Below are 72,089 nucleotides of genomic sequence, written 5' to 3' on the forward strand. Positions count from 1 at the left end.
AACAAACTGAGGACTTCAAAAAATACTCTAAATTAGTACGAGCGAGTGAGCTGAAATTTGTATATTTCCGCGTCATCATTAAGTTTTGTTCTTATCTTGTGTGATTGTGTTTTTACCCCCCACCCCATATTCGAAACCGTTGGCGCCCTCTTTGATCCAATCGGCGATCGCTTCAGAACGAAAGAAATTGCAGCCGCGGCTCTGTGTAACATTTTGCCTGCTAAATATACAATGACATGTGTGAATTTGTCCGCGTCATCATCACGTTTAGTTCTTATCTTTTATTTTTTTATTTCAGCTTACAAAACATGGAATTCTTATCATTTTTTGGTTATTAAATCTTACAATTCTAATCAAGATATAGTGACGGCCTTATAGATAACGATTTATACCAACAAACTGAGGACTTGAAAAAATACTCTAAATTAGTACGAGCGAGTGAGCCGAAATTTGTATATTTCCGCGTCATCATTACGTTTTGTTCTTATCTTGTTTGATTTGTTGTTGTTCTTTTTGCGCCCCCCCCCCCCCTGTATTCGAAACCGTTGGCGCCCTCTTTTGATCCAATCGGCGATAGCTTCAGAACGAAAAAATTTGCAGCCGCTGCTCCGTGTAACATTTTGCCTGCTAAATATAAAATTACGTGTGTGAACACAATAGACATTTTCATTTTGTCCGCGTCATCATCACGTTTTTTTCCTATCTTTTTCTCTTTTTTTTTGTATTTCAGTTTACAAAACATGGAATTATTGTGTGAACACAATAAACATTGTCATTTTGTCCGCGTCATCATCATGTTTTGTTTTTATCTTGTTTGATTTGAGTTTTTGCCCCCCCCCCCTGTAGCAAATAGTAAATCAATTATTCAAAGACCAAAATGACAATAAAGGCACTTTTCTTGTCTAACAGTTGTCAATTTCATCACTGAAAACGCGAATTTTACGGGGCGAAAATCATAATACGCTATTATAATATACATTATCTATACACTGATATTTACTTATGAGTAAATCTAGAGTATAGTAAGATGGTAGCCTCGCGTCCTCAAGTGTGCCCCTCTGAAACATACCTTTAGCAAACCTTACATTTTCCCTTTCTTCTATGCCTTTTAGCAATATAGGAATAAATCTTTATTGCTCGAACAATGCGATCACGTTTAAGCTTTTAATGAATACATATCAGACAAATGGCAAAGTGAAAGTGGCTCGCTCGCTCTGCCCATACTTATTGAAATGAACAGTTTTCATAAATTGTGATCATAGTCTTTCGTAGTGATTTTTTTTACTATGTTTAATTCGCTTCGCTCTCTCACCAAGGATCTCACACCGTCACATAATTCAATTCAATTCAATTCTAAGTTTATTTCATTTGTCAACAAAACATAAATGTAACACTTCTTTTACAACAGAGAATAAGGTAACATTATGCAATGAAAAGACTGTACAATAATTGAGGACTATAGTAATTATACATTGTATATAGAAAAAAAGAAACAGAAGTGGTCGAAATGAAGTACATGTATAACCTTACTTAAAGTGCGAAAAATGGAGAGACCCACTAAAAAGACAGAGCTTGTAGAATGTGGGCCCCTCTGGAAAAAAAAAAAAAAACATCGATGGGAAGATTAATTGGAGCATCATGAATACAAAAGGATTGAAGGAAGAAGAGGAAGAAATCTGGAAGCCCACTGGGAATTAGATTGACAGATAAATACACTTACTTTCATAGACGTGCCCCCGTCGAGACCCCCCCCCCCCCCCCACAAAAAAAAGAAAAACCGAACAACAACAACAACCAACCAAAACAACAAACAACAACCAAAACAGAAGTGTTGCGGCGCGCTTGTATGCAATACATACCAAGTCAATAGAAGACCTATAACACAAAGGAAGGACGAACAAAGAGCTTGTTTATCAAATTCTCGTATTATAAATCGTTAAAGGGATCTATAGTTTTGGTTGAGACCTAATTTCAAGTTTCTAACATTTTTTGGTGAGATAATGAGAAACCTCTTATGAAATATGAAAGAGCATGTAATTCCATGAGGGATTCAACGTTTATTTGTTGAAAAATGGTTCTGAAATGGCTGACATATCCAAAGCAGAGCGATTCTAAAAAAGTGTGGACTCACGATCGCTTTGTTTTACCTTGTTTTTGGATGTTTCAGTCATTATAAACCCAATTCTTATCACATAAATTTTGACATCCTCTTAAAATGGTATGCTCTGTAGGGCCTACTGCTATTTCATAAGAGTTTTCTTGGTATCTTGCAAAAAGTTAAAAGCCAAATTCTCATCTCCACCAATACTGTACCATCCCTTTAACAGCCTCCTAACAAACACACGCACACTCACTCACTCACACACACACACACACACACACACACACACACACGCACACACACACACACACACACACACACACACACACACACACGGAATAAAAATAAAAAGGCACGCAAGGCGCAATGATCAAGGTGAACTTCAGAAATTTGGGCCTCCGGACCAGGGGTTCCGTTGTTACCAACGTCATACCTCACTTGCTTTAACGTATGTTACGCGTGACTGATATTTGCAGTGCCTTGACTGTGGAAATAATGGACGTTCATGTACCAAGAATAGCTTACAATAGGAAAACCAGCATCCAGCACCACACGACAGACACTGCTATGGTACCCGGGGAAAAGAAAGAAGGGTCGACCCAAAAAAAAAAAAACAAAACAAAACAAAACAAAAAAAACCAGTTGGAGGCGTATAGCACAGTGGCAGAACTGAAGGAGATGAATGTAACCTGGGAAAAAGCAGAGAGGACAGCTCAGGATCGTGACCGGTAGAGAATTGCCGTCGATTGCCTACAGTGAATGAATGAATTCCGAAGTCCAAAATGAAATAAGGCTTGTCATTCGGAAGACCAACTTCAAAATATCTATTCGATAAACACTGTAATTCCCTCCCTCTCTCCTCTCTACCGGCTGCGCCACATATCTAATCTTTGTTTCGACAAACCCTATTTCATTTTCGGATTAAGGAACCTTATAGCTGTGTTCTATTCTCAGATGAACGAACCTTTGGAATAACGAAACTTCGGAGTAAGAAATTTTCGGACTTAGTGACCTTCGGAGAAATGCCACAAATAGTACAAAATGTAATTAACAAGTTAACAAACTCCATACTTAACTTTCTGATTAATTTAGATCTAGGTATGGGAAATTCATAGGTTTTGATTTATAAACATATAGATTTATAAGTTAACATGATAACTGTGAAATTCAGAAGTTCTAGTCTTAGCGAAGTATTTTTTTCTTCAATTCTGCGTTAGTTTGTTAGTGACGATGTTGCACTATGCAAACAAGGGCGCCGGAAGCGTGGTAGAGGGCGGGGGGGGGGGGGGGGAGGCAAAAGGAGTTCCCCCCGTCCCCTGTAACAAATAGTTCATCAATTATTTAAAGAACAAAATGACAATAAAGGCACATTTCTTGTCTAACAGTTGTCAATTTCATAACTGAAAATGCGAATTTTACGGGGCGAAAATCATAATACGCTATTGATATACATTATCTATACACTAATATTTACTTATGAGTAGATTTAGTGTACAGTAAGATGGTAGCCTCGCGTCCTCAAGTGTGCCCCTCTGAAACATACCTTTAGTAAACCTTACATTTTCCCTTTCTTCTATGCTTTTTAGCAATATAAGAATAAATCTTTATTGCTCGAACAATGCGATCACGTTTACGCTTTTAATGAATACATTTCAGACAAATGGCAGTGTGAAAGTGGCTCTGCCCGTACTTAAAGTAAAATGAACATTTTTTCATAAGTTATGATCATAGTCCTTCGTAGTGATTTTTTTTACTATGTTTAATTCGCCTCGCTCTCTCGCCAAAGATCTCACACCGTCACATAATGTGCCCCCGTCGAGACCCCCCCCCAAAAAAAAAAAACACACACACAAAACACACACACACACACACACACACACACACACAAAACCAGAAGTGTTCCGGGGCGCTTGTATGCAAATACATATACCAAGTCAATAGAAGACCTACACAAAGGAGGGACGAACAAAGAGCTTGTTTATCAAATTCTCATATAAATCGTTAAAGGGATCTATAGTTTTAGTTGAGACCTAATTTCAAGTTTCTAACATTTTTTTTTTTTTTTTTGGTGAGATAATGAGAAACCTCTTATGAAAGGCGCAATGATCAAAGTGAACTTCAGAAATTTTGGCCTCCGGACCAGGGGTTCCGTTGTTACCAACGTCATACCTCACTTGCTTTAATGTATGTTACGCGTGACTGATATTTGTAGTGCCTGACTGTGCAAATAATGGATGTGCATGTACCAAGAATAGCTTACAACAGCCTTGTTAGAAGAGGCTCGTTATATACACTTATTCTCCCACCTTCAATTTGTTAAGTGCATTGAACTTCTGACTTTACTTGCTCGTTAACTTGAGTCAGCGTTATTCTTCACTTGATAGTTCTCCTTCTTTTTCTCTTACTTCTTTTGCCTTTGGACAATAATATTTCATTTTATTAAATAAATGTCTTCAGTACTTATACACTGCGTCCCATCTCCAATGCGAGAAGTATTGAGGCCTACATTGGTATTTGTTCCCTGGAACCCGCATTATAAGCTGTGCTTTCACAAACCTTCATATTTCACATCTTATTGGGAATTCTTATGAATAAATCCTGTATATATACAGACACACTTTCTGGTCATAATATATTGTATAATATCTGTTCCATTTGTCTCGAGTGTAAGACCGGTGCCGTTTCAGTAATCACATATATATATTTGTATAAGTAAAAGGGAAAATCAATTAGAATTACAGGGAGTTTTAGAGACGCACAAAAAGAGGTTGTTGATCAAAGCAAGTAACAAACATGTCAAACCATTCAAAGAGTGCAACCAAGTATATTTTGCTCATCAAAGATAAAAGTTCTCACGAATGGGACAGACAGACAGACAGAGAGACACACATAACACACACGCACACACACACATACACACACACTCACACACACACATAGGCCTATACTAACAGATCTTCTATATTATGCTGCATGCATAACAACCTACTTATGACTCATATTGGCAACAATTTCCATATTGGTCAAAAACAAGAGCCAATAACTTTCAAAACTTACATGAAAATTAGATGGTCTTTATACTTTTAGAATTTCGCTTCTGAAAGCGTGTTTGTATGATTTCATCGTCCTTAAATAATACCGAAAGTTCGGTTCCCATTTCTTCCCAGAGTGCAACCACGTATAATATCTTGCTCATTAAAGTCAAAAGTTCTCACGAATGGGGCAGACAGACAGACCGAGAGACACACACAACATACACACATACATTGGCCTACTAACATATCTAGAATAATTATATTATGCTGCATGAATGACAACCTGTTTATGACGAACAATTTGCGTATTGATCAAACACCTGAGCCAGTAACTTTCCAATTAGACTCTGGTCTGCCCCTATCCCCTTTTCAAATCATGGGATCATATCATTGTAGGTCCTACGTTATTGGACATGTCTGCTGAGATAAGTGATGACCTGGTAGCCAGTATAGGCCTATAGTTCATGCAACACATTTTCCAAATATTTTATAGGATCATCATGCACGTGCATGCATTTGCACATTGTTGCCAGCTTCATTATCGCAAGCCATCAAAACAGCCTCCGCAAAAAAAAAAAATACATACATGTACTTATATATCATATATCTATCTATCTATATATATATATATATATATATATATGCATATATATATATATATATATATATATATATATATATAAGGACAGACAAAGTTTCATGATCAAGGTGAAATTCAGACATTTTCTCCTCTGGGTTTCATTATTTCCAACTAATTTGCAAACTGCATCATAAAAATGTTGTTTCCAGATTTATAGTGCATAACTATGCAAATATAAAGTGCCTAGAGAAGACCTCGGAGCCACTGAATGAACAAAATCAAGCATATCCTGCTCATTCAAGTCAACGAGTCAAACCAAGTACAAGGCAAAATAACTGTGATCAATGAAATCAATGAATGAACGCGACCAAGTACTAGGTGTTACGAAAACATTTCCTACTTTTGATCCGTAATAGCTCAAAAACTATAATATCAGATAACACTTTCATTGATATGAGTAATTGCTGAATAGTGTACAATTTTGTCGGAGGTGATTTTAGTATGAGAGCATTAATCATTTTCATTAAATTCATGATTAATCTTAAAGTTAGGTTCCAGATTTTGGTCACATTTTAACCCTCTGTACAAAATTGAACTTTACACCTGCAGGAACCAATGATGTGTATGTGAGTGTGTGCTTATACCATGACCCAGAACAATATACATGAATATCACGAATACCTCCTTTTCAGAGATCTGCTGACTATAGGCTTCTGATCCAGTATTTACTGGATAATAGTACCTTTAATAATTAATATCTAATATTTGTATCTTTTTTATATGAGCTCCCTCGTGGAGACTTTATGAGCTCCTTTGCGGAGACGTTGAGCTCCCTCGTGGAGACATCGTACATCTAATATTCCTGTTTAATACCTTTAAGATTCATTATGTTTGTTTTATGTTAGTATTGTCTGGGGCACATTATATGTTGCATAGGGCCCAATTATTCTCTCTTTCTTCTTTCTTTCAAACACCACAACAACAGCGTCTGGTCTCTTGGTCCACGGTGCATGAATGCTTCATTGATAATTTTATGGACTGCCCTGGGTCCTACTGGTCCGATTTCATGGTAAAGGGTAAAATGTATGCACATTAAAGGGATTGTACAGTTATGGTTGAGACCTAATTTCAGGTTTCTAACATTTTTTGGTAAGATAATGAGAAACCTCTTATAAAATGTGAAAGAGCATGTAATTCTATGAGGAATTCAACGTTTATTTGATGACAATTGGTTTTGAAATGGATGAGATATCAAAAAGGAGTGATTCTAATAAAGTGTGGGACCCACACTTTATTACGATCGCTTTGTTTTACTTTGTTTTTTTATGTTTCAGTCATTCCAAACCCGATCTTCGTCAAATAAACTTTGAATTCCTCTTAAAATGGTATGTTCTGTACTATATCATAAGTGTTTTCTTGGTATCTCGCAAAAAGTTAAAAACCCAATTTTCATCTCCACCAAAACTGTACTATCCCTTTAAAACAGTAAGCACATTTTTAATGTGCTGCATACTCTACATTTCAGGATAGATGAAGACTAGCTGTTATGGCGGAATTTCTCATGAATATGTAATAAAGCATTCAAACCCTGGCCATTGTTCAGGACCATTGTCTGGGTATAAACCACAGACAACCATATACACACCAATTGACCCCTGTGCAAAATTAAAGTTTAGCCCTTTGTTAGTGATAATGTTGCACCTTAACAAAGGGTTAAAAATAGAGCAAAATCTGAATCCTGACTTAAAAATAAATCTTGAATTTAATGAAAATAATTTATGCTTTCATATTTAGATTACCTCCAACAAAATTGTACACTCTTAAGCTATTGCTCATATTAATGCCAGTTTTATCTGATCAATAGTTTTTTTTTTTAATTTATATCAACGATTTGCCACAATCCACAGATTATTTCAATTTTCGATTATTTGCGGATGATTCGAGTTTATTTCATTTTTTTTCCATGTGGAACTAAGAATATTGAGTTAAAGGAAGTTGAACATAATTTATTAAACGTTTTGAAATGGTATAATGCTAACAAATTAACAATCAACACGTCCAAAACTATAGTTTGTAAAAATTAACGTAGACATGTGGAGATAAATGGAAATATCATGATATGCACAGACATGATAGAACAGGTACATTCAGCTTTGTTTCTTGGAGTTGATATAGACGAAAACTTATCATGGCAAAAACATATTGAATGTGTCTCTTCCTCAATGAGGAAAACAATTGGAATCATAATCATTTAGAATTAGACAACTTGTGCCTAGACAAATCTTACAATTATTATTTTAACACTCTTATCCTTCCGCGTATGTTTTATGGACTAGAAGTTTGTGGATGTACATGCCACTCATATAATCTTCAATCTATATTTTTGTTACAAAAGAAATTAGTGCGTGCAATCTGTTTCCCATGTTCTAGGGAGCATACTGGCCCTTTATTTCATAGTTTACAAAATTAATGCTGCATGTTTATAGACTATACCAATTTGAATTGGAACCGTAATGTTCGACCTAATCCATCACACTTTACAGCACGATGTCTCCGATTATTGTCTTAAAATTTAGCATGATTATGATACAAAGTTTAAAATAATATGAATTATAAACCAACAAAAATCAGATATGAAACTGGTAAACAATCCATGTCATATGCGGGCAGTATAATTTGGAGAGGATTTCCACAGGATGTAAAAAAGATAAACACCCGTAATGCTTTTAGGAAATCATTACGAAAGTATCTCTTATCAAATAATGTATCAATGATCCCTTATGAAAACATGTGAATATGTACATGCACATAACATTGCATCTTTGAATATTGTTAATACGTTATACGTGTATTAACGTGGCATAGTTATATTAACGTGGCTGTGGTATAGTGGACAAGACTCCCGACTCCCAATCGGAGGACGCGAGTTCGAGTCCCGCCCAGTGCTTACGTCCTTGGACAAGATGTTTTTACCCATCATGTCCCTCTCGACCCAGGTGTATAAATGGGTACCTGGCAATGCTGGGGTAATAATAATGGCAGGGCTCTCTGGTAGAGCAGTGGCAACACTGAAGAGGCTACCCTGGATAAATAAGACCTTATTATTATTATTATTATCATTACTATTATTACTATTGTTGTTGTTGTTGTTATTATATTACAATCTATATCATTGAAAGACTGGCCTTAAACTGCTACTTAAACTATTCACTGTTGTGACTATATTGAAGATGTTTGTTAAATAAAGTTTCATGTCATATCATTTCATTTCAAAAGTGGGAACCTACCGTATATCATGCTTATTCAGTTCTCACCAATGCAGCAGAAACACATATTCACACACGCGCGCGCACGAGCTCACGCACACACACAAACACATATAGATACGCACACGTAATAGTCATAGACAACATCTGACAACACTCATGAATAATTGGGGGAACTGCAAGACTGGTCATTAAAAAAGCTGCAGAATAAAATAAAACTTGCCCGTATAATCATCATGAAATCATTTGTGTCGTTGGCATTACTGGATTGTGGTCCTAGGAGAATTTTGCAATTGACTTGCTACTCTTTTTAATCCACATGCACATTTCGATGCGAACGACCTAGGCCTAATTGCGAGACGTCAAAACAAAAAAGGTAAGAGCCCACTTTTTTCTGAAGAAACAAATAATATCAACACACGCTTTTTTTGCATGCCTTGAATATAAAAACAAAGCAGCTGTTTGTAAGTGAACAATTTCCTTTTTGTCTTTTTTCTTTACTCAAAATGTTTGCTGAAACCTATGTTGCCAAAGTTTGCAAAAGATGAGTGCGGGCCCCTATGGAATGTGAATGTGATTTGTTGAATAACATGTGGGGAGGCACTCTACAAGCATTGCTTTCTGGCATTCCTCCCCATCTTCAGCATTTTCGTGTACTTTGCAGAGTTATACATGTCACCTACATGTATTGTAAACTGAAATGTGATTTATGCATTCGACTTCTATAAAACATTCTGATGTTTCTGTTGGAAATGGAAAGAAATGAATGAATGTTTAGTTTGATTACATTTATACCGCCACCGACCGTGTGTTTACCGAACGAAAGACAGTTTGCAAACACCCTGGGAATATTTCTCAAGACCTCTCACTATCACACACAGACAAGAAGAAAAGAAAAATGGCTCGCGAATCTTGAGGGTGACCCTACTTCTATTTCCCGACCATATAGTCCATGGGCCAAGACCCGAAAAATGGGTTATTGGTACCACCTGAGGTGGCAAAACCTTTTTGGTGTCATTTTGTTTGTCGGGCATAGATATGCTTATCAAGCTATGATTGCACTTCCAAATGAGTAGCTTAGTCATAACAAATGAATTTTTAACCAATTTGGTCTCCTTTTTATATCCCTATACTTCTGAATCGAAACTAACCGCTATACAAAGAAAAGCACTGTCTTGTGTATGTCCACAGGTGTTCTGTTGTAAACGCGGTGCGCTTAGTCTTTATTCAAGGCAGCGAAGGGAATATCCAAAGGGTTATGATGTCCACAGCTGTCACTCGGTGCGCTTAGTCTTTATCTAGAACAATGTGCCGTTATCATATCTAAAGTTCCTAATAAAAGGGATTATCTATACTGTTTTTATACTACCCTCTCAACAAATACATCAGTTTTAAACAAAAATCACTCTGTTCATTTACAATATTATCTATTATAATGTATTGTAGTGTACCGGTACATTGTTTTTGCATTATCTTTCATTGTTGGATGGAAACAAAGCGACATTGGCGTGGTATTAGCGTTTTCACCGTAGCGTTTTCACTGGAAAATGATAAATAATTGAAAAATAAGGTAAAATTCAGGAGGAATTGCTTTTTTGTTACTTTTGTTTTTAGATAAAGAGATATACACTGTATAAGCGTTGGATATTCCCTTCGCCGTCTTGAATAAAGATAAAGCGCTGTGGACATAACCTTTACATCTTCCCTTCGCTGACTTGAATAAAGACTAAGCGCACCGCGTTTACAACAGAACACCTGTGAACATACAGAAGACAGTGCTCTTCTTTGTATAGCGGTTTGTCTCGATTCAGAAGTATATGGATATAACAACGAAACCAAATTGGTTTAAAATTCATTTATTATGACTAAGCTACTCATTTGGAAATGCTATCATAGCTTGATAAGCATATCTATGCCCGACAAACAAAATGACACCAAAAAGGTTTTGCCACCTCAGGTGGTACCAATATCTGGCCTGGCCCATGGACTAATAATGAGTTTCCATGATACCATCTTTTCCCATGTAATTGACATTGTACACAAGCGTGTTGCCGACAGGACTGAAAAGTTAAGACTATCCTGGACAGGGCATAGTACTCATGAAACTCACCCTAATCTAGATGGCGACGTATTTTTAGCCTGAATTAGTCCTTGATAGCCAGTCAATAGAAGGCAGAGCTGCTGGCAGGTTGTGGTAGTCGACTAAAAATGCGTCTAGTGAGAAACCTCCGAATAGAGGCGTGGAACCAGGCGTGGAAAGACAGTTGGCAGTCTTCAATATTGAAACCCCCTCAATATTGAAACTCCCTCGCAGGTACATGTACTTCACAGCTGTAACGCAGGTACTTTGCAGTTCCTGTGTATCACTCGTAGCTGAAAATGGATCGGTTTCAAAGCTCTCACGCAGGTTACACGGAATACACGCAAGTAGCAGGTAAATAGCACGCGTCTAGCAGTATTAAAGACACAAGTACGGAACTCGCCAACACCCTTGTCCTCCCGCAGAAAATTCTTCCGCGTGCTGGAAAATCCCTACTCGCAACAAGCCTGCGTAGCTTACCCAGAAAGGTGTGACAGGGCCTTTAGACTCTTGCGAAAAGTCGGATTGGGAAAAAAAAAAGTTTGTGTCATTTTTCAAGAGATCAAATCACATGTTTGCAAAATACTTGCAAAGAGAAAGAAAGAGGGGACCCAATGCAGAACCTTGCAGAAAACCTGTCAACAAGCCTGTTCTCACAATAACACTAATCGAATTTTACATTATTGATAACTGAACACTGTATAAGATTTGAAAATCACATTCTAAACCAAATCAAAGCATTTTGTTCTTATTCTATGACAGCACAATTTCGTATTAGGTAGCATAATATGGTCTATACAATCAAATTTCTCCGTTAAATGCAACAAAGTCCAACCAACAGTTAATCGTGAGTTTAGATAGTAACCATTTCTAAACCCAAATTGCTGATGTTGAAAAATAAATGACTTGCTGTTAATAAAAGATATGCATTGAGCGTTAAAACTATTCATTTTTTATGAAGTTGATAATGATAATGAATAACACTTATATAGCTCTTAATACTGATGTTTCTAAGCGCATTTATCCGGATAAAAAATATTGAGGCAAGATACAGCATTATGTACATAATATAACAACAACAACAAAAACAACAATTAGGATTGAGTAAACAGGTAAGTTTTCAACAATGATTTGAACTTATCAATACTTTCAGCATTACGAATATAGAGAGGGAGTTAAGTCCAAAGAGAAACCATGTAGTTTGAAGTAAACACCAAAGGAAAAGTGAACACCTAAAGAAAAATTGACAACAGTAATATAGTCTTGAGGTTTTGTAACTTTATATCTTTTGTGCATCTCATTTTAATTGTTCCATCAGGGCCAATTGGATAGTCGATTAGTATTCTGACTACAAGCCACGGAGCAGCGATGGCCTTCCTTGGCAGTCTTGTATCGGCAGTGATTACTTATGCCATCTTGGTGGTCATTGCGAGTGTTGTAACCCTGTTCGCAGCGTACCTACTTTACATCAAATATACCCACATCAAATATCGCCACATCCCCGGCCCACAAAGGTCTAGGTAAGAAACAGAACAGTTTACAAACGTTTTAACATTATGCAAGTACACGTACTAATGAAAATTACTTATTGTAATTGATCGAGAAGACGATTTTTTTTAACGTACTGGAAGAGGTTCCCTTACATGGGACTGCATGTGTCTGTATTACAATTTTATATCATGGAGTGGGAAGGAGTTTGTTTGCAGACTTTACATTTATGATAATTTAGGTTTAGAGAATTCATCGCAATGACCTTTCCTTTTACCTCCAGCGCAGAGAATAATCGTCAATGTGTTTGTTGGTATGTTTGTGGAAAGCTAAAGCTTTTCAGTATAGATTAGAGTAATGTGTTGATGTATCCTGCTGAAGCATCATCGTTATACTGTTAGATGTTGTATTATCCATGAAACAGCTTTTTTATTGTGTAACTCATCTGTCCTTCCAGTTCAAGTGAGATTTGTGTGCCATCTGTAAACTCCTGTGCTCTTATCTTCTCCTTCGGCATCACAGTAAAGCTATAAAATGACCCAAATATAAGTCATCTGCTCATCTGCAATCTCCACATTAAACAGCAGCAGGAGGCTTACCACTCTGATATTTAAAAAAATAGTGGGCACACTAAATCTGCATAGCTTCAAGGTGTTACAAGTTACAATAATTAATGGGTTGAATTTGCCTCAGAGCTGAGGGAAAGTAGTGGACCTTATATGCCTTCAGCATAAAAATTGACCTTTCACGCATGAAAGTTATCATAACCAAGACTTAAAATTGTGAGGCCTACGTCTAAACCTTTGCGTGACATCAGAACTGGGGCATATACCTTAAATGTTTTAAGAGCCTAGGAAAACCCCTGACATAAATTCCACACACTCAGAGGAAATTAATTTCCCCCAGTTGTAAGAATATTTTTCTTTATAGTACCACTTTTTTTGGATTATAAGTTACAGCTTGAATCTAGACATCACTAAACTGAGTTATTCACTGTTTGAGTTTGACTTCTTATTTCTTGCTTTCATCATACAGCTTTATTTTCGACAATGATGTCATGCTAAAAGAACGCTTGGAAGAGGATGCCATTGGAAAGCTGGTATGTAAGCCTTCATTATGTCCTAGGTATAAGATACACAAATTATGATAAATGTATAATATAATAATAACATTATAAATATAAATATATATATATATATGCATTATATACATATATTATATATATATTATATATTATATATATATATATATATATATATATATATATATATATATATTATATACACACAATTTGTCCACGTGTTGGCGAGATAATAAGATAAAAAATAAACAAAACTGGAACAAAGTTCTTAAGTCGCTCGAAAATTTGTGTGCAGAAATAAACCGTTGGTGAATACATGAACTTCACTCCAGTTTTGTTCTTCATATTTGTTTATATATATATATATATATATATATGCTACCAATATACGTCCAGGGAGGTCATGTGTGTATATGCGTGTGTGTGTTTGGGTGTGTGTGTGTGTGTGTGTGCTTGTTTTCATAAACGGGGAACTATGAAGCACAAATATTTTTCTCCTTCGCATGATAGCCTATAGAAAGAGCATCGTCAATAGCCTTGTGCAATCTTACGTGATCTATAACAGAAAGTCACTGCAAAATGCTACTCTAATGCGATACTTTTCTTCTACTTTTTTTTAATCCAAGAAAAAACGAAATCATGGAGCTCCATTTAAGAGGGTTTATAAGAGAATGCAAGTGAGTGAGATTTGTGATTTTCACTTCTGTGTTGTTTGTACTGCCATGGCGGATGGTATGATGCGCGGTTACATAACAAAACATGTTGTACTACCTCCAAGAGTGTAAAATGTTATTATGTTACAAGTTTGAAGCAGGTCAGGGTCGTCCCAAGGTCGTCCCACGTGTCTATATGCATCCTTGCCTTCTTTCTGCCTTCAATATCAGTGGTTTAGTGGTGATATTTCACAACATATAGCTATGAGCAAACGTATATATAAGCATCAGGCATTGTCAGGGGGAAAACATATTTATGCAGGAAATATCTACATGTACCTAGTGATTGTTTGAAATTCTGCGACATCTAGCCTTTTGCAAAGGCAGCGCGCTTTAATTCCAGCACACGCATGCAGAGAACAATCATAGAGATGTATTTCTTTAGTATACATCTCTATGAGAACAATGGACTCGCACACACAGCGCGCGACCTGGCTGCGAGAGTACTTAGTAGCTCGCAGTTCCCATCCGATCGCTGCGTGCGCTTGTCAACCGCTCGCCGTATGCGAGTTCATTGCGAGCAGCCTTTGCAAAAGACTATGTGAACTCTAAGACCGGCATGCTTTTCTCTTCTGTTGTTTTTTTCCTCTCTATTTTTTTTTATCAGGTATCAGAAGTACGGCATGCTTCATAAATTGCAAGTCCTGCATCGTGTTATAATTTTCAACGTCGACTCAAAATTTGTCAAGGTAATGATGGTCGCATGATTTCAGGGTATATATACTTGTAAAATGTTGTGTAGAAGTCATGAAATAATATTTAGAAGTGTAGCACTTTGATGTGACAAATCAAATATAGTAGTACAGCTGTACATTTTTTTTTTCATTGGGATGCATCACAATGACTCCTTCCTTCGAAGGGCCAGAGTCTTGTGTGTCTGTCTGTGGTGAGATTTACTCTGAGGTGATAACTGATTCTCTTTCATGTGTATATACAGGCTCTTAATAAAGGTATTTTAGGTGAAAATAAAAATAAGGAATGTTATTTTCCATAATTATAATGTACAAAATAAAATCATCTATACACTTCCCTACCCCTCCCGAACGAAAAGTTAAGCGAATTATGTAGCACACACATTGCATTTATGTGTGATCACAGTGAACTTTCTCTCTGTGTGTTGAAATTGACATGATAAAGTAAATCTAACGAAACAGTCGTCTTTAGAATAAGGTATGAAATCTGTGTCAGAGATATATTATAATACCCTTGGACTTTCATTACCATTTATGACTGTAAAGCTCCTTACGGCTCACTATGAAACGCTCTGTAATGAATTTTTGTTATTTTGTGTGTGTGTGAAGTGACTTTTAGAGTGCACCTACAAGTACTTTTAATCTATATGCATAGTGTGATACACTTATTGTGACACCCCCCCCCCCTTTGGGAAGGGGGACTCCACATTAGGTCACTCGTACCATATTTTCCATGCACTTTAAAACTTAATGTTAAATTATTCTTACTCTAAATTTTAAATTCTCTTTAAAAAAAATAATGATAATGATATATTGTTATATCTCTGAAAGTAAATTTCAGTACTCAAAGTGTTAAAGTTAATATTTGGAGTTTTATAATTCAACATTGGCAAAAGGTTCGAGGAGTGGCAACATTTAAAATGTTGGCTTTACCTTTTTTTCATTTTTAGAGGGCAGGCTGAGGGATTTGGGATCTAGAATGTCAGGTCTGTAATAATAGTCTGGGTGCCAAAGGCTGAACCTTGTTTTACCGTCCACCCAATGTTTTTTGAAAGTTTCACCCTATTTTGGGGGTGCTGAATCCGAATCTGCATGATGCAGCTCTTACATCCTTGAGGGTTTTGAGATATTCAAGATGGCCGCCAAAATGGCCGCCCAAACCGGAAATTCCCACATATTTCCTTCTAAATGGTGAGAAATTGAAAACAATTCATGGTTTTACCCTATTTCGAGGGTGCTGAATCCAAATCTGGATGATGCAACTACTGCATTCTTAAGGATTTTGAGATATTCAAGATGGCCGCCAAAATGGCCGCCAAAATTGGAAATTCCTATGTATTTCCTTCTAAATGGTGAGAAATTGAAAACAATTGATGGTTCTAAGCTATTTCGAGGATGCTGAATCCGAATCTGGCTGATGCGACTCTTGCATCCTTGAGGATATTGAGATATTCAAGATGGCCGCCAAAATGGCAGCCAAATTACCTGGAAATTCCTATGTATTTCCTTCTAAATGGTGAGAAGTTCAGAACAATTTATGGTTCTAAGCTATTTCGAGGATGCTGAATCCGAATCTGGCTGATGCGACTCTTGTATCATTGAGGATTTTGAGATATTCAACATGGCCGCCAAATTGGCCGCCAAAATGGCCGCCCAAACCGGAAATTCCTATGTATTTCCTTCTTAGTGGTGAGCAATTGAAAACAATTGATAGTTCGAAGCTATTTCGACGGTGCTGAATCCAAATCAGGATGATGCAACTCTTGCATCGTTAAGGGTTCTGAGATATTCAAGATGGCCGCCAAAATGGCCGCCAAAATGGCCGCCAAAATGGCCGCCAAAACCGGAAATTCCCCTGTATTTCCTTCTAAATGGTGAGAAATTGAAAAACTATTGATGGTTTTACCCTAGTTCGAGAGTGCTGAATCATAATCTTCATAAAACTCTTGTATCCTTAAGGGTTTTGAGATAATAAAGATGGCCAACAAAATGACCGCCAAAAATGGAAACTCACATGTAGAGTAGAGACCCCCTTTTTCCTTGTAAATGGTGTAAAATTGAAAACAAACTGATGGTTTTACCCTATTTTGAGTTTGCTGAATTTGAAGCTGCAGGATCCAGCTCTTGCATCCTTAATGGTTTTGAGATGATAAAGATGGCCGCCAAAATGGCCCCCAAATGGCCGTCAAAAACGGAAATTCCCATGTACGCCCCCTAATTCGGTCTAAATGGTGTAAAATTGAAAACAATTGGTGGTTTTATCCTATTTTGAGGGTGCTGAATCCGAACCTGGTTGATGCAACTCTTGTGTTTTGGGGTTTTTTGAGAATTCCAAGATGACCGCCAAAATAACTGTCAATATGGAAATTTTTGAGACCCTATTCAGCACCCTCGACATTTTGTTGTTGCCACTTTTGCGTTCCTTAGGGTTTTGAGATGTCCAAGATGACCGCCAAAATAATTGGCAGAAATTGAAATTCCAATGTTAATATTTTTTACTTAATGGTGAAAATTTGAAAATAAATTGATGATCCCTCCCCATTTCGAGGGTGCTGAATGTTTTGAGATATTTGCAAATGTCCTGTATAAACGGAAATTCCTTGATATTTTCTTATAAATTGTGGAATATTGTGCTATCACGTGAAACGAGTGATTAAAAGCAATAATCCGTATTCTTGAATTCAACTCGGTTGAGCAAATTTGTCAAATCAGCCAATAATTAATGGCATCCAAAATGGCTGTCACAATGGTATTGTAATATACTGAGATATTCCGATATGTCTCAAACGGAACTTTAACACGTAATGGAAAGAAAAATGATATTGACATCATACTGAAACGTACAAACACAAAGATAAGACTGAAAATTTCTTTATGCACAATTGTTATAAAGTAATGCATGTGGTAGCCAATAAGGGCTCCACAGACTGATGTGAAGTTAATCCTTTTTGGTTATAAGAGTAATATTAAATTATGGCCTGCTGGTATTTGGTGTTCAAATTTGTCTTGTATTCGTATGAGTCTCGCCGCGTACTCTTATGAAACTTGTGGCATATTCTGATTACGTCACTAGAAATGGTTGCATCCATGACCACTATAGTAGATATCAATATAAAGGTAATTTCAAAAGTACTCTGCGTGATTATGATATTCGTAAGTACTGGACTATCAACTATTACCTTACATGTTGTTGTTTGTTTGTTTGTTTGTTTGTTTTACTGCGCGTTACCTGTGATTTTTCCATCCCCTCGTGTGTATATATGATATCGTCGCTTGGGCGACAAGACCCTGTATCTGAAATTTTTAGTGAAAATGACATTTTTGAATAAACAGATAATCAGTTAATGATGTCCTGTCCAAACCTTTGCTGTCTTACCCCCAAAATGAAGCTACCATGACATGTCAAAGGAAAGGTTCTCTCATTTGTTATAGTGCTTTGGCTACCATGTTTGTTTACTTTTTGTTTTTGTTTTTGTTTTCCTCTCCTGAACATGTGACATTTTGTAGATACGAGGTTTGTCGCCCCATATATATATATAATATTACATCATACTGAAGAAAAATTTGAAGCAGAACTATAAAAATGTCCAACTCTTGTCTTCGACAATGTCATCAAGACCACCAGTGAGTGTTCATGGATGAAACGATTAAAACTGTTCATGGATTAAAACAGGTAATATTGGGAATCTCAGTAAACTTCTCTACATCACTATCACAATATGATCGAGATGGGTATGTCTTGTCCACTGATTGTTAGTGTTCAAAACATATCCATGATATGTAGATGAAACAGTATAATCTTTCAAATATTCAACCTCATCTGTAGTCTTGCAGGATTCATTCCTGGCACAGCTGTATCTTACAAACTCCAAGATATCCGGTAAAATTGGTTTCACTGTACAGCAAGTTCAAACTGGGATGTACAATATGCATTCGTTTATCAGCAGAGTATGGTTGGGTTTAGATTTTGCCATTGATGAAAACCTGAAATAGGGTAAAACCATCAATTATCAATTTCTCACCATTCTGGCGAGCATTTTGGCGGCTATCTTGAATATCTCCAAACTCTCAATGATGCAAGGGTGGTTTCGTCCAGATTCGCATTCAGCACAGTGATCAAAATAGGGTAGAATCATCAATAAAATTGTTCTCAATTGCGAAACATTAAAATTGAAATACGTGGAAATTTCCGGTTTGGGCGGCCATTTTGGAATCGGAATAGGATAGGACCATATTGTTCTCAATTTTGAACCATTGAGAATGAAATACGTGAGAATTTCCGGTTTTGGCGGCCATTTTGGCGGCCATCTTGAATATCTCAAAATCCTCAAGGATGCAACAGTTGCATCATCCAGATTCGGATTCAGCACCATCGAAATAGGGTAAAACCATCACTTGTTTTCAATTTCTCACCATTTAAAAGGAAATACATGGGAATTTCCGGTTTGGGTGGCCATTTTGGCGGCCATCTTGAATATCTCAAAATCCTCAAGGACGCAAGAGTTGCATCATCCAGACTCGGATTCAGCACCCTCGAAATAGGGTAAAACCATCAAGGTGGTTGGTGTTTCCAATTTCTCACCATTGAGAATGAAATACGTGAGAATTTCCGGTTTTGGCGGCCATTTTGGCGGCCATCTTGAATATCTCAAAATCCTCAAGGATGCAACAGTTGCATCATCCAGATTCGGATTCAGCACCATCGAAATAGGGTAAAACCATCACTTGTTTTCAATTTCTCACCATTTAAAAGGAAATACATGGGAATTTCCGGTTTGGGTGGCCATTTTGGCGGCCATCTTGAATATCTCAAAATCCTCAAGGACGCAAGAGTTGCATCATCCAGACTCGGATTCAGCACCCTCGAAATAGGGTAAAACCATCAAGGTGGTTGGTGTTTCCAATTTCTCACCATTGAGAATGAAATACGTGAGAATTTCCGGTTTTGGCGGCCATTTTGGCGGCTATCTTGAATATCTCCAAACTCTCAATGATGCAAGGGTGGTTTCGTCCAGATTCGCATTCAGCACAGTGATCAAAATAGGGTAGAATCATCAATAAAATTGTTCTCAATTGCGAAACATTAAAATTGAAATACGTGGAAATTTCCGGTTTGGGCGGCCATTTTGGAATCGGAATAGGATAGGACCATATTGTTCTCAATTTTGAACCATTGAGAATGAAATACGTGAGAATTTCCGGTTTTGGCGGCCATTTTGGCGGCCATCTTGAATATCTCAAAATCCTCAAGGATGCAGGAGTTGTATCATCAAGATTCGGATTCAGCACCCTCCAAACAGGGTAAAACCATCAATTGTTTTCAATTTCTCAACATTTAGAAGGAAATACATTGGAATTTCTGGTTTTAATTGGCGGTTATTTCGGCGGCCACTTTGGCGGCCATCTTGAATATCTCAAAACCCTCAAGGATGCAACAGTTGCATCATCCAGATTCGGATTCAGCACCATCGAAATAGGGTAAAACCATCACTTGTTTTCAATTTCTCACCATTTAAAAGGAAATACATGGGAATTTCCGGTTTGGGTGGCCATTTTGGCGGCCATCTTGAATATCTCAAAATCCTCAAGGACGCAAGAGTTGCATCATCCAGACTCGGATTCAGCACCCTCGAAATAGGGTAAAACCATCAAGGTGGTTGGTGTTTCCAATTTCTCACCATTGAGAATGAAATACGTGAGAATTTCCGGTTTTGGCGGCCATTTTGGCGGCCATCTTGAATATCTCAATATCCTCGAGGACGCAGGAGTTGCATCATCCAGATTCGAATTCAGCACCCTCCAAACAGGGTAAAACCATCAATTGTTTTCAATTTCTCACCATATAGAAGGAAATACATCGAAATTTCTTGTTTTAATTGGCTGTTATTTCGGTGGCCACTTTGGCGGCCATCTTGAATATCTCAAAACCCTCAAGGATGCAAGAGTTGCATCATCCAGATTCGGATTCAGCACCATCGAAATAGGGTGAAACCATCAATTGCTTTCAATTTCTCACCATTTAAAAGGAAATACATGGGAATTTCCGGTTTTGGTGGCCATTTTGGCGGCCATCTTGAATATCTCAAAATCCTCAAGGATGCAAGAGTTGCATCATCCAGATTCGGATTCAGCACCCTCGATATAGGGTAAAACCGTCAAGTGTTTTCAATTTCTCACCATTGAGAATGAAATACGTGAGAATTTCCGGTTTTGGCGGCCATTTTGGCGGCCATCTTGAATATCTCAAAACCCTCAAGGATGCAAGAGTTGCATCATCCAGATTCGGATTCAGCACCCTCGAAATAGGGTCAAACCATCAAACAACATTGGGTGGACGGTAAAACAAGGTTAGGCCCAAAAAGTGGCTTTGGCACCCAGACTATAATGGGATGCATGCGAGTTGCCAAATGTGACCTGCCGATAACTGATGGTTTGAATAATTTCCCTTCCCTGCCATGCATGCAGGACCTCTTGACTAATACCCTGCATACGAAGCCGCCCTACGAATGCAAAAAGTTACGGTGGGTGTTTGGCGAGAGAGCAGGTGGCCTTGGGATGATTGCCGAGCTGGACCATAGCAAGTACGAGAAGAAGCGGTCATTGAATTAGTCCTGCATTCCACAGAAAGTACGTACACTGTCACAAGGCTGGATTTTTATTCTTATTTTCATTTTCACTGTTTTGGTCAGACAGAGAGATTTCCGTCAATAATTGGATGCTTTTTTAAGGGGCATATGATGCAATTATACACGACAATAGAATGAATGCCATTATCATTGGGGTCTTTTTCAGTTCAATAGTTCTTTTTTTTTTATTACTTCCATCATCAAAAACGAAAAAAGACGACATGATTTAAAGCGGTACAAATTATCGATTTGTCTTTCATTCGTCTGATAAGGGCAGGTTTTTTTTCACTTTGGCACGGTAACAAAAAAACAAGTAAGTAATCATAACAATGGAAAACAATGTTCGACTAAAATGCCAAGCATGGAAGACATGGAACACTGGATATAAAACAACGGCAGCACCAATTGTTATACCAAGAAAATATATTTATATCAAATTCATGCATATACAATTTATTGTACATTTGCCCGTTGATATACGATGCTGATACTGTAAACAATACTTACTATGATTTTAGAATGCAAACATATAAGATATTTAACATAGTACATTTTTAGCACAGACGCTATTTGGCCGTTATATGCCGGGAAAATGTGACCAATAAAGAATCAATGTATACAGGCGGCCACACAAAACAATAACGACGACAACAACAACAATAACAATACAAAGCAAAGAAAAAACAGAAATGAAGAAGATGCACACACACAGTTGCTGGACAACGAAGAACGAGGAAAGAGGAGCAGGGAAGAATGGAGAAAGAACAGGAAAAGGAAAGGAATGGAAAGGGTCTTTGGACATGTTACAAAATCTCAAGGACAAGTGAAACATGGGGGATTTTCATGAAAGGAATTACAACTGGTATATATGGAAATCGAATATTTTTAAAGTTTAGATTTGAATGTAATTAACTTAACAAATTCTTTTGAATTATTATCTAAGCTATTTCAAAATCTGGGTCCAGCATAAACAAATGTATTTTGAGTGTGAACAGTTCTCACTCAGGGAAGATTAAATTCTTTGGATTGTCTCGTGGGATAGTTATGCACGTGACTGTTACGGTGAAATAAAGAGTGAAATATTTTGGTATAGGTGGTTGCCGTTGTAGTTAATCATAAATTGACCAAAGTGAAATAAATAGAACGCTTTTTATTTTCAGGATTTAATGTTCATGGAACAACTCATCAGTATGTGCTTTGATATGAAGGTTAAAAACAATTCTGAGCGCTATCTTTTGCAAAACAAAAAGTTTGTCTAGCAATGTCGAATATGTATTCCCCCAAGCAAGAATTCCATAATTTGAATACGGTATTACTAAACTTGAATAAAGCATCATCAGAGCAGAAGAAGGGAGGTAATATTTCAATTTATTCATTATACCTATGTTACGTGCGATAACATTACTTCACTGCAAAAAGTCCGGTGTTAAATAGTGAACACCGAGCTGGTGTTAAATTTTCGGTGCTCATTTATGGTGTTAAATTAACACCTACGGGTGTCATTTCCAAATTTTAAACTGTTTTTTGAAGAGTTTCTTAGTAACTGCACTTCTTGTTGATTTTTAATTTAAACAAGACGATCAAGAATTTTACATTAAAATACTAGATTTTTGAAAAAAAATGTGAAAATAAATTTACACCAAAGTAACACCAGCTGGTGTGGTCCCTTATTGAAGCTGGACGGGTGTTAAACCATTGATATTAACACCAGCAAATATCAAATCAACACCATATGGTGTCATTTTTTAATTAACACCAGTACAGTGTCAAAATAACACCAGGTACAGTGTCAAATTAACACCACGAAGTGTCAGGTGAACACTTTTCAACACCATCACAGTGCATTTTTAACACCTGTGGGTGTGGTCCTTTATTGAAGTTTGATCGGTGTTAGATTTAACACCCGTGGTGTTAAATCTAACACCGATGTTTTTACAGTGTTATATCATTCATATGACACTTCTATGCAAGCTTGTTATCTAAGAATTTAAGAATTTAATTTAATTTCTTCTAGGGGAGTAATGTCAAATACAACGTTACCTGGAAGTCTATCTAAGGAATTATTGAAAAACATATACTTTGTCTTTTCATATTTAGTGACAATTTATTTGCATATATCCATTGTGCGACATTCTTTAATTCATAATTCACCGTACTGACAGACTGATTAAAATATCAGGGTATATCGTGCTAAATCGTATCAAAAGCCTTGGAAAAGTCCAGGAAGATGCCTGTTGTATGCGAAAATGTATCAAGTGCATGTGTAATTTTTTCCACAAAGGTAAGTAAAGCGTGGGTGGTGTCGTGATTTTCTCTAAATCCAAATTGAACATTCGTAAATACACTACTCATGTAAAAAATAAACAAATAATTATCGATTTCATCACAATCTGGGCTTTTCCCTGAATTCTTTCAAATTATAAACGATATCATTAACTTCTTCATATGTGGGGTCCAAAAATTTAGTTTTAGGATTAGGTATATTTAGAAAATCATAAAACACTTTATTAGATAAAGGGATATTTTCGTGATAACATTTTCCCAGTCAATGCATTAAAAAAAAAAAATCATTACAAATTTCGGCCGCGCGAACAAATCAAAGTTTTAGGAAAATCTGACAATTAGTTGAAAATGTTTCTACCGGCATGTAAATTTGTGTTCACACAATCTAATAATGGCTTATCATACTGACGTAAGAAAAAAAATGTTTTTCAAATTTTATGTGTGTGTATGTGTTTTATGCACTTTTTAAGGAACAGAAGATTGAATGATTTCAATCCCTTCCCCTAGAAATCCATTAGAACAAGCAATTATCATATGAAATTTGTCCTGCAGGTCAGTTTCACAAATGTTGTTGCAGGAGTGTACAATGTCATCTACTGAATATCGCTCTTTTTCTCGGTTCAAATAAAAACAAATGGATTCAAACTGTATCATGAAACTTTGATTAAGGGACATATCCTATAAATGCATGATAACACACTGATTATATAAACCTCTCTGTGGTGTGCGCATACTCTCTAAAAAATCGAGTGAAAATATTCACTCTTGAAGGAGTGAACACAACAAAGAGTGAGTGAGTGAGTGAGTGAGTGAGTGAGTGAGTGACCTCAGGGATCACTCGAAGATTTTGGAGTGATCCCTGAGGTCACTCTAAAACGAGCGAAAATGAACATTTTCACTCATAATTCACTAAAATTTCACTCTAAATTTACTCTTTTTTGTATTTACTCCTTCAAGAGCGAATATTTTCACTCGATTTTTTAGAGAGATAGGATTGCACGATTATGTTGCTTATGTGAAGGAGCAGTTTGTCAGTCTTCTTCGCGGAGATATATTTTATCATTCTTTTTTTCATCATTGATCATCCTCATCACCATTATCACCATCACAATCTTTATCACACATATCTACCTCCATTTTTCGCCCTGCATGTTCTCACACAGGTTGGATTCTCCATGAAGTTGGATGCTTTCGATGATCACTGTCCATTTCCGAAAGCTATCTCTAAGCTTTTAAAGGGGGTGATGGCATCAATGATGAAACCCTGGCTGTGGGTAAGGTCTCAGATGGCTCGAGGAACGAGATAGGAATACCGAAGGTTTATGGGAGAAAGTGAATTACAGCATATACAGCAGAATTATCATAATGATAGTAATGTTACTGTTATTACACAGTACTTTTAACGAAGAGGAAGAAGACAAATAAAAGGGAGGAGGAGGAGGAGAGGAGAAGGTGAAAAATAAGGAGACAAAGACGAAGAAGAAGAAGGAAGAAAAAGAGGAAGACAGAAAAGAATTAGTGTACTCCTCAATGGTTAGGAGAATAGTGACTTATCTTATGTATCCATCAGTCCATAGAATGTATCGATAAACAGTTATACTGTATGATACTTCACTTATTGGAGGGGATCAGCTTTACAGACATGATATGAATGAAGGAGTGGTCACTCGTTATTTTGCATGGAGGGGACTAGACAGTAGAATGCAATGCTATAATGGGAAGGACGAAGGGCGAGAGGAAAGACCGGACATAGGTGGGGTTGGCGGCACTGGACATAGCAACTATGTTGAATCATGCACTGAACATACAGCTTTGGGCAAGATGTTGCATCTCTTATATGTCTCTTACGACCCTTCCTTTCTTACAGTATGAGAAACAATGCAATGCTTCCCTCACTGAGGCTGTTTCCCTCAGTTTAAAAAGGGAAATCCAGTCCAAATATAATTTAGTCTGATTAAAAAAAACTTTAAAAATTCAGTGGTAGAAATTTGACTGAAATCAGACGAAAAACAAGGAAGTTATGACATTATGAAGTTTTGCTAATTTCTGCAAAACAGTTCTTGTGCAGTGGATGTGGATATGCAAATGAGTGAGCTAGCCATGTCATAACCTCACAATTTTCCATTGATCGTGTACAAAAAAAAAAAGAGGAAATGATGAAAATTCACTGTTTTTGTCATTCAAGTCTGAAACGTGATCTTATTCCTAGTTGAATAACTTCAGAATAGTGATCAGTTAGATATACTAGGATTTGAGCCTCGGGCATAATTGCGTTTGAATGAAAAACTCGACATTTCACAATTTTATATACAAGCTATATATATGGTAAGATGTGAGGGGATGACTTGCTCACTTTGCCATTTTCATACTGACCGTTCAAGAACTGTTTCTTGAAAAATCAGCAAAACTTCAAAATGTCATAACTTCCTTAGTTTCTACCAGATTTCAATAAAAATATTTCCGTTGAACTCGCAATATTTGACTCGTTTCTGTGAGACTAACTTATATTTGGACTGGAATTCCCCTTTCAAAGAGCAAATGCTTCTCATTACATTGGTGTGAGCAGGAAATGGTATGATTACCACAAAGGAAAGAACATCAAACTGACGGTATACAGGTGACGTCCTTGAAAGCACTGAGATAAGCGGTCTTAGAAGAGTTCATTACATCACATAGAATTACACAAGGACGACTTCGGCGTACTGTTTTTCGAGTGATCCACATCTCACTACATGTGAAGAGTTTGTTCGCAAAAACCGATAAGTCCAAACTTGTCAAATGGAGATACTTGCGTCAACAAAAATAAAGAGAATAATAAGAAAATTTTTGCTTCTTTTGACAATAACTTCAAAAATATACGTTTATATGTAGTAACCAATATATCTCTTAAAAGGTGTTATTTTGTTCTTTATGATAGAGACCGTACTTCAAAATCTTCAAAAATGGACTTATCGGTTTTTGCAAACAAACTCTTCATGTATAACTCCGCTTTCCAATAGATCACTCTTTCCATCGCTATATTAATTTTTTGTCACCACTGCAAAGTGAGTTTTATTTCTTTCGTTATGTATTATATATATATATATATATATATATATATACATATATATATGCATTCATATGTATTATTATGATCTAATGATACAAATAATATTATAAATAATTGTACCCAATTTTAGGGACTTTATGGGAAAATGCTGTCAGGATATATGCGGCATTTAAAAAAATGTGGCAGTGATTTTACAGTGGCTTTCTCAATTTTTACTTTTTGTCGCTTTTGCTGTACAGGATATTTACGTTTTTTTCACCACCGGAAAGTATGCATTGTTTATCTCATTCACATATTTTGTATTCATAATTTATGTTTTGTATACTCCATCTACGTATCACCTTTGGTTAGATGGAAATAAAGTATTGAATTTGATTCAATTAAATCGGTGTATACAGGAAATCAACAATGGCATGTGCAGACATCAGGTTGGCGTCTTGAATATATTCTCCATGTCTCTATCACTCCATATCTTCAGATGGTACCTACAAAGGAGGCGGCAAATTTTCGAACCGAAGTGAGAGAGGCGGCTCGTTTCATCCGTAACGCCGGTCGAGACATCATCCTTGAGAGGATTGCAGCCCGTCGGAGGGGAGAAGACGTCCCCAAAGACATCCTGACTCACATCCTGAATGCTTCTGATAACCTCAGCAACCAAGAGTTTGGCATAGAAGAAATGATTGATGAGTTTCTAAGCTTCTTTATAGCAGGTATCCCTAGCTAACAATCATTTGCCAGTGGTGGTTATAATCAAATTATGTAGGAGAGCTTGGAATATTTTGTGATTATTGGCTACTTGCTGCAGCCATGGAGATGATCTCCCTGCTGCGCATCACACTACTGCCAAGAACTACCTAGATGTTTGCACTATTTGTAGCTTTTCCTGAAAATGGAGAATGCATCTACAGTGGGTGCGTCACTCCGATAAAACGCTTGAAATCTGTCAATGCACCAAGACAAGAAATTAATGCCAATGTATCTGAGTCACGTGGCACTTGTGGAGTGACAAGCATCAGCCAAAATATCAAATGGTAATTAATATTTACACAATTTTAATGGTTTCATTTGAAATGCTGTCAGGATATGCTGTATCTGACACTTACTGCTGTACGTGCTAATCAAATGCTTTAACGGATCTAACAAAAGAGACACAGCTAATGAAGGAACAATGGAAGTTGATAAAGAAAATTAAGGCCTTTGCTCTTAATGCAATTTCAGTTTGGGGCTAAAAAGGCCAGTCTCATGTAACTCTTTCCAGTAGGGCCTACTTTTTCAGGCCTCCGCCACGAGGTGGCCGGTGCATTAGCCATGCTTCTGTGTTTTGTGAAACCTTTTAAAATGATATGGCAATTGTGGCTGTGTTTTGATGCTAAGCAAGGACAGATAGAGCATCACACACACACACACACACACACACACACACACACACACACATACGCGCACACGCACACAAATCGTTCAGAAAATTAATGTAAAATTGCCTCTCGATTTAGAATAAAGGTGTTTACAAAGTTTTGCGTTTTGCATAGATCTACCTATGACGTCCGTCACTCTTGATAAAAATGCCTATGGCCACATAAGTTGAGACTTGTGTCCTTCGCATATACCACCATCATTTTAGGGATGTCTTTGAATTTGTTGTGCCCCTTTATGGGCCACCAAGCAACCAGTGGTATAGAACCTGAATAGGGCTTTGAACAGGCAGTATCCTTTGAAAAGAAAGAAAAAAGCGATATGGAGATACGGGAGAAAAACGCAAACAGCATTAGTGAACAATAGATACCATGTTTTTGTGTTGAAGGCTTCTTTTCAAATGACTGTGTGCATGGGAAACCTCTTTTTAACAACTTACCCTATGTGCTTGTATCGTATTTTCATATAAACGGCCTCTCCTTTTTCCCAATGTCTGGAAATTCTTTGCATTGCAAAACAAAGGTCAAGAAACAACTGGCAATACACTAGCTTTCATCCTCCAGCAGTTGTGCCGATACCCACATGTCTATGAGAAGTGAGTGTTCTTTTTTTTTTGTTTTTTTTTTGTATCCTAGCAGGAAAGAACAAAGTGTTACAACAATTATTAAACACAATGTGAAACACATTCTCTCCATATTGTTAAATTTGAACATTTTAAGAGTGTGAACACATTGTGAATCATTTATTCATAGTGTACAGCAGTACAAGAATATGTGAATATCCTGTGAAAAACAACACCACAGTGTGAAATAATCTTCACAGTGTCAAATTCGAGCGTTTTCACATAGTCGACTATGTGCACACAGTGTGAACACACTATGGGACACTGTGTTATTTCCAACAGGGATGGCGAGCATGGAGCCTACTGCCTAGTGACATAATACATTGAAATTAAAATATTTTTCATTTTGACTACGGAAATTTGTTTGTTTTCTAAATATTTTCTCTTGGTGGATTTTGTCTACATCCATTGTAATACATGTTGTCTGATATGTTGTTTGAGCAGTACAAGCCCGTGAATAGCTTATAAGTTGCCAAAAGAGAAATTCAATAAGAAGAGATGCCTAAAAAATAGAAGAGGTTTGATAATGTATGATTTTGGATGAAGAAAACAACGAACTCATTCTTGAGTGGGCTTATGACAGGAGACGTTATTGAATATAAAAACCCTGCTGGAAAGAACACAGTGTCCCACAGTGTGAAAAACACAGTGTGAACACATTGTGAACACAGTGTGAAATCACTTCACACTGTTAAATTCTAGCATTTTAACAATGTGAACACAATGTGAGTCATCAATAAATGCTATCATACAGTCACACATGGCGGATTTCGAACCGGGTCCGTAAGGAATTAAACCCTATCGACCCGGTTCGAGCCGTAGAGACCCGCATTGACCCGCATCGTAACCCGTGTCAATTCCTGATGGATTCCGGGGGCTAAAATACGGCGGTGAAAAGAATTTGGTCCTTTTCAAATTTGCTCACGGATTTCAATTCCGTATTGATATCCGAAATGACCCATTTCAAACCGCATTGACTCGCATCGACCAGCTGCAACCAGCAGCGTAAAACCGTATGGACCCTTGCCGTATACCGCATTGCCTTCATGCAACGAATGATGACCAGGGCCCCGTTGCTAGAAACTTTACGTTTAAACGCAACTCCAAAAATCAAACGCAAGTCTCTTTTAGCAACGGCGCGCAAGTATCCTACGCAAGTTGCGTGAGATACTTGCGTAGGATGTGAGTTGCGTTTAAACGCAATTTGAGTTTCTTGCAACGGGGCCCAGGTTTACATCCGGGTCGGTACGGGTCGATAGGGGTCGAAAAGGATTCAGTTAATATTCAAAGCGGATTTTATACGGTTCGATACTGGTCAATACGGGTATCTACGGCTCGAACCGGGTCAATACGGTTTTAATTCCTCATGGACCCTGTTCGAAATCTGACCGTGTGTGACTGTAGCATAAATTACCCTCCATTCCGGGACTAATCCGGCTCATTTTTACCTGGATTAAATCCGTTTTGTGACCCGGCCGTGTGTGACTGTAGCATTACACTGTGAAACAAAGTTATGTTCTTTCCAGTATAGGGAATGCCCAGAAGATGGACCAAAAGCAGAGATGGGGTGGGATGTATCAATTCCATATGTCAATGTTTTCAACACTTGTTTTTACTGTGTTTATGTTTCTTGTCACAGCTTACATTTTGAAGCATTCATGATTCATACATTCATAAATGCACCATTTAACCGTCAATTCGCATATTACTGCCCCTCAGGGTTTTCGCTTGATGTATTACAATATGAGTGCAACGTGGGTTTTTTCTTCTCCTTGTGACACTTCTGATTTGTGGTCTATTCCATGAAAGCCAAAGTGTAAAATAATATCATTGATCAGAGTGTTGATGGAAAGAATTCCATACAGTGAGATGTATAGGCCTACTGCACATGTTTCAAATATGATCAATTCTCAAATGCACAAAAACAGCAAGATCTTGAGGATTTGGGAGTGTTTTTTTTTTCTTTTACACTTTTTATTGATTTTCATGATTTACATTCAACATCGAAAGTCAAAAACATGAATCACATATCAATCAACAAACAATAAGAATACAAACAAAAACTACTATTCTCAAAACAAAGTACTTGTAATGGTGGGTAACATTCTTTATACTTGGACTCTTTACCATAAATGTTACATAGGGGGCCATTTTCGATAATAAATAACTTCTTTATGCTTCCCTTTTGCAATAATCAATTCTGTATGTTTGATGTTCCTAATAAAGGCAATTACACCACCTAGGCTGACAACTCAGAGACTCCAACTCTCCCGTTTGAGATTTGATTTCTCCCGCCCTGGCTCTGTGTCTCCCGGTGGAAAGGATTTCTTACTTATTTCTATCGTATGTTGAAAAAATAAGCCTTAGATAGCACCAGAGAACATCTAGAATCCTAGGAACTTCGCGCTTCGCACACATCAACTTGGAGTCTCCCGTTTGCTAGGGGTTTCGGGCGGGAGAATCTCCAGACCTGAAGGTGCTTGGGGTTGGAGTCTCTGACAACTGAGTTTTTACATTTCTGAATATACATGTAGGCCTATCTTTATATCAATACTAGATGGTTCAACATCACTCTGTTTGGTCCTTTCCTACAGTCTTTTATGAAGCCCAGCATTACTCTTCTCCGTGTAAAATCAGCAAACGTTACGTAAAATGCCAAGCTAAGGATCTTGGAGTATTAGCTCACATTTTCCCCCCTAAATTGTGATTACTGTATGCTCAGTAACGCAGAGGGTCATCCTGTATCGCTTCATGGAGTGAAGTTTAATCCGAGAACATACTACATGTATATAAGTCTTTGTGAATGAGAGCTTGTGCTCATCAGGGTATCATGATTTTAATGTTTTTTTTCTGCTTTCTCTGTTTGTTTGTTTGTTTTCTTCACAGAGTGAAGCAGGAGTTAGATGAGAAGTTGGGGGACAAAACTTTTGTCTCTTATGAGGATATCATGAAGCTCGAATACCTCATGCTGGTGAGTTGACCTCGATTGTCATATTGTCATGTCATTATGATTGTTGTTCAACATTCTTTATTATATAAAAAAAAAGCCAATGTAACATGAAAGGCCTAGGTTGTCTCCTGGATTAAACAGGAGGCACAAGGCAAAAACAAAGGACAATACGGAAAAACATTTAAATACATTCTACATAATAAAAACACACTCATCAATTACAGCTACATAATTACACACAAAAAATTGACAAAAAATGCATCTATACACAAACAAATCAATATAATATATGCAATATTTGATTTCAAAACACGCATTTATATCATAATAGTACAACTTTATCTCATTCTATCTTTTTCATCTCTTCACCTTTTACTTTACTTTTTCTCTTTAATCTTTCGCTCTCTCTTTCTCACTCTCTCCTCTCTATCTCTCTCTCTCTTCTCTCTCTACCTTCCCCCTACCTTTCTTATTCCTTTATTTTGCTCCATTACCAATTAATTCATTTAACGCCTTCTTAATTTCTTCTCCAAAAAGCTCCATTTTAACTTTCTCATTAAAAAAACAATCCATTTATAACACCAAATCATATAACATCAAATCTGATATATCATTTATTAACAATAAACTAAATCTCAAACTCTTTTTTTCCTTGTATAAACCCATAATCATAAAATCTTAACACTGAAAAAATACTTATGTTATAAATAAATATTCGAACATCATATCTAAAATCATCAAATGCCAAACATGATACGCTCATGATAAATCGAATCCCAAATACTTTTTTTTTTCATTTCATTAAATTGATTATTATGATTCCATTACTAGTACTATTTCTACCATAATCATCGTCATCATCATAACTAGGCCAGCCATTATGATGTCTTTATCATCACAGGATGTCTCTTGGATATCAACAGCACGTCAAGTTCCATTTTGAAACCTATTCTCATGATCCGACATCCAGGTATATAGCGACGCGGCTGGAGTGAAAACAAAGCGATAAATACACAAATATAAAAGAAGAGTTTGTTCGCAAAACAGATAAGTCCATATTTGCCAAATGGAGATATTTACGATTAAAGGTCAAGAAAAATAAAGAGAATAATAAGAAAATATTTGTTTCTTTTGACCACAACTTCAAAAATGTACCTTTATATGTAGTGACCAATATATCATTTAAAAGCTATTATTTTGTATTTTATGACAGAGACTGTACGTCAAAATTTTCAAAAATGGACTTATCGGTTTTTGCAAACAAACTCTTCAAAAATTAATCGACCAGTCATGCCCGGGCGCTAATCGGACATATCAATTCATAAAGATACATACTTGATGACTACACTATATGCCAACTTTATTCGTCGGAATTAAGCGGAAAATGAGTTTTACAGTAATCGCCTTAGCTTCCAGGAGAGTACACTTTCAAATACTTTGGCACGATACAGCTCTGATTTACGCTTTTTGACTTTTGTTTTGTATACATATATATATATATATATATATATATATATATATATATATATAATTATATATATCATCATTAGGTGAAATTTCATGTCATGTCAAGATTGTGGCTGAGTACTTTGAAGCACTTATTCTTCTTGTTTTTCTTTCTCTCTTTTTGCATTTCAACTTTTACAAAAGAGCACCAGTTGAATGCTCCTGTCACCGTTCTATTCTTCTATCGCGTTCTAATTAATGTTTGCAGGTTCTGAAGGAAACAATGAGGCTGTTTCCACCAGTTCAAGGCACAAGCCGTATACTGGGATTTGACGTCCAGTATGAACAGTACCATCTGCCCAAGGGAACCCAAGTTATGGTAAATACAAATCAGGTGCACTCGGGTCGTTTAGCGGCACCCGTCCGGGTGTCTTGAGAGATGGGGGCTTGCAGATTAATATGTGCAAGGACAAAAATCAAAACTATGGTAACTAACAACGATCTTCTTAAAAAAGCAAATGGCAGCTGAAAGATAAATATAAATGTCGCTATGGCGACAGGTATGCCTCCGCCATAATGCATAGTTCTCCTGATATAGTGTCTTGACAATGTATGAAAGCAATTTTACATACTAAAGTAATTGGCAAAATATTAAAATGGCAGGTTTGTCACAAAGGTCTTTTTTTTTTCATTTTCCTTAAATTAAGTTTAATGGATGAATGGCTGTATCGTCTAAGAGTGCAGGGTGTTTGGAGATTTGAGGATTTTTACTTGGCTTTTGTAAGTTCATGCATTGAGTAATCTTCAAGGTATGGAGAAAAAGTGCAATTTCAGTATTAAATAGTAAAATATTACCATTTCAACCTGGCCTTTGACCATTGACCTTTGACCCCACGACCTTGAAATTCCCAAGAGAATCACTGTCAGATAGAACATGCATAAATAAACTCCTCAAAATAAGTTCTGCAATTAAGGTTTGATATATCATATTTCTCTCATACGAGCATTATCTTCATTAAATATCACATCATAAGAAAGCCTGATTAATTATCTTTAAAATAGCACCTCACTTCTCTTGTTTGAGTGTTCTTGGAATGTGCAAAACAGCTGAGTATGGGGACAGGTCAAAAGTGAAAAGTCGCAAGAATTCTGCTATTTATAACGTACAGTTTTGATGAAAAAAGCCACTGGAATAAGCACTGCCGAAATGACAGAACTTTCAGAAACTCCCACTTCCTAGACATTAGATGACTGTTTGGTCAACCTTTATGTTTAATTTCAATCTGCACATACTACTGCAGTTTTTAACTCATGGATGAGGCCTGGAATCTAATGATAATCTCACAATGCATTCTTTTCAAGCACATTCCTTCCCTGAAACGACCAAGCAAATGGGAATTATACTGTTTGACATAACACATTTGCTCTATTTTGCAATATTTCACATTTGACCTTCCCTCATACTCAGTCATACTGTGCATTCCAGGAACACCCAATCATAGCAAGTGAGGTGTCATTTTAAAGACAATCAATCAGACTTTCTTATGATGTCATATCTAATGAAGATAATGCGGGTATAAGAGAAATATGATATATCAAACTTTAATTGCAGAAATTATTTTGAGGAGTTTATGTACCTTGAGTCACTTTCGAGTTATGGAGGAAGAAGTGAAATTTAGCACTTTCCCTTGACCTTTGACCTTTGTTCTGCAAGAAACTCCCCAGAGAATCTCTAATGTGTAAAACATGTACATATTAAGTTTGAAGAAAAATCCTGCAGGCGTTACATGAATATGAGGGAAAGGGTGAAACTTTGAGGAACTGACCTTGACCTTTGACCCTGACTCCCAACTCCCTATAGATAATCACTGCCAGTCAGTACATGAATATGCGCTAAGTCTCCATGAAGGAGCCTTGAACCATTTGCGAGGTATGGAGAAAAAAGCAAAATGCTAACATTTTCGTTTGACCTTTGACCTTTGACCTCGTGACCCAAAACTCTGTCAGAAAAATCTTCATTTGGTAGTACATGTACACACTAGGTTTCAAGAAAATACCTTCAGGCATTGCATGGATATGGGGGGGGAGTGAAATTTTGAGCATTTTGGCCTTTGACCTTGACCATGTGCACACATAAGTTGATAGGCACAACTTCACCCACTCATACATACAGGCTAAGTTTCATTAGGATACCTTAAAACGGTTTTTTTTTTTTTTTAGTTATGCTGTCCACAATTGATTACGGACGGAAGGACGGACAACCCGAAAACATAATGCCTCCGCCGACAGTTCGTGGCGGAGGTATTTTTTTTATTACTTATTTTTATTTATTTATTCTCCACTCATGGGACGGATAGCCCTGGTCAGCTAAGAGCTGTTTTTCACAGGGGTCCGACCATATACAGTATTACAAAAAAAAAACAAACAAACAAACAAACAAACAAACATACAATCATTAAAATGTACAAACATTGAAACACACGTAAAAGGAATAAGAAAGAGATAGAAAAAATATTTGTACAATATATGCAATATGCTTAGAAATACACACAATACATTACAATATAATATGCATTACATTATTAAAAAAAAAAATATTCACACAGAAGAAAGGATGCCTCCACCGCTACACATTTTTTCTGTTTTTATATGTAATGAGTTCCATGACCTTTTACCCCAAGGTCATGGAGGTATAAAAACAAATTTCTCCCTGCCACAAACGTCTAGCAAAGAGAGCGTGAAAAATCTTCGTGTGAAACTTTCCATTTTATTCTACTTTTTTTTAAGGCGTATGCCTATCTCTATCATTTTACATAATGTCATTGAGAAATGAATAAGTTAATATTCCCGTTACAGGTTATCATCCAGGCCATGGGTATGATGGATTGCTACTTTGACGACCCAGAAGAATTTCGTCCTGAGCGCTTCCGACGTGACAACGACGAGCAGTGAGCTTTGATCTCTCCTTTTGTTGTTGTTGTTGTTGTTGTTGTTGTTGTTGTTGTTGAGAGAGAGAGAGAGTGAAAAAATAGAATTTATCATTAAGAGATTTCATTTTCACTGTTCGTTCATTTATCTTTTTATGCACGTCAGATCATGGGAGTCAGCTGATCTGCTGATGAAGGCTCTTTAAATCTTGAAATTCTTTCTATTTTATGTTGATCATCTGGAAAAAAATATATATATAATTAAGAAACCATCACATGGTATCCGATGCAGCACTATCAAGATGTTCTAATATTAACATTGATGAGATAGAAATTGTGTGTGTGTGTTTGTGTGTGTGTTATTCTTTTTTTCGTTTTGCAACATTAAGTGAAAGCTTTTCAATTCAGACCGCATATTGTGATTAACACAAGATAACTATTTTTTAAGTGGGACCCTCCATTTCCATTCTAATCTTTGTATTAGGTATATACCTTAGAAACGAAATTCTGTTGTTACTCGTGACCACTTGTACGTTTTCTTTGAAATTGTTATAAATTTGTTCTGTAAATGTATTGTATATATTTTTTCTGTTTATTCAATGGAAATGGAAATAAAATTGAATTGAATTGAATTGAATTGAACTATACTTTAATATGTTCAGTGTTTTAACTGTTTCTTTACTTTTTGGCAATGTGATTTTGTTTCGCAGCATCAAATCAAGACGCAGTCTTTTACATAAATGGAAACTAATGACAACTAATAATAATATATAATAACTAATAATGTATCCCTGGGATAATGCCACAGATGGTTGGATTAACGAAACTTTTTTCATTATCAGTAAAAAAGAACCTCTAGGTTTAGGGAATTTGAACCTTCAGAATAACGAACCTTATTTAGGTTTCGTATTAATAAACCTTAAGAATGGACCTAACAAACATCATTTGTTTTATCATATGTTTTACCAACAGACGGATGAAGTCCATGTATGCCTACATTCCCTTCTCGTTGGGTAATCGGTCGTGCCCCGGTCAACAATTCGCCTATGTATGACCATAATTGTTTTCATTTCATGGGTGGTTTTTTTTTTCCTTTTTTTTCCATGGAAATCACCATTCCATTGGTTTCCTTCAGTCCCTTGATTTGTTCTCAGTTTAAACAGTGCATTGTTCCTATTAAGAAAGACACATTTTGCCTTAGGCCTATGTTTTTTTTTTTCTTCTGTTTTTTTTTTTTTTTGCCAGTGAATTTATGAGTAAAATATGAGACTGCCTCGGATCGATGGTGAAATACATTTTGCTGCGTCTGAACAGCGGTCACAAACATTGATTAATATACAATGATATTGGGCAACTAATGTTTCGTGTTTGATCGTCTGAAAAAGAAATGTGAATAGATGACATTCATTATCACGTAAAACAAGCACCTGTATCACATAATGATATTCAGTTTTTACATTTACGAATCATGTTTACAAAATGTAACAGCTAAAAGAGAAGTTGGTACATGCAAGCGCGCCGGAACACTTCTGTTTTTTGGTGGTTTTTTTTTGGGGGGGGGGGGGGGTGGGGGGAGGCAAAAATCTCGACGGGGGCACATTAATGTGACGGTGTGAGATCTTCGGCGACGGAGCGAAGCGACCGAGAGGGGGGAAGAGTGTGGGAGGGAGATTCCCCCTCCCACGGTAGAGACTTTTTTTTTTTTGGTAAAAGCAGAGTACAAAATTGTCGTTTATAGAGCATTTAAAAGCAAATTTCTACGGAATTAAACATAATGAAAAAAAGTCAGTGCGAAGGATTATGATTATGAAATACGGGGGACATTTATGTGACGGTGTGAGATCCTCGGCGAGGGAGCGAAGCGAAGCGACACACGCACACGGCAGGGACTTTTTGTAAAAACAGAGTACAAAAGTCGCGTTTATAGATAATTTAAAAGCAGTCGCGTTTATAGAAAATTGAAATGCATATTTCTAGGGAATTGAACATGGTGAGAAAAATCAGTGCGAAGGAATATCATTACAACATTCGGGGGGGGGGACATTTATGGGACGGTGTGAGATCCTCGAAGAGGTAGCAAAGCGACCGGGGTGGAGGGGGAAGGGTGTGGGAGGGGATACCCCCCCCCCCCTCCCACGGTAGGAACTATTTGTAAAAACGGAGTGCAAAAATTGCGTATATAAGAGCATTTAAATGCAAATTTCTAGGGAATTAAACATAGTTGAAAAAATCACTGCGAAGGACTATGATACAGGGGCACATTAATGTGACGGTGTGAGACTCTCGGTGAGGGAGGGTGTGGGAGGGGGGGGGAACCCCTCTCCCACGGTAAGGACTTTTTGTAAATGGAGCATTTAAATCAAATTTCTAGGGAATTAAAAAATCCCCGCGAAGGACTATAAGCATTTGACAAGCCGGGTCATAACTTATGAAAACTAGTCATTTTACTATAAGTTCGGGCAGAGCACGCGAGCCGCTTTCATTAAAAGCTTAAACGTGATCGCATTGTTCGAGCAATGGAAATTATTCTTATATTGCTAGAAAGCATAGAAGAAAAGGAAAAATGAAAAGTTTACTAAAGGTATGATTCAGGGGGCACACTGGGGGACGCGAGGCTACCATCTATACACTTACTTTACTCATAAGTAAATGTTAGTGTATAGATTAATGATAATGTAAATTATTAGTGTATTCATATACAGGGGGCACTGGGGGGTGGAGTGCCATTAACAATTTCCCTACATTTTGAAAATTGCAAATATTCTACTGAAGTGTGCACCAAATCTTAGAATATCAATTCTGAGAACACGAAAGTTCCTCGAGTGTGGGAGGGAGACACCCCTCAGGTTCCCCCTTTTTTTGGTCGACCTCCAAACTCAGCATGTTTAGAGTACACAGCGAAGACGGAGAACACAGATCAAGAGGTGACAGATACCGCGATTCAACCAATCACATTGTCCCGAAATGTTTCTCTTTGATTAAAAACTTTCTAAATATCATTCCACTTCAGCAGTGGGCACAATGTTGTTTAATTTCTATTTTAAAAATCCAAAAGCTCCGATGGGATCACTCAAGAGCAATGGTTTCTTCTTGCATTGCTCATGAGGACCGAATGCCTGTAATGAGTGACATTGTTCCATGTTTATGCCTTTCGGAAATGTTTCGCCAATGGACAATTTCCCCAATATTCATGCATTTGTGGAGTAGGAAATGGATTATAAGCGTTCAAAGATGCACTACCTCTTCTAATCCTCTTAGATTGAGTCCCGCGTGATTCTGGCCAAGCTGTTGCGGAGATTTGACTTCAGGTTGGTACCGGGTCAGAGGTTCACTTCGGGGACTAGTCACCTCACCCAAAGGCCAAAAGATGGGTGTCTCACGTACATCAGTCAGCTGTGTAGTGATCATCAGACACCTATAGCCATTGAAGGTAAAACTTTTATTGAAAGTTCTGCATTTCACTTAAGAGTTGTTTGTATTACGTCTTTTTCTCTGTAGAATTGCTTTAAACATGTCAAAAGCACTATGCTGTATAATGCATTTGGTTCCATGTTTGTTTGTTTGTCTCAGACCTTATTTACAATTCAAGAAGGAAAAATATAAAGGATTTATTCAATACCACCTATTTTTTTTTTTTTTTTTTTAGGCGGGGGGGGGGGGGGGGGCAAAAATCCCATGAAGTTTTGAATGTGAAAGGTCATAATCTTCCCCCCGCCCCAGAATTTTTTTGTTCGTGATCTTATAACTCGTCAGTCTTACGTTTTAGGAGAGTGGTGCTAATTCACCAGTCTTCCTCAAATCTCTACCATCGCAAAAATCATCAACTCAACATGATTGACCCCGGTTGATTGACTGTGCTTTTCTCTTTACAAGGCCTTAAGTAACCTTGGAATACAATGCATGATAGGCAGAATTCATGTTGTGAAATTTGATTTTGAATGTTGATCACGTATAGATATATGTAACAACATAAACCAGATTGAGGTCTGGCAAAATTTTCAATTAAAAAAGAGTTAAAGAAGTTTGCTACGGGCAATAAATGAATATATATAGGGTGTTCCTAAAAAGTACAGAATATAAAAAGTTGACTATGAAGGGTGTTCATAAAAAATCAAGAAACAATGAATAAAAAGCTGACCAAAGTTCAAAGGTCAGCTTTGTAATGAAATCATACTTTATTCTACACCTTACTTGCGTCATCATAGTCACGGATCACATCTTTAGGGTCCTTCGAAGGTGAAGGGTTCAAAACCTACCATTTCCTAGATTTTGGTTTGTAGGTACGAAACCAACTTGGTTTTATAGTTTTTGTTTTTCACTTCAAGTGTTAATGAAATACTATCCCCTCTGTTAACAGTTTGCGAATGACCTTAATTTAAAATCTCTGGTGAGACAGCCCTTACCTTTTATGCACCAACACCTTCGACGTGTCCCCGTGTCGACACGACGCTGCATGGCTACGAAGAACATCGATCTCATGCCGAATACGCGCCTTGCAAGTCATCGAGATCACGTTGTGGGGATGTGTATACCCTGCTCTTTTGGTATTCTAAGAGTGAAAAAAAAGTCACAGGGTGTCAAGTAAATGAATTGAATTGAATTTCAAGTAAGGAGATCGTAGAGGCCTTCCACCTCATGACTGAGGGCCAAATAGCTCTACACGTACCAGCCTCATACGGACAGCTCGAAGACAGTGAGCTGTAGCACCATCATGACCATCCTGCCCTACCAAAGGTGCCGGAACACTCCTCGATCCTGTCTCTCAAAGTTTCCTTCCAGCTGGTTCACGTCAATGTCCCCATTGATCAATCCTCAGTAGGCCTGCATGCAACTATCTATGTTTCTGTTGAAGAAGAATGGCCCAATTATTTGGCCACTTTCATAAATATAATAATGATAATAATAATGATAATAATAATAATAATAATAGTTATAATAATAATAATAACAATAATAACAATAATAATAATAATAATAATAATAATAATAATAATAGAGAGACTCTTTTAAAACGCCCATCCTACCTAAGAAACCCAGAGTACATATTATTACCTTACAACAGAGTATCACAGAAGATACAAGAACACTAAACAAACAATATAGTACATAACATACATACAGTCAAACAATTGTCAATTAAAATTGAAAAGGTAGATCTTGAGGTTCTTTTTGAAAGAACTAGCCCACACACTCCATTATTGTCTGCTCATATTTACGTCCTAAATGAACTATGGCGCATGTCCTGCAGCCGCGAATACTTCGTGACACTGAGGGTGTTCATTTTCCTGTCCATGCTGACTGCGGCTTTTGTCGCCAACAAGGTTTCGCAGGAAATTGGCGTCGCCCACAAACCTGTCCAGGAGCCATCCTCGAAAGTTGAGCCTCCTCTGGAAATCCATCTCCAGCAGTTGATGACGTTCATGCACTTCGTGAGGATACATGCTTATATCTAATCGTGCAATACGATAGAAAGTTCGTGATCTTATCCCTAAACCATTACTGCGAGCAGTTGTGGTCCTTAGATGGGTTTCCAGTATCTCCTGAGAGCCTGTTTTCTGTACATTTCCCTCTCCTCCGCTTGCAAAAATTACCCACGTGTCCGCTGGGGCTTGTTCCATATTGTTATTATTTGCGCAAATTCGCCCAGATAATCTTTCTGGATGGAGGAACTCTTGTCTTATTAGAATCGCAAATGGAATGTTTCCCTTGTATCCATTCTGCAACTGTTACGGTGAAATGTTGTCACCACAAATATCCTTGGGTCAATTGCAAGTTGCACCATGAGGAGATATCATTAAAATTTGTTGTCTCCTGTTACAGACTGTACATGTCCCACTTGAATACTCACAACTATTGATGTGTACTCACTAGACCTTGCTACCAGAGCAATAACCAAATTTTGGACAAAGTAGGTTTTTTACACTGCAAAAAGTCCGGTGTTCAGTATGAAACACCAAGCTGGTGTTAAATTTCCGGTGCTTATTTATGGTGTTAGATTAACACCTCCGGGTGTCATTTAAAAATATAGAATTGTTTTTTAATAGTTTCGTATTTACCATTCTTCTTGTTGATTTTGAACTTCAACAAGACGATCGAGAATTTTCCGATAAAGTACTTGATCTTTGAAAAAAAAAAGAGGTGTGGACACATTTACACCATAGTAACATCAGTTGGTGTGGTCTCATATTGAAGCTGGATGGGTGTTACACAATTGACATTAACACTAGCAATATCAAATCAACACCATGCGGTGTCATTCTTGAATTAACACCAGCGAAGTGTCAAAAATATCACCAGCTACAGTGTCAAATTAACACCATGAAGTGCCAGGTGAACACTTTTCAACACCATCACAACATACTTTCTACACCTGTCGGTGTGGTCCTCTATTGACACTTGATCGGTGTTAGATTTAACACCCACGGTGTTAAATCTAACACCGATGTTTTTGCAGTGTTCCCTTCACATTCGAAGGGCCCTGACTATGTGATCCATGACAATGTTGACGCAAGCAAGGTGTCAAATCAAAGCTGGTGAGTTAATTCGTATTGTAGTAAATATTTCGCACGAATAGACCATACTATATTCCTGACAAAGATGACCTTTGAACTTCGGTTGCATTTTTTAGGAGCACACTGTTTATATAAACCAAATCAAATGAATAATTTGTTTCACAGGTATTTGTTACTATAGGGTACTAAAGTAAGTTATCTCAGTCACCTGGTCTACGCAGGTTCATTCTTTGTTTGATCATGAACTCCAAAAGTGTTACATTGGGCAAGCTCCTGCATCATTTTGCTTTCGCAACAAGTGGAGTGCCTGGTGGTTAATGGGCCAACGTAATGTTTACTTGAACTATACTGTACGATCTGTGTTATTGTGTGTAATGAGCTAGTTGGATAAGAAAGCAAAGTCTTGCTACTTTTATAATATAATTGTGGTCATTGTTCTTGTGGTTTCCAGAATCCTTTATTGGTGGTACGTGTTCATGATATATTTGTTACATTACATTGAGTTGTGCATGTCTCTATTGCTCAGAAATCTACCTGTGCGTAATTCAGTTCACCAAAACGGATGATACCGACAGCATGTTAAATCTAATGGTGTAATGTCATAATTTGACATGACCCTCTGGTATAGGGGCTGGAACTTATACTTTCCGGTAATTTCAGTTTTTCAGTGCCATGGACCTTTTTGTACTACATTTCCACCGTGTGTAAAATTTGTCCATGCATAATGAAACCCAAGACTTTTCTGTTTTCGTTTTTGTTCGGTGATTTACACAAATGTAATCGTTTTAATGTGAACTCTGATTTAATAATCAAGTAATATGCAATAGTCCTCAACTGTTCTCATTCATTATTCATTATTCATTGTCTCTAGGGTGACAATATCTATTCAAATGGGAACGATGCCCCCACCCACCTCCGAGGAGGACTCCAACGTTACCCAGAACCCCAAATTAGAGAAGCAAAGAGGAAAAGCTAATGATTAAAAAATATTAAAACAGAAAAGACATCAGTGGATGTGTTTTCAAAGTTATGGTATAGATCCAGGGGTCGGGCCGAAATCGGGGCCTGTTTTTGAAGTCTGATCTTTTTCTTTCTTTCTTTGGTTGAAAATTCATAGACATATTTAATACATAATTGGAATGTTTGTTGTTGTTTTTTTTTGCAGTGTGACATTATTTACAAATAGACATCACCCCCCCCCCAACACACACACACACACACACACACACACACACACACACACACACACGAGATTTCTGAAGTCTGAAGTCGTCAAGAATAATTGGAAGAAGAACTGGCGATGCTCAGGTGAGCGCCAAACCCCCGAGTCTCTTCTTTGGTATCTTTACTGTACTTGTAAGAAACTGCTTTTTCGGACTTTTCTGACGTATTCCTTTTCTTTTTCTGCGTGTGATTGTTCTTCGCGTTCTCCTCCTTCTTTTCATATATTTTATTTCCCTTGAGTTATATGTAAAGGACTCCATTTCACATTTATACATGGCCCAAAGTGTCTTTCTACACCTTCGCCCGAATTCAGAGTATAATTTTCATTACATATTGAAAATATCTCTGAAAGTTTCTATGGTAGTCGTATAGCTAGTTGTTTATACAAAATGTACATAAAGCTATCTCTTATTCGTGTCCTCATAATCATTAGCGAGCACTAAATCATTATAAATCATATACATCCTTAAATCATGGCTATAAGCATGTACTAAGTACAGAATACATTGCGTGTCATTGATAGTAACTCACACGAAAGTATATTTACGTTTAGAAATATATAAGAAGATGGAATCGTTGCCTAATAAGTGTGTGTTATAGTCCTTATGGGAGGTAGTTACTGCTAATATACTTTACAGGTTATCGTATCATAGAAATCCTGCAGATATTATAAACATTTAGATTAAATGCAAAGCATTTTATAGATATTTTGTTTACTTTCCGTGTTGTCATAGTACAAGATATATTGTGAAGGGCTGATTAGTATGGTAACAATAAAAGACCATTCATTGGAGGGAGATGACATTTCTATAAAATTGGTGCATGTGTGGTTTATGTAAACCTAAGTGTGCGTGTATAGCCACATCGTTTGGTTTTGTGTTGACATGATCTAGGACATTGCTTGTCTGGCCGTGTGTGCGTGTGTCATTCCTCATGCATTTTATCATACATGTCATAGCTGTGTGACCAAAATACATAGTGTCTGGGTGATGTTTGTATACGTTTCGTTATCCTGAAAGTTCGTTATTCCGAAGGTTCGTTATTCCGAAACAGAAAAATTCCCTTCACCTGGGTACCGTTTCATGAAAGTTGTCAGCGCTGACAAGTTGTCAGTCTCTGACAATCACCATGGTAACAGTCAGTGACCAGAGCACCTCAGCCAATCAAAACTAAGGATTTTGCTGAAATTGTCAGAGACTGACAACTTGTCAGCGCTGACTAAATTGATGAAACACCCCCCTGATGTTCGTTCATCCAATAATGAAACAGGCTCCGTTAATCTGCACAACAAATTTTGTGGCGTTATTCCGAAGGTTCGTTAATTCGAAACGAAATTATGTTCGTTATTCCAAAAAGAAAAGAAAATATTAAGTTTCTCTGCGGTGGCAAAGCGGGACGGGACGGGAGGGGAGGAGTGGGGTATGATCACCGTTTCCGGGGACCTATCATGAACAGGGGCTTGCACATGATTCTTTCAAAGGGAATGATATTTACATCTTACAATTATCATTTCTATATCATGGATGGCTCATCCTGATGATGATGATGTAAGGTGATATAGAGGAGGAGAAATTATATTAATACTTTTTTTTCATCATTAATACAATTAAATTACGAGTATTCCATTTTGCCAATAGATGTGTGTATGTGTGTGAGTGTGTGCGTGCCTTTGTGTGTGTGTGTGTGTGTGTGTGTGTGTGTGTTTGTGTAATAGCCTATCATTTCATCCAGGTACAATCTTCCAAATTACATAATGGAACATGATTATTTTCACCATCTATAAGGAAATATAAAGGAATTTCGCTTTTGGTGCCCATTTCGGACCCGACCTTGAATTTCTGAAAACCTTCAAAGATGCAAAAATACATCAACCAGATTCGGAATACAACACATTCGAAATAGGGTCGTTCCATCATTTCAGTTCAGTTGTAGTTTTTACACCATCAATAGGGAAATACTTACATTACAGTTTCAGTTTTTTGTTTTTGTTTTTGTTTTTTTTTTAGGGGGGGGGGGCATTTTCACTGATTTTGGTGGCCATCTTGAATATCTCAAATCCCTGAGGATGCTAGAGTTGCATCATCCAAATTCGGATTCAGCACCACCAAAATAGTATGAGATCATTCTTTTTTTTTTCAAGTTAACCATCATTTATAAGGAAATATTGTTGTGCCGCTGGCAGAAGGGCGGTCAGCCCCCGTTCCACTGTCACGATCTGGATCCCGATCTGTCCCGATCTAGCAGATCGGGAGAGAGCGGCAAAAGCGTACAGGGATCGGAAGCATCGTAGCAGCAGCGTGTGGAGGTCGGGGTTGGAGCGGGCATTTTTTCAGATCGGGAAGAAATTTTGAACCAGTTCAAAATTTCTTCCCGATCTCCCCGATTAAAATTGATCTATTTTTAATCGTACGGCAAGCGGGGAGAGCGTAGTGACAGCGTAAACGCAGCGGGATGAGCGTAACAAGGTCTTTCTGAGCGTAGTAACATCGGCACAAGGAAGGGACGAAAACTTACACAAAAATGTCTGCCAGAAGAAGATCGAGAGGAAGAACTGTTGAGGAGGAGGAGGGCATTGTCGCTGCACCTGTCAGGGCAGAACATGAAGAAGAAGGAGCTCAAATTTTCGAAGAAGGAGAAGAGATGAAGAAAAAGAAGAGAAGAAAGCAGCAAAGCAGCTACCCAAAAGCGAAGAAAGAGAGACTGCACGTGAAGCTTAAAGAGGAGGGAGAGGATATAGCAGAATTTTGAAGAATATGAAATCATCTACAACTGGAGGAAGACGGACTATAAAAGCAAGGACATCAAGAAAAAGCCTTGGAAAATCAGCACGTCTTTGTTTATAACAATACATTGCTGCAAAAGAACCGTGAGTTGAGGAGCCTCTTCGAGGTCCACAGTATAATTCTTCGGTTCTGCATGCTAATAAGTTGACTGACTGCAGATCGACAGTCGAATCGGGGTACATCGGGGCACATCGGGCACTCGTCAGCTCTCTGAACGGGATGACAGCGTGATAAAATCGCATAGATTGTTCAGAGCGTAGATACAACGTGCAACGATCGGATAACATCGGGAACATCGCACTGACAGCGTAGCTGCAGCGGCAGAGATCGTAATGCCTCATTCCCGATCATCGTACTACGAGCGTAGAAAGCACGTGGTAGTCGTAACTGCTGCGTACGTACAGCCCCCGTTCCACTATCACGATTTGGACCCCGATCTGTCCCGATCTAGCAGATCGGCAGAGAGCGGCAAAAGCGTACGGGGATCGGAAGCATCGTAGCAGCAGCGTGTGGAGGTCGGGGTTGGAGCGGGCAGTTTTTCAGATCGGGAAGAAATTTTGAACCGGTTCAAAATTTCTTCCCGATCTCCCCGATCAAAATTGACATATTTTTAATCGTACGGCAAGCGGGGAGAGCGTAGTGACAGCGTAAACGCAGCGGGGAGAGCGTAATGACGGCGTAAACGCAGCGGGATGAGCGTAACAAGGTCTTTCTGAGCGTAGTAACATCGGCACAAGAACGGGAAGTAATTTTAGCTGTAATTTTCGAAGAAGAAGAAGAGATGAAGAAAAAGAAGAGAAGAAAGCAGCGAAACAGCTACCCAAAAGGCGAAGAAAGAGAGACTGCACGTGATGCTGAAAGAGGAGGAAGAGGACATAGCAGAATTTTGAAGAATATGAAATCATCTACAACTGGAGGAAGACGGACTAAAAGCAAGGACATCAAGAAAAATCCTTTGAAAAATCAGCACGTCTTTGTTTATACAATGCATTGCTGCAAAAGAACCGTGAGTTGAGGAGGCTCTTCAAGTTCAAGTTCAAGTTGATTTATTTTACTTCCAACAAACAAATAATAAAAAATACAAAGAAACGCTCATATACACAGACGTCATGAAATCAGTACCACAATGCGATGAACAGAATAACATTGTAAAAGAGATACAGGCAAATTATCAACAGAGATACAAATAACAGTTACGTCACTGTGGTAAATGCATACAAAATATTGCTGGAAATGGAGGGGACTGCTAAAAAGCAGAGCTTGTAGTATTAGAATGCAGTCCCCTCATAGAGAAAAATATATAATTGCAAAAAACAACAACAACAAAGTTCCCTAAGCGGTAGCAAAAAAAAAAAGACAGACAGAGTAATACACACATACATGCACACATACGGACGCACATTAACAAACACATGGCGGCTCTCTTGTAAGGAAAAAATTGATGAGAGGATAGAAAGATATAGTAGTGAAGAAGGTAGTAAGTCCGAGGTGGACAAGGGGGGGGGGGGAGGAGGGGAGAGGAGAGGGAAATGGTGGGTCATAACCAGGGCACTGGAGGCACAGAAGCACGGGCTCGCTAATGAAGAAAGAGTAGTGAGAATAACGAAGCAACAACAACTTTGAAAATCAAAAGTAAAAGAAGAAGAATGAATCTTCGAGGTCCACAGTATATTTCTTCGGTTCTGCATGCTGATAAGTTGACTGACTGCTGACCCACAGTCGAATCGGGGTACATCGGGGCACATCGGGCACTTTTCAGCTCTCTGAACGGGGTAACAGCGTGATAAGATCGTATAGATCGTTCAGAGCGTAGATACAGCGTGCATTGATCGGATAACATCGGCAACATCGCACTAACAGCGTAGCTACATCGTTCTAAAGCATACCGGCAGCGGCAGAGATCGCAATGTCTAATTCCCGATCATCGTAGTAAAAGCGCAGCAAGCACTTGGTAGTCGTAACTGCAGCGTACTTAGAGCGTTCTAACATCATAGTGTGTCCAGATCGGCTCAGGTTTTACCCGATCTTTCCCGATCTGAGAAAATTGTCAAATCGTAGCGAGAACGGCATAGTGGAACGGGGGCTGAGAGGTACGACATGGGGAGAGGGGAATCACGATAGGGAGAGAGAGAGGACAGCGGGAAGACAAAATTTGGAAGACGAAGAGAGAAAAAATAAGAAATTAAAGATGACGATGGGGTGGCGGATCCAGAGAACCGGCGCACGCCCCCTTTATTTTTCGTTAAAAACAACAGAAATAAAAAGAAATAAAAAATTAAAGGAAACCCGGAAGTGGCACACGAAATATTAGTTGCGCCCCCCCCCCCCCCTTTACAGAATTCTGGATCCGCCCCTGCTTGTATCATCGTCACAGTACCATTTTTTAAAAATAAGAATACATCTATGATTTGTTTTTCCATTACTATCCTGTATGTATAATAGCCTCATCATAATGTGACCTTCTACCACGTCTTCAGAGCGAATAAAGAGAGACGGTGTTACAGCCGTCTATTATTATACATTGCCCACTGCCATAGTTCAGACAGCACTATACTCTTATCGCGTCATATTCATTCTGTCGTTACTCCGTTGCCTCTGTGCAAGGAAAGACCTGTCAACGAATTTCTTAATTATTCCATGTGATTTGTTTATGAAGCAAATCAACTGATCAAGTCTCCTGAACTTCATATCACAGCGCTGTATAGGGCAACATTATATTGGACCCAATACATAGTGACAGTATAGCTTACCTTCGTTCTGAAGGCGGGCAGCGGTCCGCCCATCGACACCGTTCCAGGATAGGTGGCTGTAACCGCCCGTGGCCTCGTCAACCAAAATACCAATCCTATAACAAGTTTGGCCTATGTACTGGCTATAGATTTTACTTTCCTTTGAAGAACCTCTAGAAGGAAGAATGAATCGTGATTTTTTGTGCAATGTAGGCCCTATAGTTATCTTCCCTTATGTAGCACCTTGACATATACTCTTTCACTTTTTTAAGTGGTCGACCTATTTTCTATGATTTTAGACAAATATTGCACTACATCGACGTAAATAAAACCACCGAGCTTTCATTTGCAATGAAATTTGCCTCGACGGAAGAATTTTATGAATTTGAATAATTACGCAGTACCCGCTGCATGGTATAAGGATTAGAACCAATACTTGCTGTCGGGCGAAAGCTCGATGGTCTAGTGGAGATGACGCCTGTCCGGCGATCAGGAGGTCGTAGGTTCGAATCCTGCTCGAGTATGTACGCCCATGATTTTTTATCATGGCTGATACTAAAACACTGATCAATTCAGTGCTTATTTACGTCGATGTAGGGCAATTTGTCAATCAGTTGCAATGAAAAACACCTCGACGGAAGAATTTCATGAATTTGTAAAACTAAAACCGATTTTGAAGATGAGCGGGATAACGAAGCCGCTGTAGACCTACTTTTACTATCATTAAGCCTGCAAATTTCCTAAAGGGAACATTGTCATCACTCTAGTAAAATGCTCGATAGAGATATAAAACAAATATCGACTGCTTTCTTTCAGGTCATGGTAAAACTATTTGCCCTTGATGATTTCTCAACAGTGCCAACAGTCCCTCGACTTCGTCTCGGGATATAGCATTGTTGAGAAATCACCTCGGTGCAAATAGTTTTACCACCTCCTTCTGTCTGCAGCAGTCGACATTTTGTAGAAACTGTATCATGACCCATCATGAACTTTGCCAGAAGCCCTCAAAATTTGCCACATTCTTATATGTAGGCCGTAATAGCCTGCAAACATTAATTTGGAAGGTGAACTTGCGATACTCAAGTGAGCGTTAGTCGACATCTCAACATCTGGGTCTGTGTTTTCTTCATTGAATTATCATGAATTGTTTGCCGCCTCCGCAGGAAGACAAAGTTACCATGATAAATGAGAAATTCAGAGTTTCTGATCTCTGAGTTAATAGCGATTTCATGGGTTTTTTTTTCAATTCTGCCTTAGTTTGTTAGTGACAATGGTTGACCCCATACAAATACATGCAGGCCTACCAGGAGAAGGGCTACGGGAAAGAGAGACGTGTGGAGCGGCTGTTTATCAAATTCTCATAGATATTTAACTGTCTCAAAACACACACACACAAGCAAATGAAATAAAAAGACAGGCGAGGCACAAAGTTCAAAGCGTATTGTCATACTTCAGAAATAACTTGGCCTCCAGACATGCCGGAGCAGAGATTTGTTTCCAACTTCATACCTCACTTGCTTTAATGTATATTGCGCGTGACTGCTAGTATAGTGCCATGACTATACAAATAGGGCCTAATGCATGTACCAAGGGTAGCTTCCATATGTAGCCTCATTATAGCTTCCTTGTTACTCTCATTCTCACACCTTCAATTCGTTATGTACTCGACAGTATTAAAGCTCATAAACTTGAGTCAACTTTTTTCTTCACCAAGTTCTCCTTCTTTTTCCTTTTACATCTTTTGCCCTTTGTACCTTTCTATTTTAGCTTTTGAAATAAATGTTCTCAGTAGGCCTATACATTGTGTTCCATCTCCATTGCGATAGGTATTCAGGTCTACATTGGTATTTGTTCGCTGGAACCCGCAGTTACAAGCTGTGCTTTTACAAACCTTCATATTTCACATCCTACATGTCCTATGGAGAGAAGTCTTTTGAAGATGTATGCAGACACAGTTTGTAGTCATGAATTACTGTACGATATCGTTTGTATTCTTTTGGCTTAATAGATATGTATTATCTCAATGTCGAATGGAATATGAAAACAAATATTCCGGTATTGTTCCCTGCTACTCGAGCGTCCCCTGTTTATCTGCCTCCTTTTCCCACTCTATTTGAAATCATGGAACGATATATTATTGCGTTATTCCTCATGTCTGTTGAAAATACTTTAGAAAGGTTCAAAGTGATGATCTGGCATCGAGTATAGGCCTATGTTCATGAAAATTAGATAGTATAACTCTTAGAATTTTGCTTTGAGACCAGGTTTGAATGATTTCATTATACTTGCCGTAATGTATCGAAAATTCGGTTTCCAACTTTAATTCTAAAACGCCTATTAGATTCACATTGTCCAAATTCCACTATACCATCATGTACGTGCACGCATTTGCACATTCTTGCCAGCTTTAGTATCTCAGGCCATCAGGTCTATTATTACCCGCCTCCGCAAAAGGCAGAGAAACTTACATTAATGAAGTTGATTTTCAATAGTCCTTTCCTCGAGGTAAAAAGTTCATTTGTTAACTAATTTGCATACTGCATAATGACAAATGATGTTGCCCTGACTGATAGTGTCTGACTGTGCAAATATCAGCAAGTGCCAAGGGAAGAACTCGAAGCCATTGAATGAATGAAATGAAGCTTATCTATCTCATTCAAAATTTCAAGGGGTCAAACTAATTCAATGGAATCAATGCGGGATGAAAGCGACCAAGTATATCATGCTTATTCAGCAAAGGAGCAGGAGCACACAACCACACGCACACAAACACACACACACACACACACGTATTAATCATACACAACAACACATGAATAATTCGGGAGAAACGGCAAGGCTGGTTCTTAACAAAGCTGCCAAGAGATCTGAAAACTTGCATGTATTATTGCCACGAAATAGTGTGTGTCAGTGGCGTTACGGGGTCCTGGTTCTATAAGAGAATATTGCAAATGACTCGCTGCTCACCTCACGAACGAGCTAATGAAGTGAAGTCAAAACAAAAAAGGTAAGAGCCCACCATTTTTTAAAGAAATAAATTATCAAGACAGGCTTTCGTGCTTGCCTTGAATAAGCGATTGTCTGTGACTGAACCTCAGCGTCTACCGGTACTTCCTTTATCTTTTTTCTCCATACTAAGATGTTCGCTGAAACCTATGTTGCCAAAGTTGGACAAAGATATACGTGTGGGTCCCCATTGGGCGTGTATAGTGGGGTGGCCGCGAGGCGGCTTCACTTGTTTGCACGTCATGCCTATCCCGGGCCAGCTCACGAAAATTTGAAACTTAGTTATGTTTATTTTTTCTCTCTCTCTTTCTTTTTTTGTCGTTTTGTGCCATATTACATTTAAAACTGATATTTGGAATGATTGATTTGTGGGTTGAATCGCACTTTTTTGGTCTAATTTCTGTTTTAATTCTGTAGTAGGCCTATGCCTTTGACACTCTACATGAAAGTTACAAAGAACATTTTCTTAAAGCCCGGTCACACAGCGCTTTACGGCTTAATCACGGCCAAAACCCGTCAAAAAGTGGTCTCCCGTGAAGCAGACGATGTTGTTCGCGTTGATGTCGAGTTTTAAGACGAGCTACGGTCGATTTATAGACGTGGCAGGACGCGGGAAAAAAAAATCTGAACGGCGTCGGACGCGGTAGAAAGTTTTGAACTGCTCAAAATCTTATTCCGCGGACAACTACGGGCGGCACACGTGGTAAAGACGTGCGACAAACGCGAAACACACGTGATGATTTTTTTTTTTTTTTTTTTTTTTTTTGGTGTGCGCCTCCATAGGTAGCCCCACTCATTTAGGGCTCTGATTATATTGTCTCTTTTACCTGGTTTTTGCTGCATTTTTGCAGTATGGTCGTTTATATTGTATTCTGTTTGTGTCAAGGATCTTGCTAGACCATTTCCAGTCAATTTGTTGGTAAGTTACCTGTATATTTAAGCAGATGAATTTTGTATCTTGATACTGTTGCCTACTCTGTATTGCCATTTTCAGTGTCCAGCCCAGTGTTGCACACTTGCTTCATGCATCTTGTATGTGTACTTGCTTTGTACTTTCAATAGCACCTTTTGTTGTCACACCGTTCACATGTGTATGTCAATAGCATCACCTCCACAGCAATGGAGGGGATTAAGATCTGGCGTCTCTGGAATATCTTCTTTTGTACCGGTATACCTCTGATTGTATCTCTCTTGAACGTGAACCATGTATTCAAACAAACCCAGGTCCATGTACTGAAGTCGATGTAATGCAACATGCTAATGAGTATTGCAGTAGTTTTCAACCGAATCGTATTACATATGATGTACATGCCCTCCATCAGTTTAAAATGGGAAGCCCAGTCATCTACTTCCTTTGACTGTTTGGAGAAGGGTATGATCTTGAGATTGCGCAGCAGCGGCGTACTCACAGGGGACGCCGTAGGCGGAGGATTCCAAGGTCACAGTCCCTTTGTGATGCTTCCAGTGGGTCTCAATTTGGTTTATGGAACGCAAGATCCTTGACGAATAAAGTCGATGCAGTGTCAACTCTGATCATAGATAATGATATTGATGTGTTAGTCATCACTGAGTCATGGCTTTCAGGTAACCAGAGGGATGAGCCTCCCCTTGCTGAATTGAAATTATCCCTTCCAAATTTCAATATTGTCAATCATCCCAGAAAGACATCTAGAGGAGGTGGTATCTGTGTCCTGTATAGGTCTGCTGCGCGTTGTGTTGTCAATGACACACACAAATTTATGTCTTTTGAACTGCTAGATTTCACGATTCATCTCACTTCTTCATCTACTGTTCGGGTTTATTGCATTTATCGCCCACCCCATTCCTCTCGTCACACCTTTACCAGCAACGACTTTCTTGATGAGTTTTTAACTCTCCTCGAGAGTGCTGCTGTTGCTGCTCATCCAACCATTCTTCTTGGTGACTTTAATATACATGTAGATGATTCTGCTGATAGTTTCGCTCAGTCTTTTCTCAATGCCGTTGAAGCCTTTGGGTTTCATCAACATGTTAAGGGTGCCACTCACCAAGCAGGCCACACACTGGATTTAGTCTCTAGTAGGAAATCTGAAGATATTATTTCCCATATCACTGTATTGCCATCTTTGCCATCTGATCACTCCGCCATTCTTTCCGCCATTAATCTTAAAGGCCCACCAAATCCTAGAAGGAAAGTAAGCTTTAGAAAGCTTCGTAATATTGACTCCAACTCTTTCCGCCAGGATATTTAACAGGCTTTGTTGACTTCCTAGTGTACGTCTTGTCCTACAGAAGCAATTTCAATGTATAATGACATGCTGAGTAATCTGTTGGACAAGCATGCCCCTGTTAAAACCGTGACTGTGACAATTAGACCCAATGCCCCTTGGTTCTCTGATGAGATTAGGGAGGCCAGGAGGCGTCGGCGTTGTGCTGAACGTCGCATGTTGAAGTCCGGCATGCAGACTGACATGGACCTGTATCGTCAAGAATGTGAGCTGTACTACAGTCTGATTACTGATGCAAAGTCCCAGTACCTGAGAAAAGAGATCGCCAATGCTGACTCGAAACGACTATTCAACTTCGTGAAGAAACTGTCCACTCCTTCTGACTCTTCTATTTATCCTGAACACTCATCTGATTCAGAACTGGCGCACAGGTTCAGTATATTTGTCATGAAGAAAATCGATGATATTGTGTCTTCCTTTGTATCTGACTTGAACCATTTGGAGTTATCCGTCCAGGCTCCTGAGAACTCTTTGAACTGCAACCTGAGCGAGTTTAATCCAGTCACTGATGAACAGCTTCGACGTCTCATCATGCTATCTCCACCAAAATCTTGCAGTCTGGACTCTCTTCCAACTTGGCTGCTCAAAGAGTGCCTTGTTGAGCTGCTTCCGGTTCTAAAAAACATCATTAACACATCATTGTCATCGGGTATAGTTCCAATACCTTTCAAGACATCTCTTGTTTCCCCTCTGTTGAAGAAACCGAACCTAGATCCCGATGTCCTGAGCAATTACCGACCAATTGAAATCTGCCATTTGTGAGTAAGCTTCTTGAAAGGATTGTGTCTACACAGTTAATGTCTTATGTTGACAGTAATCATCTGCTTCCCACAAACCAGTCAGCATACCGCAACCTCCACTCAACAGAAACTGCCTTGTTGAAAGTGCTCAACGATCTCCTTCTTGCTGTCGACAAGGGCAATGAGGCTGCTCTTCTTCTTCTTGACTATTCGGCTGCGTTTGACACGCTCGACCACACGTTGCTACTACAACGACTTAGTAATGACTATTCCATCACAGGCACTGCCATCCAATGGATCAAGTCATATCTTCAAGATCGCACACAGAGGGTGATAATCAATGGGACCTGGTCACGTCCTAGTCCTATCAGCTGCGGAGTTCCGCAAGGATCCGTTGCCGGCCCCCTTCTTTTTCTCCTCTATACAGGTCCACTCACCAGAATCATCAATTGTCATCATGGAGTCAACTACGCTATGTATGCTGACGACACTCAAATTTACATAACTATGTCACCTGGCGATAGGATTGCTGCTGTTAATTCACTGAGAGAATGTCTCAACGACATCAAAGCCTGGTCCACTGCCAACAGACTCCGTCTGAATGAAGACAAGTCTGAACTCATCCATTTCTCATCACAGTTTAGGAGCACAGTTCCTCTACCAGATCTAACTACTCGGGATGGGATTATTAAGGTCTCTGACTGTGTTAGAGACCTTGGCTTTACTTTGGACAAACACTTAACTCTTAAACGCCATATCACAAATATTTGTAAGTCTGCATCATGGGGTATTTTCGAAATAGGGAAGATCAGGCGTCTGCTTGATCAGTCATCAGCTGAGCGGCTCATCCATGCCTTCGTCTCCTCCTATCTGGACTACTGCAACTCCCTCCTTACCGGCCTCCCTCTTTCTCACATATCCCCTCTCCAACGTATCCAAAATTCAGCCGCTAGATTAGTCTCCCTTAGTAGGAGACATGACCATATATCTCCTGTTCTCCGCTCACTCCATTGGCTTCCAGTACATTCCCGTATTACTTTCAAGATCCTACTTCTGACGTACAAAATCACACGTAATCTTACACCCATTATCTTCAAAGCCTAGTCTCTCTCCGCTCCTCCTCTTCTGCCAGACCCCTCCGTTCATCTTCCTCTCTCCAATTACTTCATGGCCCACGTACAAAAACCCGTTATGGTGACCGAGCCTTCTCTTCCATTGCTCCCACTCTTTGGAATAAACTCCCTCTTTATATTCAGAATGCCTCATCTGTCGAATCATTTAAAGTTCTTCTTAAAACTCACCTGTTTAATCAGCTGTAATTTTTTTTTCTGGAGGCGCACACAGTTATCAATTATTGTACCATTGTATCAATTGTATTTTTCTTTTCTTTTCTTTTCTTTCTTCTTCTTTTGTTACTGTTAACGTTAATTTTGTTAATGCTATTGTGTTTTCTAGTCTATTTGTATGAGTAGCAAAGTGCGCTTAGAAACGTCAGTATGAAGCGCCATATAAATGCAATTATTATTATTATTATTATTATGATCAGTGATCCGGCAGTGATTAAAACTTGGGGAGACGCGGTAAAGACGCGAAAGTTTAGCGGTCTGTCACGGGCAGAGCACGGTCATTTGACGCGTGTTACGCGTTGGTATCACGGGAAATAGCGTGTGTTTAGCGGCTTATCGCTGACAAATGGATTTTTCCGCGTACACACACGTGGCTGGACGTGGTTAGCCGTGCTTAGGCAGTGCTTCAGCAGTGGAACAGCCGCCAACGGCCATACCCCATACAAAGCACGGCGAAACCAAAAAATTACCACTGACGGCCACGTCCACCAGATTTTCATAACTTTTATTACGTGATTTAGACGTGGAGTGCTGTGTGACCGGAGCTTTAATAACTCTATAATATGAATATCTATAGTTTCACGTTTATGGCCTAGCTTGTCATGCATGCACTTAATTGTGTTGATGTTCAGCTGTAAATTTATCTTCACATCCCTGTGTCTGGTCCCGCTCTCCATATGCCATGTACATGGGTTTTTTTTTTCCCATCCAGGAGCACACTCCATATTTTATACTTTATTCTTACTGCTATTATGACAAAGACAGGCAGTTTTGCTTTCCGATCTCTTAATGATGAAGATTTTAGGGACGTTTTGGAATTAACCATCAAGATCAGCAAAACAGCGATACCTCATTTATATAGTTGTGTGATTACCTTCGGAATAACGCCACAAATGTTCAAAGCTCGTCAATCCGAAGATTCGTTACGGCCCCTATTTCATGATCGGATCAACGAATCTTCGGAATAACGAACCTTCGGAATAACGCCAAAAAATGTTCGGATTAACGAACCTTTTTTTTTTTTCATTTTCGGATTGACGAACCTCTAGGTATAGGGAATTTGTGTGATTCGGATTAACGAGCCTTCGGAATAACGAACAGCACCCTTGAAAAGGTACTATATTACTAAAGGCTATGTACTATAGACGTGCCACGCTGATTGCTTATGGAAATGGGATTTAGTCTCATGTGTTCTTCACGTGAGATCATAGCATCGATCTTTAAATCTATAAGACGCTAACGCTGTTATTTAAAAAAACGACACCTTCCAAGTTGGACAAAGGAAGCAAATGCCTCGCGCATGTGCAGAACGCCAGATCTTAAGCTCGTCCCTGTGTATGATTTACCCTTTATATGATTTCATGCACAAAGAAATAATCCTTATACAAATGTTTTGTCATTTTTTCTCTTTTTTGGAATTTCTTGCATTTTCTATGTTTATCTAATTATGTCTGTGTTCTCATTCCATTTCTCAGATTTCTTTTTTAGAAATTGATTTTTTTTTATCACAGTTGCTGGAATAAGATTTTACTCAGATAGTATGTAATATTATATTACATTATCATAAATGTATCCTTAGGTAACATAATTTCTTCTATTGTCTTTTTCTTAAATATCATATATTTTGTCTGAGTGTGTTTAATATCTAGCGATATGCGGCAAACCAAACACACACTTTCTCTACTTATGATTTAATCATTTGATTAAATTCATGGACATCCTGACCTGGGAAAGAATTCAAAAACAATTTGTGTCATCATTCATGAGAAAATAAAAATCACGTGTTTGCAAATTATTTACAAAGAGATCTATCACAAAAAAGAAAAAAAAAAGGAGGGGCCTAGTGCAGAACCTTGCAGAAAATCTATTTTTAACAGAACACTAATCTTATTTCACATTATCTACATTTGGATATTTTTGTACGATTTGATAATAAGCTGTTAAAAACATTTGATTTTAATTGTTTCAGCTATCCAGGCCAACAGCACAGTCAATTAGTATTCTGACTATAAAAGCCACAGAGCAGTGATGGCCTTCTATGACAGTCTAGTATTGGCAGTGATTACCTATGCCATGTTGGTGGTCATTGCGAGTGTTGTAACCCTGTTCGCAGCGTACCTTCTGTACATCAAATACACCCACGTCAAATATCGCCACATTCCCGGCCCACAAAGGTCAAGGTAAGAAACAGAACAGTCTACAAAAGTACATAGACTTATGATAATTATTTATTGCAGCTGATCGAGAAGTTGATTTTCTTTAATGTTCTGGTATACGGATTCCCTTACATGGGACTGTTTGTGTCTGTATTACAACTTTATATGGGCTGGAAACGAGTTATCAGACTTTATAATTATGATAATTTATGTTAAGAGAATCCATTGTGCAATGATAGTTTTCCTTTTACCTCCAGCGCAGAGAATAATCGTCAATGTTTTTGTTGGTATGTTTGTGGAAAGCTAAAGCTTTTCAGTATAGATTAGAGTAATGTGTTGATGTATTCTGCTGAAGCATCATCCTTATACTGTTAGATGTTGTATTATCCATGAAACAGCTTTTTATATGTAGCTCATCTGTCCTTCAAGTTCTAATGATATTTGTGTGCCACCTGTAAACTCCAGTGCTCTCATCTTCTCCTTCAGCATCACGGTAAAGCTACAAAATGACCCAAATATAAGTCATCTGTTCATCTGCAATCTACACATTAAATAGCCACAGGAAGCTTAGCACTCTGACATTGAAAAAAAAATAGAGGGCACACTAAATTTGCATGGCTTCAAGGTGTTACAAGTTACAATAATTAATTGGTTGAATTTGCCTCAGAACTGAAGGAACTAGTGGACCTATGCCTTTAATATCAAAATTGACCTTTTCACGCATGAAGGTTATCATAACTAAGACTTAAAAGTGTGAGGCCAGCGTCTGAATCTTTGCGTGACATCAGAACTGGGCATATACCTCAGTACCTTGAACGTTTTAAGAGCCTAGGAAACTCTGACATATTTTACCTTTACTTCCACACACTCAGAGGAAATTAATTTCTCCCAGCAGTAAACCTAACATTTTCGTTTACAGTAACACTTATTTGGATTATAAGTTACAGCTTGAATGTAGACATCATTAAACTGAGATATTCACCGTGTGAGTTTGACTTCTCTATTTCTTGCTTTCGTCTTATAGCTTTATTTTCGGCAATGAAGCCATGCTAAAAGAACGCTTGGAAGAGGATGCCATTGGAAAGCTGGTATATGATATGTAAGCCTTCATTATGTCCTAGGTATAAGATACACAAATATGAATATATAATATGATAAAGATGTGATAATTGTGTAATTGTATGTATATATATATATATATATATATATATATATATACAGATATGCTACCAATATAAGCGCAGGGAGGTCATGTGTGTGTATACGCGTGTGTGTGTTGTGTGTTTGACTGTGTGTGTGTTATGTGCTTGGCCTTGTGTGTGTGTGTGTGTGTGTGTGCTTGTTTTCATAAATAGGGAATTATACAAGCACAAATGTTTTTCTCCTTCGCATGATAGCCTTATGAGGAAAGAGCATCGTCAGACGCTATAATGCCATCTTACATGGTCTATCTGACATAAAGTCAGTGCGAAATGCTACTCTAATGCGATACTTTTCTTCTATTCTTTTTTTAATCAAAGAAAAAAATGAAATAATGGAGCTCTAAGGGCTAATAAGAGAACGCAAGTCGGTGAGATTTTCAATCTTCATTTCTTATTTGTGCTGCCATGACGGATGGTGTGATTCGCGGTTACATAATAAACATGCTGTACCTCCTTCAAAATTATAAATGTCGTTACGTTACCAGTTTGAAGCGGTCAGGGTCGTCCCAGGGTCGTCCCAGGGTCGTCCCACGTGTCTGTATGCATCATTGCCTTCTTTCTGCCTTCAATATCAGTGGTTTAGTGGTGATATTTCACAACACAACACTCTATGAGCAAACGTATAAAGTATCAGGGGGGGGGGGAAATTACGCAGGAAGTATCTATACTTAGTGATTGTTTGAAATTCTGTGACTTCTAACAAGAATGAAATGCATTTCCCTTCTCTTGTTATTTTCCTTTTTTTATCAATCAGGTATAAGAAGTACGGCATGCTTCATAAATTGCAAGTCCTGCATCGTGTTCTCATTTTCACCGTGGACTCTAAATTTGTTAAGGTAATAATGGTCACATGATTTCAGGGTGTATACTTTGTAATATTTTATGAAGAAGTCATGAAATGATATTTAGAAGTGTAGTACCCTGATGGGACAAGCCAAATGCTTTTTGGTAGTGCAGCTGTACATTTTATTTTTCATTGGGATGCATCGCAATTGCCTCTTCGAAGGGCCATAAGTCTTGTGTGTCTGTCTGTAGTGATATTTACTCTGAGGTGATAGCTGATTCTCTTTCATAATTATGTATACAGGCTCATAAAATATGGGTATGTCAGGTAAAAAAAAAGAATGTTATTTCCCGTGAGTATAATGTACCAATTCAAAAATCCTCAATGCACTTCCCTATAAAGTACAACCCTTTAGAACGAAAAGTTAGGTGAATAATGTGACGCACAAATTGCATTTATGTGTGCTCACAGTGAACTTTCTCTCTAGGTTAAAATTGACATGCTAAAGTAAAATCTAACGAAACGGTAAAGTATCTTTAGAATTAGATATGAAATCTCTGTCAGAGATGTATCAATACCCCTGGACAATCAAGACTATCATTACCTTTTATGATTGTAAAGCTCCTTACGGCTCACTATGAAGCGCTCTGTAATGAATGTTTGTTTGTTTGTTTGTTTGTTTGTTTTGTGTGAAGTGACTATAGTTTAACGGCTTCTTTTAGAGTGCATCTAGAAGTACTTTTAATCTATGCATTCTGTGATACACTTATTGTGACCCCCCCCCCCTTTTTTTGTGAGGAGGGACTACACATAGGACACTCGTACCATGTTTTCCATGCACTCTAAAGATTAATGTTAAATCATTTTAACTCTAAATGTTTAATTCTCTTTAAAAATAATGATAAATTGTTATTACTCTAAAAGTTAATTTCAGTCCTCAAAATGTTAAAGTTGGTATTTTGAGGTTTTTTTAATTTAACATTGGCAAAATATTTTGAGTTTTTCAATTTAACATTGGCAAAAGGTTCTAGGAGTGGCAACAGTTAATATGTTGGCTTTATTTTTTTTCATTCATATAGAAAGGGTGAGAAATGGTACCTTTTATGGGATCTAGAATGTCAGGTCTGTAATAATGGGATGCATGCGAGTTGCCAAATGTGACCTGTCGATTTTTGATGGTTTGAATCATTTCCCTTCCCTGCCATGCCTGCAGGACCTTTTGACCAATAGCCTGCATACGAAGTCGCCGCAAGACTACAAAAATATGCAGTTCGTGTTTGGTGAGAGATTCGGTGGCACTGGGCTAGTCTCTGAGCTGGACCATAGCAAGTACGAGAAGAAGCGTGCACTGCTTAATCCTGCATTCCACAGAAAGTACGTACACTGTCACAAGGCTTGATTTTTATTTATTCTTTTTTTCACTGTTTTGGACAAAAAGAGAGAGAGAGAGATTTCGATCAATATTTGGATGCTTTTTTAAGGAGCATGAGATGCAATTATTCACGAAAATAGAATGAATGCAGCCATTATCATTGGTTTTTTTTTTCTCAGGTCAATACTTTGTTTATTTCCATCATCAAAAAAGAAAAAGAGAACACGATTTAAAGCGGTACAAGTATTATCGATTCGTCTTTCATTCGTCTGATAGCGGTAGTTTCTTTTTCTAAAAACAAAATAAAGTATATGCACGAATGATGTCATAAAAAAGAAACAACGCACACTTTGGTATGGTAACAAAAAACAAGTAATCATAACGATGGAAAACAGTGTTACACTAAAAATCCAAGCTTCTAAGACGTGGAACACTGGAAACAAAACGACGAAAGGACCAATTCTTTATACCAATAAAATATATTCATAACAAATTCATCTATGTACCATTTATCAAACTGTTTATTGTAAATTTGCTCGTTGATATAGGATGCACATATTGCAAACAATACTGCTACTATGATTTTAGAATGCAAACATATAACAAATATATAACATGGCACACACTATACTTGGCCGTGTACGGTATGCCAGGAAAATGTGGCCAATAAAGAATACATACACGCGGCCACATAAAAACAATAACGACAACAACAATAACAATAAAAAAACAATGAAAAACAGAAATGAAGAAAATACACACACACAGTTGCTGGGCAAAGAAGAACGAGGAAAGAGGAGCAGGGAAAATTGGAGAAAGAAAAGGAAAAGGAAAGGAATGGTAAAGGTCTGTGGACACGCTACAAAATCTCAAGGACAAGTGAAACATGGGGATTTTTGATAAACTGAATTAACTGGTATACACGTATATGGAAATCAAATATTTTTAAGTTTAGATTTGAATGTAATTAACTTAACAAATTCTATTAAATTATTATCTAAGGTATTCTAAAATCTGGGTCCAGTATTAACAAATGTATTTTGAGTGTGTATTGTTCTCAATAAGGGAAAATGAAATTCTTTGCATTGTCTCGTGGGATAGTTATGTACGTGGCTGTTAGGGTGAAATAAAGATTGAAATATTTTGGGTAGGTGGTTGCCGTTGTAATTAAATATAAATTTACCAAACTGAAATAAATACAACGCTTTTATTTTCAGGATTTTATCTTCAGGGAACAACCCATCAATATATCATGCTCGAACATGAAGGTTAAGGACAATTCTTAGCACCATATCTTTTGCAAAACAAAAATTTTGTCTAGCAATATCAAATATGTATTCCCCCAAGCAAGAATTCCATAATTCAAATACAGTTATACCAAACTTGAATAAAGCGTTATCAGAGCAGAAGAAAGGGAGTAATATTTCAATTTATTCATTATACATAATTATGTTACGTGCGATTACATTAGAAATATTATTTATATGACACTTCCATTACCGCTTGTTCTCGACGCAAACACCTAAGTAATAGACGAAACCTCTTCTAAGGGAGTAATGTCAAATACAACATTACCTGGAAATCTATCTGAGGAATTGCTAAAAAAACAAAAAGGGAGTAATGTCAAATACAACATTACCTGGAAATCTATCTGAGGAATTGCTAAAAAAACAATAATAAATCTGAAGATCTTTTAAAAAATCATTAATTTAAACTATGAATAACAGTGGGCCTAACAAACTTCATTGTGGAACGCCACATTCAATTTTCCTCATCGGAGAATCAAAACCGTTTACGTGTACATTGAAATCTGTTCGAAAAATATCTCTTCGAAAAATAACTAGTGAACCATTGCAAGGCTTTACCACGTGTGCCATATGTTATCATGATTATAATGGGATACTTAAGAGAGAAGTATATCGTGATAAATCGTATCAAAAGCCTTGGAAAAGTCCAGGAAGATGCCTATTATATGCGAAAATGTATCGAGTGCATGAGTAATCTTCTCCACAAAGGTAAGTAAAGCATGGGTGGTTTTGTGATTTTCCCTCGATCCAAATTACAAATTCGTAAATACATTAATCGTGTAAAAAATAAACAAATAACAAACAAACAAATAATTATTGATTCCATCACAATCTGGGCTCTTCCCTTCATTCAAATTATGAACGATATCAATAACTTCTTCGTTGTATGTGTGGTCCAGAAATATAGTTTCAGGATTAGATATATCTAGAAAATCATAACACACTTTATGGGATAAAGGGATATTTTCGTGATAACATTTTCCCAGCCAATGCAAAAACAAAAAGACATCATTAAAAATTTCGACCGTGCGAACAAATCAGTTTGAGGAAAATATGACAATTTGTTGGAAATGTTTGTACCGGTATGTAAATTTGTGTTCACAGTTCACTTTGTGCCAAATTGACTTCATGACAGACTTGCTGGTTACTCAAATCATGTATTGGTGAACACCTACAAGTACATATACAGTGCGTATCAACAAAAAAAAAAAACGCAACAAGAATTAATTTCAAATTTGTGAAGATTTTGTTAAATTTACACCAAAGTGAGTAGCAACATCTTAAAGCCACATATCTCTTCTTTCCAATGATTTCTCATTTATTCTTACACGGTCATCGATGGCTGAGTAATCATTCTTTTTGGACAATGAGTCAAATTGGACTTGGGACCAAGTTTCAGTTAGTAAGACCAGCATAAATCCTTTTCAATTCTCCTTTTCTTTTTTTTTTCTTTTTTTTTTTGAACGCTGAATGTCTGGACTGGACTTTGTGGAAACGGTTTGCTCCTAGGGCCCTTCTCCTTCGAAAACAACATGAACGGAAATGGATACTTACACATTTAAAATGAACATGTGATTCCTGAATTAATGGAAAATTTTCCTGTGCAGAAAAGGGGTGTGTTCAGACGCCTATGGTGGGCACGAAATGGCGCACCAGCCCATCGACTAGTAAGAAACAGATTGGCTGAGGTATTTGGAAATCGGGTGATTGCCTTGTATTATGATGTGGAGTGGCCACCACGATCTTCGGATCTGACTTGTTGTGACTTTTTTCTTTGGGGTTATCTCAAGAGTAAAGTGTTCATTACCCCTCCACCTGACATTGCAACTCTGAGACAAAGAATCACTGATGAGTTTGAAGCTCTACGCCTCCAATCCCCAGTGATTCGCAGGGTTGTGCGTGAGATGGAGAAAAGAGCTAATCTCTGTGTGAAAAGGAATGGTGGCCATGTTGAGGGGCATGAGATGTAATGTTAAAAAGAGATATCCGAAAGAAGACAATGGTAAGTTGCGATTTTTCATTTCATTATTCCATTTATTAAGTTAATTTCTAATAAAGTGCATAGATTCTTGCAGTTTCTAAACTTTGTCCCACGTCCAATTTGACCCATTGTCCCAAAAGAATGATTACTCAGCCATCCATGACCGTGTATGAGTAATATTAAAATATCATTGGAAAGAGGAGATATGTGGTTTTAAGATGTTGCTACTCACTTTGGTGTAAAGTTGAAATAATCTTCAAAAATTTGAAATCAAATCTTGATGTGTTTTTTTTTTTGATACGCACTATACATTTTGTGTCTCTGTTGCTTTCTCATGCTGCCAGGTACTTAATGGGTCTGATCGAGGAATTCAACACAAGTGCAGACGTTTTCATTCAGAGTCTTATTCCCGTTGCTGATGGCCAACAGGAAGTATGTATGTTGGACAAGTTCAACAATGTCACTCTTGATGGGATAGCAAGGGTAAGCATACTAGCACTAAATGACTGAAAATTTAGCAAAACCTGAACAAGGGTTTAGTCCAAGAGTATTAGCTTTAACCTGGACATTTTTGGTAACAAGCTGATTTTTTCAGGATAAGTCCAGAAAAATGTCTAGAATAACATACCAAAAGTCCTCATAAATCCTCCTTGAGCATTTTCCGCAATCCAAGATGGCGTCCAAAATGGCCGCCATTTCCAGAAATTCTTGTAACTTTTCAACCAGAGAACCCAAATACAAAATTTGAATGTCTAAATATATGTTTTAAAGCATGAAGAACTCAATGAAATACATATCAAGAGATGTTGATGCATGCAAGTACCGAAATCCAAGATGGCGTCCAAAATGGCCGCCATTTTCTGAAATTCTTATAACTTTTCAGCCAGGTAGCCTAAATACAAAATTTAAATGTCTACATATATCTTTTGAAGGATGAAGAACTCAATAAAGTACATATTAAGAGTTGTTGAAGCTCACAAGTACCGTAATCCAAGATGGCGTCCAAAATGGCCGCCATTTCCTGATTTTTTTTTTCATAATTTTGCCAGTAGATTTCAACTGTACACACTTGGAATGTCGAAATATACGTTTTGAGTCTCAAGGAACGAAATATAATACTTATTCAGAGATTTTGAAACACAAATAAAGCACTTGAGCACTTTCAGAAATCCAAAATGGTGTCCAAAATGGCTGCCATTTCCTGTTTTTTCTCATAACCCTGCACCTATGTACCGGTAATTGCGATACGCACTTAAATGTATACATATATTTTAAGACATAAGGAACCCAACGAAATACTTATTTACAGATCATGAGGCACATGAGTACAAATAAAACCACGTGAGTTCTTCCCGAAAACAAAATGTTGCCCAAAATGGCTGCCGTTTGTTTATCAAAAATTGCTGTTTTTAGCCTATTTCAAGAGACAAAGAAATTCAACATAATGTTCGAGATTCAACAACTCAGAAGGTCCAGTGGAATCTTTCCCTTAAATGTGCACAAAACAGGTATAGGTTGGGTTGGATGCACCCCCCCCCCCCCTCCTTGGGGAAGGTGGTGGCCTGTACAATCATTATTTTCCAAGTATTCAACCTGAAGTATTTGCACTTTGTCATTTAGCACTTTGTCATTCAGTTGCAATCATAAAGATGCTAAACGTCCCTCGCTCGGCCCCTTTCCATAGACTTTGTACACTTTTGAGATTAACAAATTTCCGAATCTGTCATCAAAAAGTGTGCACTAGATCTTTCACTTACAAAATGCAAAAGTTAGTTCCCTCATATTGAAGGGTAATTTGCCCTAACTCTTCAACCGCTCACTTCCCCCAATATATATTAAATTCCCCTTTTGATTAACAATTCCCAAATATTCCATCAAAATTAATGTGTGTAAATGATATAATTATTTCATTTCTATTCAAGTGTAAAAGCTCCCTCGTTTCGGTGGGGGATGGGGATATTGAGACTATTATTATCTACTCTTCGAGGATGGATAATTTTCTCTATATAACACCAAGGGTGCATTAGGCCGTTTAACGACGATCATCGAAATGCAAAACTCCCTCCAGTCGAAAGTGACCCCCCCCCCCCCATCATCTACTAGCTCATTGCCTTGAATATTCTAGTCTTTATTCTACTTACACTTTTTAATAGAAACAAAAATCTAGTATTTCACCAACAGAGCGCACCATGAAACTCGTAACCAAAAAAAAAAAGAATCTCCATTTTGTGGGAAGGTGCATCACCTCATACACCTCCCCCGCATATTTCCATAAGTATATATGAAGAGTTTGTTTGCAAAAACCGATAAGTCCATTTTTGAAGATTTTGAGGTACGGTCTCTGTAATGAAGTACAAAGTAATACCTTTTAAATGATATATTGGTGACTACATAAAGGTACATTTTTTAAGTTATGGTAAAAAGAAGCAAACATTTTCTCATTATTCTCTTTATTTTTCTTGACCTTTAATCGCAAATATCTCCATTTGGCAAATATATAGACTTATCGGGTTTTGCGAACAAACTCTTCATATTTTCTTACTTTTAGGACAAAAACAAATCTCAGATATTTCACCAAAGAGTGCGCTAAATCTCTGAATTTCAAATTGGAAAATCCAAAAATTTCCGAGGTATGGGAAGGAGTATTCTCCTCTCACACTTCTCCCTCCCCGACACTTTCCTGAATATATATTTTTCCTAACGTTTTCAAGTAGAAAAAAAATATCGGGTATTTCACCAAATGGATGCAACAGCTCTGTGAATTTCTAGTCCGAAAATACGAAATTTTCCTTTGTGTGGGAGCAGGCAACCCTATAACCGCGCACTTCTATGATTGTATATCTTTTTGTTCCTTTTTGATGGAAACAAAAATCTAATATTTCACCAATAGTTTGCATCAGATCAAGGAGCTCATAGCTCCTTGATCAGATGTCTGAATATCAGGTCTGAAAATGCAAAATCTCTCTCATGTTGGAGGGGGGGGGAGGGGGAGGGACCCCCCCCCCCCATTCCACACCCTTCCATAATCATATTGCCCATTTCCCTGAATACTATTTTATATCCAATTTCCTACTCTTTGATGGAAATAATTAAATATCTTACCAAACGTTTGCACTATGTATTTCACTTTCGAGTAAAAACAAGAAAGAAAAAAAGGTCCCTCGTGTGGTAAAGGAGTATCCATCCTCCATGTACCAGTAACTTTACTTTTCAAAGAATTGTTTTTACTTCTCAAGTGATAGCTGACAGTTTCAACTGGAACTCACCTCATGGTAGACATCAAATGCATTGGTAATAAAAAGGGGCTAGCGCTAAATTTTCATCTCATGTGCTTAAGGTGACGAAAATAGACCATGTGGTAAACAGATATTGCCTTCTAGTAGGCTTTCTGCTTAGCAACAAATCTGTTGGTGAAATATTTCTCTCGTAACAAGGACACACTCCTTGAGGTTAACATGCAAATGCTTTTATTTGTATACTTTACACATAAGAACTATATTTTAAATAAAAAGTTTCGTATAAAATATATTGACATTCATTTACATAATTGTGAGATAAAATTTTGCACCCCATTTTCCATGTTAGGAAGAGCTTGAGCGTTAAAATCAGTACATGCGTGCGTCTAAATCTCTTAATATGTATTTTATTGAGTTATTCATGTTTCGAAACTTGTAAAGACACTTAAATTGTGTATTGGGTTCTCTAGTTGAAAGGTTATAAGAATTTCAGGAAATGGCGGCCATTTTGGTTGCCATATTGGATTACGGTACTTGTGTGTGTCAACATCTCTTAATATGTATTCTATTGAGTTCTTCATCCTTCAAAACATATATCTAGACACTTAAATTTTGTATTTAGATTACCTGGCTGAAAAGCTATAACAATTTCAGAAAACGGCGGCCATTTTGGACGCCATCTTGGATTTCGGTACTTGCGTGCATCAAAATCCCTTGATATGTGTTTCATTGAGTTCTTCATGCTTAAAAACATATATATAGACATTTAAATTTCGTATTGGGTTACCTGACTGAAAAGCTATAAGAATTTCAGAAAATGACGGCCATTTTGGACGCCATCTTGGATTTCGGTACTTGCGTGCATCAGCATCTCTTGATATGTGTTTTATTGAGTTCTTCATGCTTCAAAACATATATTTAGACATTTAAATTTTGTATTTGGGTTCTCTGGTTGAAAAGTTATAAGAATTTTTGGAAATGGCGGCCATTTTGGACGCCATCTTGGATTGCGGAAAACGCTCAAAGAGGATTCATGAGGACTTTTAGTATGTTATTCTAGACATTTTTCTGGACCTATCCTGAAAAAATCAGCTTGTTACCAAAAATGTCCAGGTTTAGGCCTTTTTTGACCTAATGCTCTTGGACTAGTTGGGGAGCTCTTTAGGCTGGAGTTAATGAATCACTGTATGTAACGAACTCTTTGGGAACGTCATTTGTTTTTCCTTTTGGGTTCTTTTTTCTTTCAAGAACCACAAATGTCGTATCCTACACATTTCTTGTACAACCCATCTCCAATCAGTCTTTTTGACCCCCTCCCCTCCCCCCCCAAAAAAAAAAAAAACCAACAACAAACAAACAAATAAAAACTCACAAATACTGAAGACAACTGCACAGCACATACCTATATAGGCCCTAAAAATTAACTCTCTACGCACAACATGTAGAATCGCCAAATGTGTATTCCTACGCAATGTAATAATGGCTTATTATATGGATGTAAATGAAGAAAAAAAAGTTTCTGAAAGTGTATGTGTGTGTGTGTTTGTTTATGCACTTTTATAAGGAGCAGAATACTGTATGATTTTAATCCCTTCCCCCAGAAATCCTTTGGAGCAAGCAATCATATTTTTGAAATTAATTTTTTTTTGTCCTGCAGGTCAGTTTCACGACTGTTGTTGCAGGAGTGTACAACGGCATCCACTGAATATTGCTCTTTTTCTCGGCTCAAATAAAAGCAAATGGATTCAAATTGAATCATGAAACTTCGATTAAAGGGGGTGGCTAGTAACTGATCAGCGGGAATCAGTGGGAATGCTGAGGGATGATTGTTCCAATCCTTGTGGGATTCATTTAAGAGTACATTATATATCAATTGTTGTGTGAAAATGATTTGCTTCAGAGTGGTCTCATATTCAAGTAATGTGCAGTTTAATGTTTCCAGGTTAGCATGCCTGTACAGTGACGGTACTGTACAGGCATGCTAACCTGCAAACATTGACCTGCACATCAATTAATCTCACAAGAATTGGAACAATCATCCCCCAGCATTCCCACTGATCAGTTACTAACCATCCCCTTTGAGGGACATATCCTAAAAATGCATAACACACTGATTATACAGCGTGTCCGAAAAAAAAAAAACCACAGCCGAGTTTTATTGCAATTCTTTGTGATCATAATCAAATATTTGCTTCAAGAGATGTACATGAATTTAAAGGTATACCTCTCTTCTTTCACTGGATGCACAACTCATTGTTCATAATTCATGCATGACTAAGTTAGAACAATAGTAATGCTACTAAATTTTTATTTGCACAAGCAAATGGCGACTTTGAATGGGTTTCTCAGGCTTTTTCAGCAATCTTTTGAAAAAAAAAAAAGAATCATAGCCTTAACATCCATTCTTTTCCCTTTCATATGACATCTCATGAGTAAAAAAAAAAATGATCTACGCATGCTCGAGAAAGCTTAATTTTTACAGTATGCTTCTATTTTACCCAGAAAGATGGATAGTAAAACAGAAGCCATGCAGTTAGCTTTCCCGACGCCTGCCCGATTTGGCAGATATCAAACAATGGCCTTCATGCTTCAATAAATTTACACAAACATGAAGGGAGGGGATATTACAGACGGTTCGGAATAGGGTCGTAAATTAGCACATGATCGTGAGCTTGCCTGACCGTGCAGCAAACCAAGGAGCAAAGGGTGTTCATCAGCGGAATGTTGAAGGGGGAGGGGAGTCACCAACCGAAAAAGGCCTCCGAGTCCCCCCCCCCCCAAAAAAAAAAAAAAAAATATATATATATATATATATATATATACATATAATAAATAAAATAAATGACATGTTAGAAGCGCAAGTTCAGTGACAAAATCTAATAAAGTAATGTACCCTCTCTTTCGGATTCACCGTCCCCTTCAAAAACCTCAAAACCCTGTCAGTGATGAAGAGTGAACCACGCGTGAGAGAATTGTAGAGAGGAATGAAAACAGTGAGATAAGTTTGAGGTATAGAAAATCATCAAAATGTGTACAGTATCGCTGTTGTAACGTTGATTTCCCATATAGCCATTTGACTGCCTGCAGCCTGA

General features: G+C 37.8%; 2 protein-coding genes and 1 non-coding gene across 3 annotated transcripts in view; all 3 read left to right on the forward strand.

Moving 5' to 3' along the window:
• Positions 1 to 12,430: 12,430 nt before the first annotated feature.
• LOC139714934 (cytochrome P450 3A28-like) lies at positions 12,431 to 43,847 on the forward strand. The gene is made up of 14 exons (XM_071626584.1): positions 12,431 to 12,582; positions 13,586 to 13,649; positions 25,109 to 25,219; positions 27,473 to 27,704; positions 28,930 to 29,002; positions 31,916 to 32,000; positions 33,694 to 33,819; positions 36,294 to 36,370; positions 37,325 to 37,400; positions 39,611 to 39,782; positions 40,749 to 40,896; positions 41,601 to 41,781; positions 42,827 to 42,885; positions 43,736 to 43,847. The coding sequence occupies exons 1-14, from the start codon at positions 12,431 to 12,433 to the stop codon at positions 43,845 to 43,847; spliced, it is 1,668 nt and encodes a 555-aa protein (XP_071482685.1).
• A 6,204-nt stretch (positions 43,848 to 50,051) lies between these two features.
• Trnaa-ggc (transfer RNA alanine (anticodon GGC)) lies at positions 50,052 to 50,124 on the forward strand. The gene has a single exon. It is a non-coding gene; the product is annotated as a tRNA-Ala (tRNA).
• Positions 50,125 to 58,987: 8,863 nt separating this feature from the next.
• Positions 58,988 to 72,089, forward strand: part of LOC139714935 (cholesterol 24-hydroxylase-like) — a gene marked incomplete at its 3' end in the record, with an annotated part of 18,929 nt that continues 5,827 nt past the window's right edge. The window contains exons 1-5 of the mRNA XM_071626585.1: positions 58,988 to 59,139; positions 60,140 to 60,214; positions 61,072 to 61,153; positions 62,315 to 62,475; positions 66,106 to 66,244. Of these exons, the coding sequence (XP_071482686.1) occupies positions 58,988 to 59,139; positions 60,140 to 60,214; positions 61,072 to 61,153; positions 62,315 to 62,475; positions 66,106 to 66,244 (609 nt within the window). The remainder of the gene's footprint in view (positions 59,140 to 60,139; positions 60,215 to 61,071; positions 61,154 to 62,314; positions 62,476 to 66,105; positions 66,245 to 72,089) is intronic.

The sequence above is a fragment of the Diadema antillarum genome, unplaced genomic scaffold, assembly GCF_040938485.1.
Source record: "Diadema antillarum isolate AM-2024a unplaced genomic scaffold, OU_Dant_1.0 seq00002539_RagTag, whole genome shotgun sequence".
NCBI lineage: Eukaryota > Metazoa > Echinodermata > Echinoidea > Diadematoida > Diadematidae > Diadema > Diadema antillarum.

Coding starts and splice junctions, on each gene's coding strand:
- LOC139714934 (XM_071626584.1), top strand. CDS start 12,431: ATGGCCTTCCTTGGCAGTCTTGTATCGGCAGTGATTACTTATGCCATC. Junction 12,583..13,585: donor CCCGGCCCACAAAGGTCTAG/GTAAGAAACAGA, acceptor TTCATCATACAG/CTTTATTTTCGACAATGATG. Junction 41,782..42,826: donor TGATGACGTTCATGCACTTC/GTGAGGATACAT, acceptor TCACATTCGAAG/GGCCCTGACTATGTGATCCA.